Genomic DNA, 71,229 nt, shown 5'->3' on the forward strand with positions numbered 1-71,229 from the left:
AGTTGGGCTTGTTCAGCCTGGAGAAGAGAAGGCTGCGGGGTGACCTCATTGCAGCCTATCAATACCTGAAGGGAACCTACACCCACGAGGGGAGTAAACTCTTCAAAAGGGCTGACAACAGCAGGACTAGGGGAAATGGATCCAAGTTGAAGGAGGGAAGATTTAGGTTGGATGTTAGGGGGAAGTTCTTTACAAGGAGAGTGGTTAGGCCCTGGAACGGGTTGCCCAGGGAAGTTGTGGATGCCCCGTCCTTGGATGTGTTTAAGGCCAGGTTGGACGGGGTCCTGGGCAACCTGATCTGAATGTGTGTGTTTGGTGGCCCTGCTAGGCAGGGGGGTTGGAACTACATGATCCTTGAGGTCCCTTCCAACCCAGGTGATTCTGTGATTCTGTGATACAGATTGCCGTGGCTGGCCGAGAACAGCAAGCAAGATACGATTCTCCAAAATCCGAACTTAAAACACAGCTGGCAGTCACTCATCCTCAGAGTGCAGATGTGTTACTTCCATGTCTTCTCACAGGTCTCCTCAGCCTCCTAACACTGCCATGGTATGAAGCACTGAACCAGCTTTTCCCAGCTACGTTCTGCTTAGAAGCAGTAAAGTGATGAACAGCAACATAACGATATAACATCAAACAATATTTTATGAAGAAAACATCAACTGTGCAGCTTTAGTACCGGCTATCTTCCTACCTCAATGAAAAACAGGAAAGTAACTCTTTCAGCCATGCATACAGCTTTGGCTACTGGAGTCTGGAAATAATTCAGCACAGACGTCCAATGACATGAAGAGAAAATGTAGAAAACTGTTGATGAGACTATTGATAGAACCTGTGAATCTAGACAGCTGGGAAAGCAAACAAGGAAATATTACATTTGAAGCAAAAAGTCTTGAAGGAGCATCAAGATAGCAATAGTTTGCAATTGTAGTAATGCTGCAGTTCTTTCCTTTCAAGACAGCTTCTAACATTTGTACTGGAGATTTTCTCCTTCTTGAAGAATGCAATATACACAAGCCATGCAACAAATTTCAAATCTATGGAATTCAATAATGTTAAACTGTAAAAAGTTCTCACCATTTCAAAGCATTAGATTTAGATCAGACAAAATTATTTCCACATTAGATTCCAAAGCATTAAATAGCCAAAGTTCAGATCAAGTGTAGCAATCTATCTGGCTATATTTTATGACTTTGGGTATGTGTGGTTTCAGACAGCAACCACCTCAATGTGCTAGAGAAAATTTTTCCCAAATGCTCCTGCTGTGCCATTAAATTTTGCATTAGGGAGGTTGCCACTTTTAATCACAAAACTCTCCTTCAGAAAGTTGAGTACAAATATCACAAAACAAACATGTGAGTTAGCCAAGTTGTATTCACGATTCAGTGTTGGCAAGCATAAATAAGCAAAACCACTTCAATTCCAACATACTGCATAAAATGCCTTTGCTTGTTTATAGCATATATAAATTTTGAAAAAGATCTATGTATGTAAAAAGATCAGTGCACAAGTCTTATTTTACAGAGATAATGCTGAGAAAAGGGTCAGAAGTTAATCATATACCTCTACAGAAGATCGGTCTGTCTACTGGGAACTGTAATCTCCATGCAGTTTTAATCCCTGAGGGTATAAATCACAAGAGAAGATGCAGTCTTTGAAGACAGTTGTTGTTTTATGATCTGGCACACAAAAAGAAAAAGAAGCATTCAGACATCAGCAGTAGCAGCAATAAATATTCAGCATTCCAATACCTAATTCCTAAGTATTTGTAATCTAAAATACTGCTTTTACCAACAGCCTGTTTTAACACGGTCCCATTTTTTCCAGTTTAAGATCAATCACCAGAAAAACAAAGAATATACTGCTTCTGGTTTTACATCTTTGTCATTAACAAAAATAGTCATTGCCCTTTACCACGTATAAGTGAATTTACTAAATGATCACATGTTCAACAGGAGTGAGCCCAAAAATGTCTATGCTTTTTTTGTTTTACTTCTTATTATTCTCTGAAAACCTCAATTTAAACTCTTGCAATCTTCCAATTAACAGCAGCTCTCAAATAGCCACCAGTATATTTAAAGCAAATTGAGGGCTTGAGAGGACTGCTGCAGAAATGCTCCCTGTGCAATGCTTGCATGTTTCTTCCAAGAGGCCATTCTAATGAATGTTTTGTCAGTAAGGTGAATTGAACCATAATGGAATTATTCAGCACATAATTACACATGAATTCCCACCTCTCTAAGAAGCGCATGGCGGTCACAGTACTTGTCGTTCTCACACAAGTTTGCTTTTTCTTCATGTAATTCCATTAAACTGAAGTCACACACACCTGTAAGAGTGAAGACTGTTCCTTGGGACTTCTATATTTCACTGCATGCCAACTGTAAAGGAATCAGAGTACCATGGTTAGGGCAAAGTATTCTATTTATACAAGTGTGCATCCTGCAGGGCTGGTACGTATACTCTGTCTCTCAGACACATAGTGGAAGAATTCCAGGATTGGACAACAGTAAGAGACAATCCACAGTTTTGTAAGAGATGCTAAATCAGGAAGGATTGTATCTACAGAAAAAAAGATAACTTTAGAAAACCACAAAGTACTAAAAAGATTCTAATCTATAGCAGTCTAAACAACCAGGAAAAGAGATGACATCAGTATCTCGGGAGATATTGGACAGAAAAGCCAATGACAATGGGAGACCTAAAGTTCATGAAGGATTGCAGAAAGGATTGGCACCAACTGTCTGTACTTTCCATGTGGATTTAAATTTAGAGTGGAAAAGAGAATGAGAGAATGAACAAATTTATGTACAAATATATATGAAACAAAAGGAGAATTCACCAAAAACACAAAGAGACAACCAAGCAGAAAAAATGACATAAACATAGCTTCTTATATTTGGAACTGTATCTTGACACACAAATAGGTAAAGAGAGATCTCAGAACTGAACGCAGGAAAAGAAAAATGCAACAGACACATCAAACCAGCAAGTTAGACGTACTCTGTACTCTGATTTAATCTTAAAATTAGTCCAGTAACTAAACAGGCAGTGGATTTCCTCAGCACAGCACCTGCTCCAGTAGGATAAAACTCAAATAAATGAAATTAGACGCTCATGTTTCATACTGGAACAAAGACTCTACTGGTTTCTGGTGAGATGTAACAACACTTTCCTCATGCCTGAGTGAGCTAAATGCTCTACATATGGAAGTCAGGTGGTACCCTTTTTCTGTTGTTAGGTCATGAAATAAGCAAAAACAAATTAAGTCACTTTTTTCCAGCAAATTCCCCACCATAATTTTATTAGAGACCGGTGTTGTGATTAATCCAACTCTTTCTTACAAGATAACAACATCAGTGTTTGAAACAGTAGTTGTTCAAAGTTTGTGGATGGCTTTTTATGTTAGACAGAACTTCAACAAGCTGTTTCATAGAAAGGAAAATCCCAGAGGAGACAAAGCTGGGATGTTTTTCTTTTTTTTCTAATTCTTTTCTAATCTCAAGAAGCTGACTCTCTCCCCTTCAGTTTCAGTGACTAAGAAGCTGGAAAGGAAGGGAAGGTGCTGAGCAAAGTAATCTCTTCTTGTTTCCATATTGACTGTCATTACTGATGAAACACAACTGGAACTCAATGTTACATCTCAGAGTCTATCCTGAGTGGTTGCCTGTTCTGGAGCATAGCAAAGGATGACCAGGTTCTGGAGATGCTTGTGCCTTGAGGATGTTTGTTATCCTTGTAATAATCTCCAGACAGGCTTGAGAAGAGAGACAAGAGGACCAAGCAATTCCACAGCCCCCATAGTAGTAAGGCTCGACGATGCTCAGTCTGTGCACTAGCCTTGGGCCAGAGCTGGATCCCAGTTCTCTCAGACTGAAAACATGTGGTAGCAAGAACTCAGGAACCTTATAGAGAAATGTAGGTGCTTCTGGGCTCTGATCAGACAGGCTTTGTTGTTTTGGTATCTTTTGGCTCTGACTCCCAGTTTCTGCTGACATGTACAGACTGGAGCAGCATTGCACTGCATGAGTTGTTCTGGCCACAAATACTGCTTGCTGGCAAATTTCAAGCCTTAGTCTAAACTTCAGGATGCAAGATCTGATCAGAAGAAAAAGCTGATGGAATTCTTTTTAACTTGTCATAACATCTTTTACTTTAGTCTCATTCTCAGAAACAGATGAAACTTTAAAGAGAAGGGAGATGAAGAGGGGAAAGAGAAAATCCACTGTGAGTCAGGCACTCACCAGGAATCTGAAACTTGGCAAAACTATGTTAAAGTTTGGATATTAACCTCAGAAGTACAGTACAGTTGAACTCACTGGCACAGCTACCTACCCTGCTTAAGTTAACACGTCCTTAGTGCAAATTGTAGTATTCCAAAATCATGATTTGTTCAAAGAGATGCCTCTTAACAAAACAAAAAGTCACATAGCAGTTTTTTCCTTTCTCCCATGCAATCTCTCTCCTCCCGTATTACAGCAATATGTGGTATGAGATGGATAACACTTGGGCCAAGCTAAGATCTAAGCTAAGCAATTTTACACCCTTTTAGCCACTGTTGGAATAGTGAATGTCATTTTGAGAAATACTTTCTGTGAGAAAAATGCACTTTATCTTTGCAATGGGCCCACAGTTTCTGCTGCATTTCACTGATCAGTATCACCAGTGTTTTCAGCAGTGGGGCTGTGTTTATAGATCTGCTTTCACCGAATAATATTTTTCTCGTAAATCATCTAATCTCTTGCCAGGCTACAATGTCATTCTTGGGTTGCACTACATAAAAGCTGGATGTTTTGCAGCCAGCAAGCAAGACTTCTAGAGCCCTATATGCTCTTTCATGAGCAGTTTACAAATACAATCATTTCATCATTTTAAAACGTCGCTTTTCTCTTTTTTGTCTCTCTAGTTTTAAATGCACAAAGCTTAATTCATTAAGTCCCCCAGAATTAATTAAAACAATCAGATTTACAGGTAACATTGTGTGTAAAGAAAGGTAAACAAGAAAATCATTTTAAGGAGCAGACAGAAATAGCATCTTTCGAAATGTGGGTATTTATGCAGCCCAACAAGAAACATATTGGGAAAACTACTGGTTCCCATGCAGATTTCCCATGCGTGTATTTCTGAAGGGCATCCGGGCAGGACTTAGAGCTAGCCGTCACTGAACAAGTTTAATTATCCCAGAACAGAAAGCATTAACACTTCTATGAATTGTGTGGTGTAAAAACACCATACAAAGACACAGCACTAAAGGCTAATTAGAAATTGTGCTCTCGCGCCAGGGTAGCTTTGTCAAAACCCGTGGCCTCTTACAGAACAAGAGAAAACATTTAGATAACAAGAATTTCAGAACAAATGCAATTAGCAAGGGTAGATGTACTGAACAAGTCTCAAAGCACACTGTGGGCTATAAAAATGGTTGCTTTATTCTTTTCACTATTTTTGTCATTATGCACAATATTATGATAAAAACTCTAAAATATGGCACTGCTGCCCTTACCAGAAGACTGATACACCACATAAAAACACCTTCTTCTTCAACAGAGGCACATTTAGAGGCAATACTATCAGCATTAGAAGGTCTTTAATAAAACAAGAATAACAATACTTAGCTTTAAATAAAACGAAATCCCATTAAGTATCTTAAAATGACCATATGCAGTGAAAGCTATTTCAACCATTTTTACCATTCAGATAATGAAAAGTTTCTGTAACTGAAATGCAAATGCTACTAATGTAAGGCTATATTCTTCAGAATCTAATATTTTCTTTAACAGACTGTAATTACTTTGACTTAGCATAAAACATAAAAAGCAATAACTTTAAATCCTGTTTGCTAATCACATTTCAGTGTGCGGCCAGAAGAGCAGCGAGGGCAGCACTAAGCTCAGGTTCAGAGTAGATTCAGAACACAGTTTCCACAGTGCAGTCTAAGTAGTTAGAAAGGAAACAAAGGAAAATTCCCTCTTGTAGTTATGCAGCATGGACAGTAAAAAGGAGAAAAATGCATCATGGTTAAAAGGTAAACAGAATCCACATCAGCATATTTTAGTGTTTTCTAGGATCTCCCTAGAGAGTCCACTAGAATCATAGAATCATAGAATCATAGAATCATAGAATCATAGAATCATAGAATCATAGAATCATAGAATCATAGAATCATAGAATCATAGAATCATAGAATGGCCTTGGTTGATCATCTAGTTTCAACCCCCCTGCTATGTACACCAGACCAGGCTGCCCAGAGCCACATCCAGCCTGGCCTTGAATGCCTCCAGGGATGGGGCATCCACAGCCTCCTTGGGCAACCTGGAGGTGTCACCACCCTCTGTGTGAAAAACTTCCTCCTGATATCCAACCTAAACCTCCCCTGTCTCAGTTTAAAACCATTCCCCCTGTCCTATCATTATCCACCCTTGTGAACACTTGTACCCCCCCTGTTTAAATGTTCCCTTCAAATATCAGAAGGCCACAGTGAGGTCATCCTGGAGCCTTCTCTTCTCCATGCAAAACAAGCCCGGTTCCCTCAACCTTTCCTCACAGGAGAGGTGCTCGAGCCCCCTGGCCATTATAGAACATGGATTATTTTGCTTTTGACCTGATGCTCAAGTCATCATCCTGTACTTCCTGTAGCCATCTTCCACAATGATCTCCCTTTGTACAAGTTTTAGTTGTTAAACTGAATGGTTTTGCCTTTCTGCATCCACCAGTTAAGGTTGCAGCAATAGTGTTTGTTCTATAGATGTACCGATCACTATACTCAATCAGCTTATTTTCATAAAATAGGAATTCAGTTACTTCTTACTTACAAAAACATTAGAACACCACACTGACTCATCATAAATAGCCCTATTTTTTGCCACTGTTTCAGTACTTTGAGCATTTAGGAATGAATTCATTTGCTTTCTGACTAAAAATTAATTAAATCTCGCTCTCTTAAAACTGCTTTTGTCCTGCATTAAGAACAGTATAACAACAACCCTGAGAGAAAACATTTAGAATTCACAAATCTTGTGAATAGACTTCATTTAAGAAAACAGATCAAAATAAGTTAAATTATTAAATGTTTTTGCTAGCATTTGTGCATTCCAAAAGCAATATAAATTGTTTGATTCTATCAGTACTTGTCATAAAACTGAGTTAACTACACATGTGTTTGTTTTTCCTTTTAAGAGTAGGTTTAGAAGTGCATACACGTGCATTGTTATGCACAAATAAAAGTGAAGACATAATATATTTAAAAGTGCAGGGTAAGTAAACACACAAGATATTCTCAATGACCAAATAAATGAGATTCCAGGAACCCAGGAATGCTTTTCTTCTATTCTCTTCTATTCAGACACAAGCAACTGTGTTAACATACTTTTAAAATGGCAAAGAAAACAACATGGTGCCTCATTACTGACTCTGATGCAGAGTCAGGACCCTGATTCTGTTCTCATTTGGAAATAAAAGCCATTCTTGGGTAAATCATGCATAACTTTCCTGAAGTCAATAGATATAAAACAGTCTAAAACTGGGATGAGGGAGAAGTCTTACATCTCCCAGCCACATACAAAAATAATTTCCATGATATATTCTATAAATCTGTAGGAAGCCTATATAAAATTTTCCATTTAGGCAATTTCCTGTAGCATAGCTAATTACTGCCATCTAACTAAGGGGAAAAATGTAATTGCAATATGACTCACTAAATCATTAAAGTACTCAACAGAAGATATAGTTTGCATAAACAATCTCAGTGGCAAATTAATCTTTGAACAATACTGTTTGCTATTTATTTATTTCAGTATTTTGCAAAGAGATATTTAAAAACAGAAATACTGCTTAATGGTTGCAGTTCAAGAGTATTTCTTAATGTTGCTGCAAAGTGGCTATATTAGGCATAAGATTATAAGCTCCAGTTTTTTTACAATGATATCTCTTGGTTGCTTTAGTACTTGTTTCTGGGCAGGCAGGAGATGTGCCTGAATTCTGGTAGGGCTGAGAAGCTCTCACCTTTTTGGGACTCACAAACCAAGCATTTCTTTGAGGGTTTCCACAGAGCGAGTTAGTAAACATTCCTGACTACACCTGCCAAGTCAACATGTGGTTGAAGATACAAGACTCTGGGAGACTGAACACATTCTTGGGATGTAGGACGCTGACATCTACTCAAGCTTTCTCTTCATATAAAGAATTTAAGTACATTTCTCCAGAATAAAGTTCTTCTCTGTGTAGGTGCAAAGTATTGGAGGGCAGGATTTTAAAACCTGCTGACAGATGTTCAGTTTTCCTTAAAGGCTGATTAAGCAAAGGAGGCAGGAAACCAGCATGGCTGAGCAAGGACCTGCTGGTCAAACTGAGGGATAAGAAGGAAATGCACAGACAGTGGAAGCAAGGATGTGCAGAGATGAGATCAGGAAAGCCAAGATATAGATGGAACTGAACTTGACAAGTACTGTGAAAAATAACAAACAGAAATTCTATAGGTACATCTGTCAGAATGGAAAGACCAAGGAGAGTGTAACCCTTCTGATAAATGAGAGAGGAGAACTGGCTACAACAGATGTGGAGGAGGCTGAGGTGCTCAACGAGTTCTTTGCTTCCCATACATCTCACATCCCTGAACTTCTAGGTGAGGGTCAAAAGAGCAAAATCCCTCCTTCCTCTGTAAGAGCAGTCCAAGACTGCCACATAAGGTTGAATGTGTACAAGCCTATGGAGCCTGATGACATCCCAGGTTTCTGAAGGAACTGGCTAATGTAGTTGCTAAGCCACTCTCCATCATATGTGAAAGGCGAAGTCTCTGATGACTGGAAAAAGGGAACTGTCACTCCCCCTTTCAAGAAAGGGAGAAAAGAAGACCTGGGGAACTGCAGGCCAGTGAGCCTCACATTTGTGCCTGAGAAGATCATGGAGCAGATCATCCCAGAAGATATGGTAAAAGACATGCAAGTCAAGGAGGTGATTTAAGACAGTCAACATGGCTTTATGAAAAGCAGATTTTTCCTGACCAATCTGGTGGCCTTCTATGATGGAGTGACAACTTTGGGGGACATAGGAAGGGCAACTGATATAATCTACCCGGATTTGTGTAAGGCCTTTCACACTGTGATGCACAACGCCCTCTAAATTGGAAAGATATGGATTTGAAGAGTGGGACTATTCAGTGGATAATCGGTTGGATGGTCACAGCCAGAAGGTTGTGGTCAACTGCTCTCTGTCCATGTGGAGACCAGTGCTTTTCAACATCTTATTAATGACATAGTAATACTGAGCATACCATCAGCAAGCTTGCTAATGACATCAAGATGAGTGCCACAGTTCATATGGCAAAAGTAGGGGTCCAGAGGGACCCGGATAGACTTAAAAAGTAAGCATACATGAACCAAACGAGGTTTAACAAGGCCAAGTGCAAGGTGTTGCACCTGGGTTGGAGCAATCCCAGATATGTGTACAGACTGGGAGAAGAACTCACTGAGAGGAATCTTGTGGAGGAGGAGTTGGTGGTCCTGATGGCTAAAAAGCCGACATGAGCCAGCAGTGTGCTCTTGTAGCCTGGAAGGCCAACTGTGTCCTGGGCTTCATCAAAAGAGAGGTGGTCAGCAGGGGATGGGATGTGTCCCCCTCTACCTTTGTGAGCTCCTATATGGTGTGCTGCATCAAGACCTGGGGCTCCCAGTATAAGAGGCAAAGCTGTTGGAGTGAGTTCAAAGGAGGGCCACAAAAATGATCAGAGAGATAGAGCACCTCTCCTACACACTGAGGGAACTGGGCTTGTTCAGCTTCGAAAACAGAAGGTTTCAGGGAGACTTCACTATAGCCTTCCACTACTTGAAGAAAGCTTACAAGCAGGAGGGGGTCTGACTTTTTACGTGGTCTCACGGTGATAGGACAAGGGGGAATGGCTTTAAAATAAAAGATGAGAGATTTAGGTTAAATATTAGGAAGAGATTCTTTACTCAGAGGGCAGTGAGGCACTGGAACAGGCTGCCCAGTGACATTGTGGATACCCCAACTCTGGAGATGTCCAAGGCCAAATTGGATGGGGCCCTGGGCAGCCTGATAGCAGTTCCAACCCAATCCTACAGCAGGAGTTTAGAACTGGATAATATTTAAGGTCCCTTTCAACCTAAGGAATTCTATGATTCTGTGACACGGCGCTTCTCTCAATTTAAGATCAGATCAGCACACTGAGTTTTCTAACTTCAGTTGTGGCACTCTCCGTTATTCCAGCTATAGCAGATGTTATGCCTACAAATCCTGCCAATCTTACAAGCCAAGGTGGTTCCTCAGCCTTAGTGGTGATATTGCAGTGGTGGCATGTGTGGAAAGCACAGGAGCACAAGTCAAATTTATAGAGTCTATCAGGTGGCAAAACACTAAAAAATCAAATTAGGTGATAGTCAGATAGATGTGGTAAGAATATTGCTGAAATCTACAGACCAAAATCCCCTTTCCAGTGTTGGATGTGCTTGTCTGTTAGAGCTGTTGCATTCATTTTGATGCAGTACACAAACATGGAGAACTAAAAGCGTGAACACAGCTCTGAGATAATATGAAATTCAACAGTTGCATATAATCTGTCACTTTGGATACCGAAGCCTGCTTATTGTCAATTACCATTAAAAATCCTTTGTTCTCTTTATCAAAGACACAGACAGCGAAAGGGGAAAATGAAAGCACTAGAAACTGAAAGTATTAAACATTAATTCTATGCTTTCTTTTTAGTTACGTTTTAAAGGGCAGTGGTTGTCTTGTTTGATGGGCAAAAAGGAAAAGCTACAGGGACTCCAACTGCAGCTGCTGCTGTTGCTCTTCCTATTGAAATCAGATTTTGTTTTGTGAAGGTAAACAAAAACAAGCTTGCACTAAAATAGTGGTATTTGCTGCAGTATTGACTGGTTTTCAGTGCCAGAGAACTTGGCTTTATTAATTTTATTAATTTTCCTACAATATTAGATATTGGATGGCTCTTTATTAGTAGTTTCTATCTTCAGCCTCTTGCTAATGTTTGAAAATAAATCCTGTTTTCCCTCTCTGGTTTTTGAACTACCAATGTGGATACGGGTCCTTATTTTCTGGATAAGGACCAGAAGCACCCAGCTTTGTCTCAAGCTTTGTACTAATGCTCATGTTCACAGTTACCGTGGTCCTCCCCCACTGTTATTGCATAACTGGCAGAGTGAGAAAGAAAACATTCTTGAGGTGCTGCTTAAACACACGTCGCATGAGTCTTCCTGTGTTTAATGACATGACAGAGACATATCACTGGACAATTAAACATATCTACAGCTCAGAAGAGCACAGGGCTCTGCTGTCCAACTTTACTCTGCATCCACACAAGTACAGATCAGGCTGAGTTTGGGCTGTTCCAGCACTGCACTCACACGTCATAGAGATGAGAGGTCTGATTTACTTTGTTCTTGAGACATGTCCTGTACACTACCTGGGGCTGATTCCCATAGCTAGGACTTGCTTATACATGGAATCCTTGTTTTGTTGCCTAAGTAACATTCAGATCTGTAGCTTCCAAGGTGTCACTTGGTTTCTGTTGGCTGACACTCAGAAGAAAAAGTTATTTGAATATTAATTTAATATTATAGTTGGATTTCAAAGTATCTGTAGCACATAATTCCAGTAGCCCAGCATACTGAGACTTTCTTCCCTTCCCTTCCCTTCCCTTCCCTTCCCTTCCCTTCCCTTCCCTTCCCTTCCCTTCCCTATTCTTTTTGGTACTGATATTTTTGGTACTTTTTATTTTTGGTACTGATAACTGCTTCCCCTCCTACACAGTGTTCATTATGTGCAAATTAGTGCAAATTATGCTTTGTTCTCAAGGAATCCACAAATATAGGAATCTTTAACTGGTTCTACAGATACACTTTGAAGTCACAACTATTTTTCATGAATGAAAAGAAGTAACAGGAAAAAAAATAAAAGCATTTTTCAAGCATTCCTACAATTTTATGCTGAAAATTAATGTATTATATGATATGTAAGCATAGAAAATGAATGTTTACCTACAAATGGAAAAAAGAGTTTCTAATTCCACAGCAAGGGGAAGATATTTGTGGAAAACACGTAACTCCAAACAGAAAAAAATGTCAGTGTAATAACCATTACTTACTACTAAGTAGATTTATCCTCTTCTCATACAGATCTGAGATGAGTGGGGGATAGCAGCTGGCTGTTATCTATGCATCTGCTAAGATGGCCATGAATTTTAATAGGTTTCCTAATGTGATTAAACACTAGATCTCTGGCAGAAAATACCAGATTTCTATTTTCTGGTTCTAAATATTCTTGTCCTTTGAATAGAGGAATATAAAGGGCACTGGGAAATGAGCAGAAATCAGCTCCTAAGATTACTGACTGTGTCCAGTGGAATTCAGACAGCAATGTGAAAGGTCCTGCTCCATTCTCCTTGCTTCCAAAAATGGGATAGTGTTGGACATTTTCCTGGGAAAGAATAGCAAAACTGAACCTCAAATGCAAATATATAAATACATATATATATTGCAATATCAATATCTTTATTACAGGACCTTTCCTTCTCTTTACTTGATATGTATTTTATTTTACTTCTGCATTTTCCTTCTCTGCCTTGGAACTTCCTAAGATGATCTGCATACTGTGTAAAGTAAAGTGAGCTCTGAATGGTAGCAGTCAGCATCCCCTTCGTACTGGCAGAATTACTATCTATGCAAGGGAGACAGTGATGAATATACCTCATTTTATATTATATACAATTAAGTCTTACCCAAATTTTCTAAAATGGAAACAAACCCAGCAAACCCAAAAACAGTGATATCTTTTGGCTCTTCAATTCTATTCTAGTCATTCCGTAGACACAGCACCCAATTTGCTCCTATTACTTTTGCTTTGTTTCAACACATATCCAACAATTCAGCATATAAAAGTGGAATTGTACTGGATATGGTGGTACACACTGAATAGAGCCCATTATTTTGTTTGATAAGGTAGGTCATGTCTTTTCAGTTGCTTTGTGTCACTGTGATAACGTATATCATCAGGGAATCCTACTTAATTGGGATTTGTGCTGGATTTATCCACAGATTTCTATGAAAGTGCAAGACATACATCTCCACAGATGCAGCATCTCTCATCTAGTAATACCCTCAGAATCTCCACAGAATTCTTCATGGCTGTTATGTGCAAACTGCACTCAAGGGAAGCATTTGAGGAAGAACAGCTTTGGCCTGAGCCGTTACGATCTAATTGCCACTGGAGTCAGAGAATATATCAGAAAGGAAGTAAATCTGGTACTAAAGGATAGATTTTTTTCTTAGAGCATTCATTAGGAAGTAGGAAGTGGTAGGAAAAAACATAATTTCCATTCAACTGGGCCTTTGCATCCCAGCTGAGGTTGCTCAGGATGCTGGATATGCGTGACATTCACAGACCCTTCAAACTGTCAGTTTCAAAGTACCTCATGTGGAAAAATAATAAAAATAGAAAACTGAATCAGCTCTTTTCATTTGTTTGTTGTTTAAAATTCGAAAGACATTCCTAGGTTTACAGTGATTGAACTCCTTGGTTATTTCTACATAAAAATGCATAGATGGAAAAACACTGTAAAGCAATAACCTGCAGCTAAGTTGTCCTTAATGTACTCAATTTCTCTCTTTTGTAACAGTTCACATACTGTGACTGACTGAGTGTCCTATTCTCATACAGCTACACTTTATTATTTGCAGCCAATAAAGTTTACTGCAGTTTTGGATAAGAATCCTGTGACACCAAAATAGCAGTTTTTAAAATGTAGATTCAAGAAAGTAGAATCAGTCTCAGCCTGCCTTAATTTTTTTTTTAATTTGATAACAGCACTTCATATCATTTCCAGAACTTTCAATATACATCTCATTCACACTAATGTACAAAGTTTGATATTCCAAATCTTTAAAAATCTTTATGAAATAATTTCTGGAAGAATATCAATAAAATGAAAGCCCAAAACTGCACTCCAAAGTGAGACTTTAGAATGCTAAAATATTCACCACAGAACTGAATATATTTTTAACAGTCTCTAGATTTGAAAACAGAAGAAAAAGGGCAAATGTTCAGACTTCAGATGTGAAGAGAGATTTTATTTATATGATCAAAATATTTTTATTATTAAAACTTTCCCAACAATCACATCAAAACTGACTTGGAGTCCTTCCAAGACTTGGAGCCTTCACAAAACATTTTTTTGAAAGATGAGTGGCTACACTGAGAAAGAACTGCAAAGTTTGTTTTAAGTCAGTTCACACGGTGAAATCTCTGCTTACCACAGTTTTCTTCTGAAGAACCAACAATGTTGATATCCTAGGTGAGAGCTGACATAAACCTGACAATGCATAAAAAAATGTGAACTGCAGCCAATTGCTCTTTCCCCTTGCTTTCATGTGTCCACGCCAGGAATGCAGCCATATTCTTCTTTTCACATTTTTGTTGTGTCCACCTCCCTCTAAATCAGTCCTCTTCACTTTCATAGCCCTCATCCCACAAGGCATCTTAACAGAATGTGTCTGCAGAGGGCAGTGATTCAGGAGATTATTTGTACTTTCTCTTAGCAGCCATGAGGCTGGAGGTTTATGGGGTAACCTCAGAAACTTTTCTCCTTGCTGCTGCTGCAGGGAGCACAGGGCACTCAGTCCCCATTGCCTCTCGTGTACTCACCCACAGAACAAGGAGTGGAGTAGCTATGTCCAATAGAGCTCCTTGGTTTCATGGGGTCTGAAGCCCTCACACAACCAAGTGCTGCTTTCCCAGGGCTGCATGAGATCTATTTTGTTGAATCCTGCAAACTAGGAGTGAACCAAATGGCCAAATACAAATTCAAGATATAAGACTGAGAAGAATCTATAAAATAAAAAACCTAGAGCACAGCTAGCTAGTTATTCAAGATCCAGGTGGAAGTCCAAGCTCCCATTGAAGGCTTTCTATGTATGCTGCATCATCTGTTATTTTTTGTCTGCAATCTATTCCTGTTAGGGAATGAGGTATTTCAGGGAGCCCAAAAATTCCTGTGAACCAAAGGGAGACCAGATCCAGATTCAGTCACTGGGTGAACTGCCTGGGTAGATCTGCAGTTAGTTTTAGACATAAATGGATGAAATTTCTGAAGTCACTGTCAAACCTCCCATTATATCCATTAGGGCCAAATGTTAATTGAGGAAAGCAATGTCCTCAGGTGAATATAAATTTTTACTTCCTCAGATGTAATGAAGCAAAAATATATACACTTCTCTCATCATATGCATCTACAGAAAACTTGAGGCAATCCTGCACTCAGTATTTAAGCAAATGGTATCTTCAATACTCAGACCTGTTTCAGCCTTGCATGATTGTTGGTGGCCATCATCTCACACATCCGGGCAATCAGTGCAGGAAAGTTTTGTATTGGTTGAGATTTGAGAAAACAAGTCAGCAAATCCAATGACTTAGATTAATTTCACCCACACTGTCTGAGGGTACAGATGGTTTTCATCATTTTCATGGTGACATTAAGACCAGGAGGACCATTAAATTGAAAATAAATTAAAAAAAAAAAAAAAAGGATAGAAACTGTTAGGGAGCTATTTTCAGTACAAGAGCAGGTGAATCCGTCTCATGTAATCATTAATTTAGGAAGCTGTAAGAAGCTGGTGAGGGATTTATAGAATCTTGAACCTTGAAATATAAGAAAATTGTTCCTATAACATGTTCAGCCTGCACTTTCCCATCGTGTATTAAATTCAGTCAGACTTCGTTGCTAACACTTAGAATTTGACTCATGCTTACCAAGTAATCTTTCTGGTTAGTGTAAAACTGCCCCTCTTGGACAGAAGGATTTTTTAATAAAAATGAAATGTGATCATTTTTCATTAAAAAAAGTACATGTCAAGATTAAATGTTACCTCTGTACTGAACTCCATTTCTGGATTTTTTGCTACTGATCTGTAAGATGACAGGTATCTTGGAAGAACAATAAATCATTGGGTTTTATTTATCACTTTGCAATTTTAGATGTGGGTGAATTTAACATCGTTTGCATGTTTAGATATGCACATATGCATATGTCTACGTGTAACGTAAAAAAGCCACTAGCAAAATAATACTGAGGTTGCAAATTCAGGCACTCAGAAATTAGAAAAATGCTAGAATGAAAGCTGACACCGTTATTGGCGCCCTTTCCCAGAAGGAAGAGTGTGGTAGATACTTTTTAAATAGTATTTCTGTAGCTTCTAAATCATCAAGATGCACTACACAGGTATGCACACATATTCCACTCATGCGTACAGTAAATTTGAATTATCAAGCTCTCAAAAAGCACACGCACATACAAACAGAAATTATATAGCTGTACCATAATTGTTATTGACCTACCTCTTAACTTCATCTTTCCATTCCATGCTCACACTCTGAAGAATAGGGATTACCATTTTCTGCTTCAAAGACATTCATTTAGAATAAAGGAATTAGGAGGTTAAAATTGCTCCTCCATCATGTTTTTTTCTCATTTTCAACCTATCCTTCGATGCTTTCTCCATTTCTTAGGTCAGAGGCAAAATTATTCTCTTGCAATAAGGGCAGAGGTTACAAAATATCACAGGTCTGAAGCAACAAGTCTTGGTGGTTGGGTTTATAGAATTCTAACATAAGAAGTGCCCTGTCCTCACACTATCTTGATTACTTTCATCTCTTTTTCTTTCTTCAGCTTAGAGAACTGCAACAGGATCCAGTTAGTAATAACACACCTATGCGTTGTAAGCTCTCATGCCTTGAATATTATTTTTTGGGTTTATGATACCTAAGACCAACTGAATTTGAATTTTCTTTATTTTAGAAAAAAATACAAACGCAAAATAGCAAATAGCCCCTACTGAAAAACTTGATGCTAACTGAATTTGAACTTGATTTGTTCTAAACAAAATATAAATACAAAATAGCACACAACAGCTAATGCAAAAAGTTGACACTAAAAATAGGCACAGGAAAAGTAAGGACTATACCATTTGGGAGTCAATCACTTGAGTAATTGCTTTACATGGGGAGGTATGTTATCATACCAGATAAGTTAGAACGGAGAAAGCATAATTTATTCGGATTGCTGTTGCTATGCTTCTCTTACAGAAAAGCACAGTGTGTGTGCTAAAGGGGTTCCTAAGAAGACATCCCAACAAACCATCTAATGCCAGGATGCATTCAGCAAGACCGTGACAGACCTATCAGTTGTCTCTGAAGCTATTAACCTGAGAGTCTTCCAATCCTGGCAAACCACCATTGGGCCACAGGATTTTGGGATAGAGGCAACACCTCTAAGTGTTGTATCAAACTAAAACCTGTCTGGGAATGAATAATTTCAACAGATATGAACAGTTGAGATCATAGAATAACTTGGACTGGAAGAGACCTCAGGAAGTCTCTAGTCCACGCGTCTGCTGAAAGCAAAGTCCTCTGTTAAATCAGGCCAGGTTGCCCAGCTATATGTCCAATTGTTTCTTAACAACCTCAATGGACAAGATGGAGACCAAGCCATTCTAAGCAACCTGTTCCCATACAGGACTGCCCTCAAGGAATGAAAAATTTCCTTATAACCAGTCAGAACCTTTGTAGTCTCAATTTGTGTCCTTTGGGTTTTTTTGCCCTCCTGCCATAGAACTGCTCTAAAGAGTCTGGCTCCATCTTCTTTAAAACATCCCTGATTCCCAAAGGTACTTGCAGGCTGCTGTTAGTTGTCCCCAAAGCCATCTGTCCATCAGACTGAAGGCAGACCTCTCCTTCAGCTTCTCATCACAGGGAAAGTGCTCCCTGGTGGCCTCCTGCTGAGCTTGCTTTCATTTTATCAGGGTCCTTGTCCTGGAAGTCCCTGGATGCAGTATCAAAAAGTAGTCTGATAAGTGCTGATTATGTCTTCATTAGACTTTACAGAGAAATTATAAAATCAATGTTACAATAGATGGGTTCTCAATCAAATCATATGCACTCATTACAAAATAAACTATAAACTGTGTAGGTATAATGCCAAGACTTAGAACTGAGTTTGTCCAGAACCATTAGATTTACAGTCGCACTGCAGCAAGTAGTATCATAGACTGTGAAGTTTCTCTCTTCTGTAACAAAACGCCTGTTTCTAAACTAAGATGAGCTAGCACAGATCCTGATAGAAATGTAGCCATTGCAATACAGCATTCAGCACAGGCTTGCCCTGTACCACACTGCCTTGGGTGAGCAGTACTATCTGAGATGGATTCTGCTACAATTGTCCTCAAGCTAGATCAGTGAAGACAACTCAGTGTTTATATTCCATTTCCATGATAGGAACATTTGCAAATGAAATAGGTTTTTACCAGAACCACTGAAAGGCAAATAAAGTTGAAGAGAAGTCCTGTAACTTCTATATTTTAATAATATTGTCCTAGCTGGAAATCTGCACAGAGAAGAAATGGTTTGGGTTGCTAATGTGGGCCTGAGTAATAGAAGCCTTTAAAATAATCTCTGTGTAAGTGATACTCAGTTTCTGAGGGTGAAGAATAACACTGCAAAATGAAAGACCTAAAATTAGGTGCAATACTTAATGAATAATGAATTTTTGGAAAGTATTAGAGAACATCTGCGGAATGCAGAGCTTCCAATCCTTGTACTTAGGCAGGACAAAAAACAAACAAACAAAAAAAAGGCTGACCAGTTCTTTGGACAACTTTTCAAACAGCACTGTAGAAATCAAATGAAAAGAGAACAACCACCTTCTTTTTTTTAGCATTTTTATTGCAATACTATTTTTTCTGTTAAACATATAAAAATTTAAAAAAAAAAAAAAAAAAAAAACACCAAAGAAAAGGAGAAAGACTCTTTATGAGAAGGAGAAAAGTAAATTAGATATGGCCACATCTGTCTGGGTGTTCCTAGCTAACTTGAGATTTTATGTCACCCTTTGCAATTAGCACTGCATGTAAATTCTGATCTGGACTTCCCACTGTAATGTATACATAACAAGCATACTTGTCTGGTTAGCAATAACTAGCTGTTCGTTTAAAAAATGCTCATTTAAAAATTAAATAACATCAGAGAAAGTATATCTACATTTGTGATCACCTATGAGAATGGCCTATTTGTGGAAGAGTATTTTATACTACTTTCAGAACAACTACTGTATGCTAATAGTTTTGGTAATTAGAGACAACAGCAACCAGGTCTTCTGGCAGAATCACTTTATCTAGGGAAAGGAAAGATGAACAGATGAGCTCTTAAACTAAACAGAACTGAACAAGCTCTCCTGTGGTTAGCACTACCACTATTTCAGTTCGTGGTGATTCCCTACAAAGGTGCTATTTTCTGGTTTGATTCATCTGGCAATGAATTCCAGTTTCAACTTGTCCTGGTAGTATCAGGCCATGTTAACTACACAGCATAGCTTAATCCACTAAGCATCAAAAAGGGGGAAAAAAAAGGTCTTTATATACATAGATATAAAATTGTATATGATTTACATATATATGAAATGAAGAAACCCTGTTGTTTCTAGCATTTATTTATGTAAATTTTTAATTATTTAGCCAGCTGGGAACTTCACAGATCTCAGTCTGCTGCAGATAATGAGTGTGATTTCTGTGGAGAGAACAAGGATACAACTTTCTTGTGACTGTTTCCTATTCAGACAACTCTGGTGACAGAAGAACAGCACAGACAATGTGACCCATTAGCACAGTAGGACACATTAGAGAATTTCCATTCCATCCTACTGATGACAGGGATGTACAAGCAAGTTTCTCATTAGACTATTTGCAGTCACCATTCATCCTATCAACCACAAAGTTGATGGTAAATTTCAATAGAATGTGGTCTATGTATAGAAGACAGAGAGCAGAAAATAAATACTATGATATTCTGGAAATGACAAATAAAAAGGGCAATTCAGACAAAAGGTCTAATTGCTAGGCCCCGGTCAAGATATTTATCCAAAGTTGATCCAAAGTCAGTCCCTGGGTGGAGAAAGGAGGATTAGGCAAGCAGCAGAAAGGAGATTGATACTGCCACAACTGAGTGCAAGAACTCAGGCAATAAAAGATCTCTTGTAAAAATACCAGACTGAACAACAAGGTTGACCACAAGGTTTTTGGATACAAAGCTAGCCACATTCTCCACAGCCTCCCTGCTTTCAACACTGCTCTATAACCATAGTGTCTAACTCAGGGAGGAAGAGAGCCAGTTAAGAAGGGAAATAGTGCAGAGGCTTGTACATCTGAAGAAATCTTACAGCATCCAGGAACCCAAGATCAGTTTGGCAGAAAGAGCAAGTATCACAACTACTTTTGTATCTGTGGGTACCTGTGCATTACACAGGCTGCTCAGAGACCAGGCAGATAGATGAAGCAGGGTGATCAGATGACAAGACCATATTCCTTAAGGTCTGCCCAAGCATAGGTGAAGACAGATTTCAGTGCCATTATTAGAATTCAGATTCCTAACAACAGCACTGGGCAAAAATGGATTAAGGTTGTGTTCAGCTCTGATACTTTACCAGGAAACAAGATGTAAACCACTGGTTATAATTTGTAAGTTTTGATGTCTGCAGTATAGCATTTGCATAAAAATGGATCAGGAAATGGACCCAGCATGTTCAGAATGACACTAACAAGAACATGATTTGTTGTATACCAATAATAAATGAAGGAGGGACAAGCTTACTATTTAATAGCAGTTTCTTTAAACCAGGTACCTTGCAATCCCATTTCTTTCAAGATGATGGTCAGTTGACAACTCGATTCTATGGGATTGAGAATTGTTAGTGAGGAAACAGTCATGAGTTTTGACAAAAAGAAAGGCCCTGAATATCTTTGAAAACTGTGTTCATGACCGTTACCTTCATAAAATATGAACCTGATGTCAGATGTGCTGTGCAAGTAGCTTTGAAGGAAGAGGTGTGGAATAAAGTCAGCAGTGATTGTCTGATGGTACTGCATTAGAAGGAGCAAACAACTTTGCAAATTCTTGTTCCTCCTCTGTTGTTAGCATCAAAGCACGTGCTTTGGACATCTCTGGAGTCCCATCCATTGATTATGCCAACGACAGCAGAAAGTTCTGTAATTCTCCAATCTGTTGTTAAATAATCGATAGTTTTGCTGCCACCGTGAGGATACCTTTAGAAATAAAGCCTCCGTGGCAGTGAGACTTGGGCTATAGGAGATCTGTGATGCATGAAAATTAAAAGTACTAATTTAAAAAATATATATTTTGTCACTTAAAGATAAATAAAAGCATGATAGATTTGTTTCCTGAGTTCCTATGGTCTGAAATTACAGATGACAGTCCTTCTGTAGAGGGTAAGAGAATTCATTTAGATTAAATTATCATTTCATTTTCTTTTCTAAAACATCAGAAAACCTTCCTAACTGACATTTTTGCCTTTGTGTCAGGGATAGCATTAAGAATAATTTTCTGTGATTGTCTCTTCGTCAGGCAGAGAACTCATTTTAATCGATACATCGTAAGCTGTTATTACAGCTATTTTCTATCTTAATTCAGCCTGCCTTTCATAATTATGTGGGGTTTTTTCCTGTTTTTTAAAAGCTCTGGACGGCGGCAGATTTCCACCACCTAGTGGAAAATGTTTGTATTGTCTCTTGAAAAGCTTTGCTCAGATCTCTCTCTAGGGCCTGTTTTCAACCTCACTACTCCCTAACAGGAGCACCTGTTACCAAAGAAGTCTTCTTTTTCAAGTGCCCTGTTGAACGTGCCCAGGAGTGCACAGCTGTGCTTGAAGATATGAGAATGTTACACTTTCCACAAACCAGATGTATTAATGTACAGGAATTGCATGTTCGTGTGTTTTTCTTAATTCAGTGATTCGTAATGTGAAAGGGAAATTGGGAAGATTAAAAATTGATCAAGGTCTGCCAAGGAACATCATTACTTCCCTGCAGCCACCTGCTTTTCTGTGAGCCCTGGCTCCTCTTCGGTGTGCACATCAATACAGACTATATATATTAAAAAAAAAAGCCACCATACTTGTTCAGAGTATCCTCTGCACTTTGGGTGCTGGGATTAAAACGCTAAATGGAGCCAGAGGGAAAATGCCAGAAATAAAGTTAAACAAAGGCAGATGCAAGCAGTGCTAGGGAAGCCACTACCCCTAGCATAGTGAAGGAGCATCTTCTCCCTTCCCACTTGTTTCAGAGACAACAAGATGCTTTCTTTGGCCTTCCAGAAAAGAAGAAACTTTTACAGATCCACCTCTGAATCTGAATTGCCAGAGATAAGAGCAATAGGCTCTTAAGAAGCTCTCTTCACATTGTCTAGATGGAATAATGATTGTGAGGAAAATTCTGTGGTTGCTGAACCCAACAGGATTTGTCTTTACGTTTTCCCTGAGGGGAAAAAAAAAAAGAAAAAAGAAAAAAAAAAGCCATGATTGTAGAAAGTTGCTGGGATTTGAGTGCCATAGAGATCCTCCGAGATCCCCATCTATTTGGCTGTCTTCCCAACCTACTGGACCAGGTTCCAGCTTTAAACATGCTGTTTCCAGTGATTTTCCAGCTAACTGCCCCTTTATCTGTGCTCAAAATTGAAAACTTCAGAACTCCATCTAATTTGCCATGTAACACTGGAAGCATCCAAACATATCTTCACAGCAGAAAATTTCCCTGAGCATCTAAGTACCCCCTCCTGGCGATGCTGATCCATTATCATCTAGTTCACAGCTAACATCTGCCAGGATTCAGAAATGAGCTGTTTGTAAGTCTCTTTCTCCTACAGTGCCCAATCTGCTCAGCTTTTCAGAGCACGTCTGATGAATCATGGTCTACACAAGATAAAAAATAGGCAATAGTAGTACTACTGTCCCCACTCCTGCTTTGTTCAGTAGCTATGACGCAGCAGGCTTAAGAAGATTTCAGCTACTTCTTCCAGTTTCCTAGATGAGGACTACAACTCTCAAATTACAGGTTTAAATGCAGCCCTCAGTGACACCTGCTTCACTTGTATCAATTACATGAAGAAAACACATTAAAGAGAGGAAAGGTTTCAAGTAAATGTATCAGTAGCTCTTTCAAATGAAGTTTACATTTTTGCAGGAGAAACAAGAAAATACATAAATAGCTAGCAGGAAATTAACAGGGGATGAGAAGTGAGTGGAGGGGATGAGTCTATGATAATCATAAAAAAATCTCCTAAGAGACAAATGAATTAGAAATGAGAAACCCTATCACTCCTTTCGATACTTAACAAAAAACTAGAACTAAGCTGTAAAACACAAATTGCTGGAAACCACCATAAAGACCTTGTACTTAAATATGCTCATCAAGGACACCTGGAGTTGGAAAGGAGAACTTGGATGGAAAGTTTATGGAATGCCAGGTAATAGTATTAGTGGTTGATATCCCTAAGCAAAGGGTATAGGACTAAATCAACCGGAAAAACGTGCTTTAGCCTGTGTAACACTTTTGTGGGACTAAAAATATGAAAGCTGCAGTTCCGTAAACGGAATTCTGCGCTAAATGCACAGAATTATGTCTTCAGATGCGCAAAGTTATGGTGGTATTTGTTAGAAACAATATGCTCCTCTTTCTGCCATGACAGTTAAACTAGTTATAAATACCAGACAAAATCCCTTGTATGTCGGGATGACAGCTTTAATAAAACAGACAAGAGTTTGTCTTGAAATGCCTTAAACTGCAACAGGTTATGATCACACATAGTAAACAGACGGCAGCTATCCTGAGACTACTGAACCTGAAACACGAAGGAGCTGGAATCTCTGTGACGAGAGGTCCAACCTGTCAGCTATAGACCCAGCTCACTCCAGGGTATTTGAAGATATATAAGAGTAGAAAGAAGCAGATTTATTCTTTGAGGTGGCAGGTATTGAATAATAACCCAATACTGGGAAAACTTATGCATCTATTTTAGCGAGAAATTCAAACTACAAATCCTAGGTTCTTATAGAATGGCAAATGTTTGCTTATAAAGCCTAATAGTTTCAACAACACAGTTTCCTGGAGGATCTTCATTGAAAGAAATGCCATAATCTTCACTAGCTCTCCAGTCTACTGGGAGGGGTTAAGCGACATTAGAAATTCTCTATCTCAAAATGAGTGGATAGATCACTGATATAAAATTGCATTATAATCATTTTCAAGAGGATCTCCCACAAATCAATGGATATGCCTACCCCTTGTCAAAGTAATGACTTAAGTATGTGTGTCCATTTCAAAGGCTGTCTAGTGGGTTTAGGAGTGCATTTCCTATTAGTGTGCAAATTGCCATTGTAATCAGTGGCGAAAAGTCATTTTATCACATATCTGAAAGAAAAAAAAAGATGCTGAATGGACCAAGGGGCTCCCAGCTAATTATCTTTCAGCAAGCACTCCTCCTTCAAGGCCCTACCACATAGCCTACACACAGCAGGGCTCTGCTGGAAAGCAGCAACCCAAGGACACATCAGATTTTTAATTCCTTTTTAGACTTGGCCATGAGCCGCCGGGTGTACTGTTGTTGGATACAGCAGAGTTGCTTCATAGACCAAGGATAATGAAGCCAGAAGTGACTTGGTTGAAAACAAAGAAGAAAATACATTTCATATATTCACGTCTCTCTTTTTATTTTTTAAGACAATGCTTTCGATCAGCTGAACTTTTGCCAACTCTCCTTTTTTTTTTCTCCAAGCCAGGGAAGTAGATTTCAATGGAAGTAGCAATAAGCATCCAAAACCCCATTAAAAAGGCATTACTGCTGCCCTTGAGGGGAAAAAACAGAAATCACTGAAGAAAGCCAGGCTCAGCCTGACAGCAGACTGGCCAGCAATGCCCTTTTGGATGAGGTGCATGGCAGCATTTCATTTTCAGCACTCAACGACTCAGGCTGCCGTGATCGGGCCTCAGCCTACTTTTGGATCATTCGGCTGCAGTCCGCTCGTCCCTCGATGCCGCCTCTCCGGCCTGCACACAGCACCGCACCCTCGGCGAGCCTCAGCCGCACGGCTTTGCTGTTCCACGCGTCGCGGGACGCCGCACCGCCACCATTTCCCCCTGTAGCCTCAGTCCCTCCGGGCAGCGCCCGCCTCCAGCCGCTGCAGCGCCCCCGCCGGCTCCGGGTGTGGCGGAGCTGCCGTGCTGCCGCCAGGGGTCGCCCCGGGCTGCGGCGGAACCGTTGGGTACCCGCCAGCCTCGTTGAGAGGGTGGGTGGTTGGGTGGGCGGGAAAACTCCCCCCCCTCTCCCCCTGCAGAGGCATGTGAGTGGAGGCGCTAAAGCAAGTGCACAGAGAAAGCGTTTCTTAGGGCAGACTTAGGAGCGCGTCAGGAGGAGCTTTGAAAGTCAGGTGGCTGATTGTTATCAGCTTATCTCGAGGTCTTGCTGTGACCTCTCCTCCTCCCTGAAAAGACCCAAATGAGTCAGCCAGTGTCTGTTTATAGCTGCTGAATCAGTTCGCTGGGTGCCGCCGGCTCCCGCTCACCAGAGAGCTGAGTCACCGCCGTGGGATATCCTCACCCCGCGGCCCCTCCCGCCTCGGCTGTGCGGAGGACAGCTCCAAAACGGCGGGGCTCGGAGCTCGCTCGTGTTCATTTCATCGCGTTCCCTGATAATGTTCCTGTCCCACATCTATTCCACCCACATCTAAAATTCTGTTAAAAATAATATCGTGAGGTACTGTTTGTTGCTATCGGTTAACAGGTAGCAAAGCTAGTTACTTCAGCTTGCTCCAGGACACAAAGTCACTGCTGATGCTCAATAAAAGGCCAGAATCCATCTTGTGCTTTCTGCTGAAGGATAAGTTAGAAGTAACTTATGTGGCTGTATGATTTTGAGAACCAAAGGAGAGGTCTTCTGACAGAAATACTTTAGTGTTCCCTTTAGAAAAACAAACAAACAAACAATTAAAAAAAAAAAAAGAAGAAAAAAAAAAAAAACATAAAACTAGAACATTCATTAGTTGTTGGAAGTTAATTAGCCACAAGCTTTCCATGAGAAGTAAAGGGTGTTCGTCAATTTCAGAACATCGTGTTACTCTGTATGTAGACAAGCTGTGTTTTCCACAGTCAGTTACGTGGTGCAGAGGATATTAGGAGTAAATGAGCAGAGCAGAACTTGAAAAACACACCCACTATTATTAATACATTCTCAAATTGGCAGGCAATGGATTTTTAAATTGTTCTTTCACCTTCTGTGCAAGGCAATTTGCCTCACAGTGATGAATTAGCAGCAACACTGTGCTGAGACTGTTTCCACTGGAAGGTTCTCATTATCATTCAGGGGTTTTCTGGCTCATCAGCGCACCGTGGGCAGCATTTCAATTGCTGAAATGTGGCCCAGAACTAGAGGAAGGCTAGAAAACACTCTATAAAAACCTTTTCTTGGATTATAAGATTGATCTAATTCTCAGCTAAGAGTAACAACTTTGGCTGTAGTGCTGCTAGTCCTTACATACCCCAGAGGAAGTGACATCCCCTGTCTTTCTCTTTGAATCTCAGTATTCTTGTTAATCAGCCGAGGAAAGAACAGTAACATGTAATGGTCTGAATGAGCTGAATGGACTGAATCTTCTCTCAATTGAAGAGAATAGATCCCTTAATCCCAGTAGCAGGAGGTTGCAATCTAAGGATTGGATTCAACTTTTATTATTCAACAGCATCTTCTAGGATAAATTAAACCAACAACCCATAAGCAGATCAAGTTAAACATCTCAGACAGATGATTTTCAGTTTTGAATCAAAACATTCCATTTGTAGATATTTGGCATTTGTTCTATGCAGATGTTGCTTAATCAGAATTCTAATCAGAACCAGTTGATAATAAACCAGCATAAATATTTTCAAAATACTAAAGTTTTTGTTGCTCTGATGATATTTCCAGTAGGGAAAAATTCTGAACCTGAGTGCAGGAACTCATATCAGATATGTTGTATCAGATATAGTGAAATGAATAAGAAAACCTGAAATTTTTGCTCTGCAAATGGATATTTATGGGCAATATCACGTATAACTTTACAATATTATGCTTTTGTGGAATGAAAAGAATTACCAGTTTTTCACACAGAGGGTGGTGACGCACTGCAATGTGTTGCCCAAGGAGGCTGTGGATGCCCCATCCCTGGAAGCATTCAAGGCCAGGCTGGATGTGGCTCTGGGCAGCCTGGTCTGGTGGTTGGCAACTCTGCACATAGCAGGGGGACTGAAACTAGATGATCATTGTGGTTCTTTTCAACCCAGACCATTCTATTATTCTATGATTCCATGATTCTCTCATTGTATTTTCAGAATCTTAAAATAAAATAAAATAAAATAAAATAAAATAAAATAAAATAAAAAGAACATGAAATTGGATTTTTGTTCTTCAGATGATTTTCTGTCAATTGTCCCTCTGCTTCACATTATTCCATTCTGTTCGTTTGGCAAATACCTTGATACGTCATTTAGTGTTCCTGAATAGTCTGAGCTCTGTGCAGTGCAAAGCACATCACCTTTAAAAGCACGTGATCTAATAAAACTTGTGACAGTCCTTTCACCACTTCTGGAATTTTCTCTTATCCCTCCAGAGTTAGAGTACGGGCATCATTATTATTTTTTGCTCATGTTTGGCTTTGTATTGTTACCAGAGAGCAAAGCGTGTGAAGCTTTCTGTGTAAATCAGTAGTAATAGTGAATCAATTCGTCCTTTTCACTGAAGCTTTGATAACTCACTTTTTCCAGAACAAAACTGAACACACACTAGAGTTTAAGAACAGATGTATTAAAATTCCAAGTATCTCGGACGGTAAAAAAGATTTGTCAAGACTGAACTTGTCTCACAGAGTTAGTATAATATAAAATAAGAAAGAAAAAAAAAAAAAGGGAAGCAAAAAACAAACTATTTTTCATGTTCTCAGGCAATGGGCTGGGTAATAATAATTAGTTTAAATTTCAGAAGGGAAGATTTGTGTCAGACTTCAAGAAGTTTTCCAACCATGTCATTTGTTAAGCACCAGAACAGATTTGTGGAAGCTCCATCTCTTATATATTTTATGGTGTGAATGGACAAGTAACTGTCAGGAATGAGTTAAGTTTATCCAGTGCTGCTGTCAGACAAAGGGATGAGTTTGGTTGCCTCTCAAAATCCTCCTTCCCTGCCCATATTCATCTGTTCATCTTCATCTCCTGAAGACGTTAACTGTCTGAATTTACCCAATCTCTGGCAGTTTCATAGACAGATCTCTACAAATAATTATTTCCTCAGCTCTTGCCATGATGCTTGTACCCATTGAGCTCTATTTGCTTGAGCACAGGACCAAATCTGACATTGCATTGGAAGCTGACCATGTATAACCCGGTGTTCTCATGACAGCTTTACCCCAGGAGAGGCAAGCAAATGCCTGTGTTAGCTAGCCCTCCACTATCTGTTACTGTATACTATCTTCACACATAGCTCCATCGGGTCAGATGCAACAGTCCACACTTTTGTTAGCAAAAAACGCAGACTGTTCCGGACATCAGGAACAAAGGAGGGAATTTCTCACAGCTAAGCGGGGGAAAAGGAGACAACACGACATTTAGGTAGGACACAATCGAGTCAGTGTTGCTGAGGTTTTGATATTCCCTCTGGCTAAATTAGGGTGAAATTACACCAAATAATTAAATATTTATTTGTATCACACTACAGTGATTAGCACAAGACGTAGTGTATATCCATATATACTTATGCCATATTGCCAACAAGCTATAATGATAAGCCTTGTATTAAACTGTAATATAACTTGAAAAGAGAGAGAGGAGAGAGAGAAATCATAAGAGAAAATGGAGATTAAATAGCAGGGAAAGAAAACTCGGATCACCACCCTTGGTTCCAGTGTAATCTCTGGTCCAGTAATATTCAGGTGGCAGGTGCACACTTGACCGCTGAGTTGTAGTCCTTTATATTTATTGCCAAATAGAGATGTTTTTCATTTGTATCTGTAGTTTGCATGCAGTGGAGGAGTAGGTGGGATTCAGCATGCGCAGATGTGTGGAAGGAGGAAGAGCAGCATTGACCCTTCCCTCCAGGTGAGATGGGGGCTGAAGAGACCCTGTCCCTTGTCACGTTGGTCACGTAGGCTTCTCTTGCAGCAGGGGAACTTGCCTAAGCAAGGAAATAGAGCTGTCCATCTTCCAACATATTCTGCACCGTCTTTGGCAAGCACTTTTGGTTCCCTAATTCCAAATGCAAACTAAACACACAATTTCCTTCTTCAGCACTAAGCAATGCTCCAATGGTTAAGACATGGAAGACAGTTTTACAGATTTTCCACAGGACTTTACAGTGGTATTATTTGATGGCTGAAGATTCAGCCAGCACTTCAAGGACAGATACTGTGATACCTTTGATGAAAGCTGAAGATAATTTCTTGGTTAGATCTTCCAAGTGTTTCTCTTTACTTATCAGAATGTTTCTAGCCTTGCCCAGATTTATTCCACAGAAAATTTGCTGATGTCAAGTTGCCTTTTTAGTAATTATAGTAGTTGCACCTGTTGGTGCAGATGAGCATTGATGGCATGTTATTAAACCTATCTGAACCCTTTGCGTGTCGGATTGATTTACAATGGACTCAGATAAACACTGAAAAGCCATTGACTTTGGATAAATGCCTCTATAGTCTGCGAATTAAAGAAAATGGAAAGAAGCAGTACTGATGGAAATGGCTGTAAGTACTGTAAGATTAATTTATTTATTGCCATCAGCTCTTCTTGGTGCATGGATATTTCTTTGTCACACCACTAGACATTACAGGCTCCTGAGATGTGCACCACGACAGAGATTTTATCCACATATACAGGAGATAAATTGTAAGATATACTACACATTAGTTCTGTCACGTGCTGCTGGAGCTCAGAGCTCACTGGTCACTTATTCAAGATTATGGAGCCCTGGGATGAGCTGGTTTACTTCAGGTTCAGGTCTGGAGAAGATTTTAAGTATTGGTTTGTCTGGGAGTCTCACCATCGTAGATAAGCCATATTCATGAAGTAGCCATTATTTTCTTCTCCTTCTGAGCATATTCCAGAAAACATTGGTAGAGTGGCAGTGGCACTTCACTGTCAAGATGCCCATCTTAGTCCTCACTCTTTTCTCAGATGGGAGCTGCCCTCACTATAAATGGATATTTGCAACTTGAGCAGCTGTATGCAGTGCTACACAATGTCCCACTGTACACAAGAGGGTCCAAAAGCAGGCATATTTCAACAGTGTTACTAAGATGGGCTTAAAGATTTCCTTGGACCTTTGCACTTTTTAAATCTCTACTCTAAATCACTAATCACTGCAAGAGAAGTAGCAATTAAATATAAAAAGTATGAACTGAGGGTTCAGTCCCTTTGGTACCAAGTATGCCTGCATATTGCTGGTCCTATATACATCTGTGGCAGCTGAGGGTACTCAGCACCTCACAAGTTCAAATTATGAAGGGGAAAAAAAAACTTTTCTAGTCAAGAAAAGCAACAGAAAAAGTGGATTTCTTGTGATTATTGATTGAATAACAGATTAACAGATTAACAACAGCAGAGACATCAGGAAGTTTCAATTTCTGTTGACTGTTGATATAGCACATATTTTATTTACACCATCTCCTGCCAGAAAAAATCTACAGGCTATTGGTGTCAATTTCTAGAGAAGCACAGACATCTCTGATAGCTGCAGTTGCAATGAGAGATGTGCCAAATCCACGTGTTTGAGATGCACTGGATGCCAAATGTTAGAATTGTTTCTCCCTGGCTGGCAAGTACAGATGCTTGTAAGGGTGAGACAGTAGCTTGAAAGCAGTTATGGTAGCTACAAGATGAGTGGGAGAGGTGAGAATACTGCCATTAAAAGCAACTGACAGCTTGGTGAACAGAGAAGCAGCACTGTGAGTTTCATGTTCTTCGTCGTATGATACTTTTTCTGTCATCATTTAACAGCATTTACAGGAAGATATTTACTCTGGTCTGTTAGGGTTTCTTTTCTTGCAACATATTCTACACTTTTGTCATTCTCTTATCAGTATTAAAGTTATCTTTGTAACAAACATTCGTGATTCCCAGAGTAGATAATTAAGACTCCAGCTGAGAACTAGCAGCAGGAATAATAAGCTCTTACAGCCAAATCTCATGGTTTTCATGTGAATGACTTGTCAGTAATACAGCAGGAAAAGAAAAACAGTGCTCAAGAAATAGGAAGAAGGTGATGCAAAACGTAGATGTAAGCCAAAATATTCCTCTTAGAAGGAATCAGTGGGCAAATCCAGGTAGAGTCATAGCAAGAAAGATTCCCGGATCTTGTTCTTCACTATATTGCAGACAACAGAGTCACCACAGCAAAGATTATTGTTGATTTTGGGAAGAGACTGCACTGCACATTGTGGACCTAGGTGACTATTTTTATGAACTTTTCCAGGAGAGATTAAAAAAGCTCTGACTGAAAAGAGAACTTGAAGTAAAAGAGAAGATGTTGAGTGTCAGCTGCCATTTCACTGCTGGGAGGGGAGTAACCAAATTGTTTACTGGTAATTGAGGTAGCTTCTTAATGTGCACACCATATCAGAATCCAAACTAAAATGACAAGGCTACCCACCAATTCTTTATATGACTGCACTTTTGGGTCTCAGTCTCCACAGCTGTGTGAAGTCAAATTGAGAAAGCAGCAGCTGCTGCTTTTACTCTCTGGACCATTTTTAAAACAAGAACACTCAGTGCAGATCTTTATCTGGCCCTGTGGCCTTTCTCTGGCAGCGGCCAACAGCAACCATAGGGAAGAGTACATGTACATACATCATTTTCCCCCTATCACTTTATAAAAATACTTGGTCTTCCCCCAACAGCTGCCAACAAATACTGAGTAGAATGTGCTAGCAGTATCGTGAGATAGATGCTACCAGACCAAGTTATCTAAACCAATTTCCCATGTAAGACAATATGGCACCCACTTTCACTCCTTAGTAATTAGGGCTGAATATGACGTGTTATGAAAGGAGTAGTTTTTAGTCAGGTTTAGTTATTGGTTTTTGGATTATTATTGTTTTTTTTTAAGAAGTGATGTCAATCTGTTCAGATACGCAGAAATACAGACCATCAAAGTCAGTGGCAAAACTGTATTTATTTGTAAGTGATGAAATCTGCAGTTATCCATGAATACAAATAATATAGAAGCAAAGACAGAAGTTGTTCCAATGTCAACAAGGCCATGCAGGAATCACTTGAATAAAAATCACTATTCTATGTGATCTCTTACATCTGAAGTAAAACTAAGCTCCTAGCTCTGTAATTTAGAATGCACAGAGAATCTGAAACTACTGAAAATTGTTGACCATTCACTGTTCATCATGAATTATATGGGCTTAGTTTTCAAAATCTGTGTTCACATCAAACAGAATCCAATATTCTTTTCTAATATTTTTCATTCAGAATCATTCATTCATTCATTCAGCCTTTGTAATTTTCCTGTGACCATATCAGAATGTCTGTATATCATATGTGAAAACATCTGAATACATGAATAAAGTGATGCTGAGTTTCATTCCAGAGTAGATCTATTTTCCAGAGACTTTCATTTCTGGATGGGTGAAGAAGTAATCACGAAGCTCAGGAGACTGTGTGAAGAGGTATCTTTCCTTTTCCTTCATTCCTGATTGATTTAGATACTTAAGTATCATACTGTTCATTTTCTTAAGCTCTTCTATGTTCTTCCTTTCAGATACGAGTCTGCTTGATATTTGGTCCATCTTGTTTCTAGTTTGAACTTGGAAAGGAAAATACATCACATTAAATTGTCAGCATTTAAGTTAAAAGCATCACTACCCTCTCTTGCATTCCCATGTGAGATTGTTGGGAATTATGACAATATTAAACAGGAAAACAAAAGCAGAATCCAATGGGAAAAAGTTAGGCATCTGTGGAGTAACCTGCTCACTGAATTCTTTAAGTGTTTATATATACATTTTTTTGTAACTACAGAGCAGTGTAATACAACCAAATACTCTGTCTCAGAACAAATTTTGCAGTCTCCAGGAGTGTATCCATTCCATTTGTGTTCATGAGAAAACATGCTATTAAATGGCTCCAAGTTGCTATTTCTGGGCACTACTCACCTATGTTTTTCTAGAAGCACACTTAGTAAAGCACAACAAAGGCTACAGCCACAGCATTTGCTTTCCTAAAGCATTTAGGTTAAAGGAGAATTCTTGTAAATATTGTCATTGAAAGGCGGTGTTCCTCTGGAATACCAGTGTGCAGTACCCATTATATTCACTTCTGGAGCTACTGTACCATTTCCAAGCCCAAGCAAACTTCTTTAATCCCTCAAGTAACCTCCTCACTGTTAGTTATTTTACAGTTTTTCTGCTTGAGGGGCACATTACTCATTTATCTGCACACTCAGCAGCAGCCCGTTAAATATATCTGAAATTCAAACAGATGTTTTAATTAGTGTTTTACAATCATGCCACTTAATGTTTTGCTTGCGTATTTGTCTTACGCTTTGTCTCTTGAGAGCTTGTGAGCAAGTTCAGTCAAGGTTTAGGATATTCTCTCAAGAAGGAAAAAAGGATTTTTGTTAAATTCCTACTATAGAGTACAAATAATTTTAATTTCTCATGGATTACAATTCTTTCAGAATGGACTTGTGCATGAAAACAACATACCTCATGCTGCCCAATGCAATCAGTACAGAAAGCCCCAAGACGACAAAGACTCCATAAAGTAAGGCCATCTGTAGCTCTGAGCTCAGCAATGTTAGCTGATCTATCTCAATCAGTCCAGCCCAAGTGGGGTAGTAAATATGCCTACAGATTTGATGCTATTATCTGATTTTTTGTTTATTTGAGGTTTTCTTAGCTCCAAACACTTTCCCATCAGTTCTTAGCTGCAGTTTTCAAGTCTTTCAGAAAAAAGGATAATATCTAAAAGGAGCTTGATTTAGGTGCTAGCTTTAGTGTAATTCCAATTTCAGTGAAAAGTCACTAATACTGAATTTCCTCTGGAAATATACAAAAAGCTTAATCACTGCCATATAGTTGTCTTAAAAATTTAATTTAATATTGGAGTTTTCAGGGACACACCTTCACACTGCTGAGCTCAATTCTTGACAGCTGTTTAAGCTCACAAAACCTTTGCACAAAGAACAAAGTTGTGCCTTGTAGCACAGAGAACAGAGGCCTGTGCTTCTATACCAAGGACCCACTGCCCACATCTAGCTAAAGACTTTGGTCATGCATATACAGCAGTAGGATGTTATAAGGTAGCATGATTCATTTCAGCAAAGTTCTTCTCCATAGTCTCAAATTTTTAAGAATCACTGTTTGCTTTACTTACTTATTAAGAATATTACAAATGAAACAATTGCCAAACTGACAATCAAAGTAAGAATGAAGGCAATGAAGAAGTAGCACTGGTTTCTTGTTTTGCTCCCTGTTAGGTTCTCTCTAGTACCACCAGTGCTCTCAACGTCCTCATCTGTAAAGAGATGACAAGTCATTTGGTGATAAAGTTTGATCAGTTTCATTAGAATAAGCACGACATTAATTCTATGATCCTACGAAATGTGGCAACACGCCTTAATGATAATAGGTGAAGTCAAGTGAAGACCATGAGAAAATTATGCTTATTTCATGAGATTTCAGAGATTTCATGGTAGAAATCTCTGACAGTTTTGCAACTGAGCCTGTAGTGAAAAAGCTGAGGGAAGGATGCACGTGTCATAGTAGTGCTTCAACAATGAACAAACCTGGGGCTGAACAATTGGCTGAACTAGCAGGAGATCTTTGGGAATACCTCAGTTTTTCTTTATTGCATTTAACGTGCTCCTGCCTCAGGTAAGATTACATTTTTTAATATTTGGGAGGCATTGTGTTTTTTCCCTTAGCATTCATAACAAATCATCATATACTATGCACCTGCACCAATATTGCTTTCTAATTAGAATAAAAAGGAAGGCGACGTCCTGCTACTACTCTCAAGAACAGTAAGCTATCAACAGAGTTCTCAGAAATATTCCATGCTTGCTCTGAATGATGAATGCTGCATACTGGCTGAGCTTGCCAGGCTAAGTGCTGCAAAGAATCACTGAACACAGACTCTTGTCATGCTGCAAAGAATGGGAAAATTTTTATCGTTTAAAACATAAAGAAATTTTTGCATGGCTGCTACCAAGGCAATCCAAATGTGTTTACATTTTGAATAGCTTTTAACATGCTAATGTGTTTGATTATGCCAGGTCATACTAAGCTATAGGATGAAAGGATTGCCGTGAGTACTGCAACACTCCTGAAACATCATTTTTTAACCTAACTGGGCATCTGCTATACTGCTAAACAGATTGCTCATGAGAATGTAGTATTTACTAAACTGAAAAGTACGACACAACTCTCATTGATTTTCTGGCAAGAGAACTAGAATTTCATGCTGCTGAATAAGGCAAATTCAATATCTTACCTAAATCTTTCCAAGCTTTAAAAAATGTTAAAAAAACAATAACTCTCTGTGTTAAAAAAGAATAGTTCTAGAAGAATACAAAGCACTTTACAAGTGGATGCATAAAATATGCATTAGGCTACCTTTATTTACTGTTGAGTAGCAAAAAGTTATTTAAATATGGAAAGGTATATTATATATATTAAGCTACTTAACTAGAAGGATTATTGACGTATGGCCCTTTGAATCCCAAACATTCTGTAGTTCCATACCTTTTGCCATTACAGTAAATAAAAACTGATCTCTGCTCTCTGGTGACAGTGAAGGAACCCAAGAAAATGGCATGAAGATGTGTCAGGGGTGGTACAGACTGGATGCCAGGAAAAGATTCTTCACCAGAGGGTGGTGGGCACTGGAACTGAACTTCCTGGCGTACAAGGAGCGTTTGAACAACACTGTCAGACATACAGTCTGAGTTTGGGGTGATGCAATGCGGACTCCGCAATTAGGCTTGATGATCCTTGTACATTCCTTCCAACTGGGGACATTCTATGACTTTATGATTTGAAAAGCAATAGAAGTGGAAGAGCTCATATCACAAACTAAAGAGATTCTGTGAATCAAAATGCTTAAAAGCCTCTTAAGATGCTTCACACTTGAGTCCTTAGGAGATATGTCATAGAAGAATGAACAGAAATTCACCGGCATTTCTATTGCCACCAGTGAATTTTAGTGCTTGGGAAGAGTTACAGTGCTATCCATGGAAGGAGTATAGACTGCGCAGTACTAGAGAAATTACCCTGTCTGATGGACTCAGGTGGAAAAGAGGGACAAATTCAGGCTTCACGGTGAATCTTTAGTCAAATGTAGGGATTTCCTAGAACCTGACACCTGAAGCAGTAGCTAAACCATTCATATGGTTTAAACTATGCCTTTTTTTTTTTTCCTTAAAATTTTCAATGCAGAGTTTGACATATTCATCTATTGGGCTGTTAACACCTGTGCAGTACGATGTCATTAGTGTTTTCAATTTGTTTTATAGCCTATTTGTGTGCAAAGAATAAACACAAAACATTGCCATACGTACCCAGTGGACGCTGAAATTCATCTGGGCAAACATTTAGTTTGTTCAGGTTGTTTAAGGAATCAACTACGTAAAGCTTTCTTTCTTCATCAGTATTGGGGAGGTTAATTTCCAAAGAAGTTTTCTCCATTGTATCTAGAAGAAATTATAATTTAAAAGTTAAGCTATAAAGATGTAAATTGACTGGTAATAGTAGGTGTCCTGATGTGAGAAGCAGCTGTAACAACCCCTAACATTTAGAGATTTGAAGGACCAGCACACTTGAAGGCATGGCTAACCCAGTGTGTTATTGTACTTATTCTGACAAAGCTTCATTTCTACATCGTATCTGTGTACCTGTGAATGCACATTTATGTATACATGTACACATATATGCATATAATTGCATGTATGTATGCATATATGTATGTGTGGTGAGAGAATATCTGTTTCACTTTTATTTGGGCATTAGATATTCAATCATATAACTTCTTCTAGTTTGGTGGATACTTATTAAGATGAAGAGTGACACCTGACCACAGTGAATGTCAAATCTTCACCAGCATCAACAGCAAGGATGTCACATAGATCCTGCACTTTCAGCACAGAACTATTCAGTGATGAGACATGGCCACAAGGCAGGTATGGGTGTAGGGGGTAAGAATAAGCAAGAATACAGGTGTGCCTATGCATGTACCTTGTAGTGTCACTGTGAAGTTATTATTTGTGAATAATGGGGGGAAAAAAGTTATGAATTAGTTGTACTTCATATAAATGTTAATTATGGATGAGTTAAAGTCTGATGCCAAACCTTTTCTTCAGACCATTACGCTTTGCCTTAAGAAAAACACTGATTGAGGCCTAACAAGAAAGTGTGTCAGTGCAGTCTGGGTGTGTGAAATGTTTCAGTGATTATACAAACAAATTCAGCTATGAAGAATAAGTACTACCTAAACAGGCTCCTGTATGTGTTGAAGCACACAGTTCTAGCCATCGAGAGATGCAGTCGCTCTAACAAGGCAACTTAGACCACACTGGTCACTGAAAACTCCCACTGCAATTACTGAAGAAAAGTATGTTTCTCCAGGAAATATTCCTCTTCTATTTAGATGTCATTCTAGACCTTAGAGTTGCAGTCTAAAGATACCTTTCCTTGCCAATGAAAGTAAAGCCGGAGCTTGCAGTGGTTAGTTTAGCCCTAATGTTGAACAAATCTTACACACTGAATATTTTATCAAATCCCCAAGTTCAGTCTTGCCTGCCAAACACAACTTAGCACTTCATGAGATGTAAGCCTCACCCTGATGAAAGATGTTAAGCACCTACAGGTGATTTCTGAATCTTAGACAAGTTGAATCGTCCCCTCGACATGCCACCCCCTCCGTCCCTCTCCAATAAACAAAAAAACACTGCGACTGGATTCCTAACTCAGCACTTCACTGGAAAATCTAACTAAAATGTTTGAGGAATACAGGCATAAATGGCTATAGAAAACACCTTTCCCTTGCAAGAGAAGATTGCCACAATTCCCTCAGATTTGAGCACATAGCTAAGCATTCCCTGAGTTTTAAGCCCTGAAGAGTAAGTGCTTAAATCACTCCTGACAGTGGGAGTTCTAATAATGGAAACTGACAGGCCTACATGTATACTTTTACATTTATATTTAGTAGAGCAGAAGACAAGCTTGCAGCTTGTTTTTTTCTCCCTTCAGAACTGCTGAAAAACACAAAAATAAGGTAGCAGTGGTGAACTGTACCTAGCACCTGACTTCCCTTTGTGCAGCAGCAGCTTCAGGCAGAAGGTTGTATGCACTTCCATTGCCCTGGAACGTCACATGGTGTGAGATCACGCCTCGGCCAGCCCCACTGCCACCTGCACTCTCACTGCTGTCTCCCCACAAGCACACTCATGGCCAGCTGCAGCCATACAGAGCCGTGCATTCCTACAACAGCATGCTCAAAGCTACCATCTCATCTCATCTCATCTCATCTCATCTCATGCACAAACGCTTTTGGTTATTTTTAGCTTCCAAAGAGCAGTTATTTCTCTGGGATATTCTGATTAGTACTTCCCTGCAGCTTCAGGAAAGACTCCTTAACAGCTTGAGCTGTAATAAATGTGAGTACCTTTCATACATTGCTATCAGTGGAATTACACATTTCTAATTTCATTGTTATTTGAAACCGACTTCCTGACTGTGCATGTTACTGCGGTGAAGGAAAACCCTATGTTTTATTTTCTGGTGATATTTCGAATAAATGTGAGAGGAACATCAGTGCTACTGGCCAAAGGTATTGACGAGTCTTCCAACAAACTAAAACATTGGATTCGTTACACTTTGCCAGTCTTTCTCGCACTTTAACCTTCTTTAAAGAACTTTTCCTCATTTGATTTCTGAATTTCTCCCTAGATTGTTGTAGTAAAATTAGAACTTAACGTGAAGACACTGAAAGTTCTCAACAGGAGAAAAAGAAAAAAAGAAAAAAAAAGAAAGAAAAAAGAAACAACAAAAACTAGCTTAGAAGGAATTTAAATAACAAGAAAATGAAATGTTACTTACAACATAGCCACGTTCAGGTAAAAGACCAGTGTGGAGGAACTCAGCCCGTGCCAAAGCCCCAGAGCAGAACTTGTACTGCTGTTCCTCTCCACTTTTAGCCCCATAGGAGCCTGTCAGCCCCTGCAGGACCCATGAAGGCAGTCATGAAACAGACTGTCTCTATGGATCTATATTTAGCGTTAATCTCAGCCAAGCACACTGACTTCACCGTATTGAACTGTTTAAAAGGAAACCAGCATATGCACAGCTCTTTAATATATTGGAATCATTAAATATCCTATAATGGAAACATAATGCGTTATTGAAGATCAATATTTCACTAAACCTTTGCTTTATGATTCCTTTTTAAAACTAGTTTGCTACGAAAAAACGTCATAGTGATATTACTGCAGTTATGAGTAACGAGTTTGCTATGCAGAAGTCATTTCTACATGACTGCAGTTATATGTACTTTAAAGGCATCAACTGGAAAAGTTACTTTCCTCCTCCAACACCTTACAAATTCAAATATATCACCACCTGGACCGATCTGTACAGCATCCAGAAAAAACACTCTAAGCTGATTGTGAGTACTGATAGTTCATGGAAAGACTTTTCAATTGCTGTTTTTTTCTGTTGCTAACATTGCAGAACATAATGTTACAGCACACCATTGACAGGCAGCTGATGCTAACAGGGAGCATGGGTCAAAACAACAAATCTTTTCCCAAGCAATTCTCTACTTCCACATTAATGTACGTTAAACTGACCATGAATACACTTTTCTTTCAGGAAAGAGCACAAGGTGATGCACCTACTGACTCAGTTTGCCTCTATATTGTGACAATCTCTGAAGCTGCACTATCAGTAGCTGTGCCAGTAATGCAGCTTGCTCCCTTCTTGTTTGGTCCCCTGAAAACCCTCCATTCAAACAAGGACATGTGATCAAATCAATCAATCAATCAAGATTATCCCACTTCCATCCCTGAAAGATTCCTAACACCATCCTAACTGCAAGACAAAGACTTAACGCTCTCCTGTTCTAAGCTTGGAAAAGTCTAGAATATCACCAGATCTCGAGCAGGCAGCAAAACAGCCCATCTCCTCCCCTCTTAACAGCCTTGGACGCCATCCCAGTCTCTGCAGCTGGCACCTACAGCATTCTGGGGGAAAGGGGAACCACGTGCCCGACCATCTGCACAGAGGCGCTGGATGCTTCGCAAACCTCCGGAAGCACAGGAAGGTCTCACAAGCGCTACTCTGTGCTGGTGCAGCTCAGCAAAGGCCACCACCCACAGCCAGAGACTAGCAGGCTTGTGGGAACAAACGATTCAAGGGGAGAACCACAAGCCTTAGGCCAAGCAAGTGCAGTCAGTTTGAAGTAGTTCAGAGATCAGGCTGAAACAAGCACATGCATTTGCAGATTGCCTGATGGCAGCAGCTCTGGTTGATCATGGTCTTCACATAAACTCCCTCACTGTCCCCACACAAGTCTATTAACGGCACATTTCAGTCCTCTAGAGAGGGAAACTGGATTTAAGGTGTAGTTTTCGATATGGAACAGGGTATTTAGAATGACTCTGGTCAGGCAAGAGATATTTTGTAGCACCAAAACTAGAAAAACCTTTAGTCTGCAGATTGTTGCCCATTACTAAACTGATAAGAAACCAATGACCTGCTGCTATGCAGATCACATACAAGATACAGCTCCCAAACAAAGCAGTCATTTCAGGTAACACAGTTAAGACCACCTCGGCCACACTTTGCAACAGGCAAGCAACAGTAGTTGTGTGTAAAATAAACCCCTCTCTTTCACCATTTAGGTTGTACTAGCACTGTAACTTTTCATCAGAGTAGTAACCAAATTAAGACAAAGAATACAGTGAGAAACATCTTTATTCCAAAAATTAAACACCTGATTTCAAAACATATGAATCTTTATTTTACATGGAGGCAAGTATCTTATTTACCACTTCCTTGTGAGTGAAGGTAATTCAGCTCCACAGCTCCCTTCACAACATAAGTTCATACTACAGAGGAATTTATTTGTTCATCTGCCACTTTCAGTTTTAAAAGGTACTAAAACTCATTTCACATGAACAAGTTCATCCTTCCATATTAACATAATCTTACCCAAACACCTGGTCAATGAATCACTTAATTTACCTTCCTATAAAGTAAGTAATCAAATCCGACACATGGCAGTTGATTACATGTATGCACCCCATTTAACTGTTGAGTTACAATATGTTCAGGTTTGGATTAAGTTGCCCCTAATCCAAGTGTTACAATGTACCCCACACCCAGTCTTACATCTATGTACAGTGTATATGCAACTGAGCAACATGCATTCTATTTACAGATTTTGTACAATACCCCTGTGCACAAGTGCAAGCTGTGACTATTGAAATTAAAAAAGTCATTTGAAGGTTACAAATTTATTTTAATTATCAAAGACTTAAAATTAAGCTCCACAGAGATCTAAAAAAATTCCCCCACATCTGCTCTTTTGTCACGGCATTTACTTCTTGCTTTTGTCCGAGCCTTGAATGCTGCTGAGTTATATAAGTGCTACAAAATAAAAAGAGGAATTAAGTTAATCACACAGTTGTTCAAAAGGTCAACGTCTCTCACAGATTCATTTTAATATGCAAACATTTAAAGGGAACTGTGTAAGACACGTACATGTTCATGTTTGCACAGCCAACGTAACAAAGGCACCCATCCCCCAGTATCTCTTTGTCGCTAGGGAGTTCAAGAAACTGTTTCTATAAAGACTCAGTTTATACTATTTCCTGAACATCCCCACCCAAAAACCTAAAAATCAGACACCAAATCAGCAAACTAATCAGTCCTCAGATCCACACTTGGGAGTACAGCAGAAGGTGCCAGTGTAAAAGCTAAAGAGCTCAGAGACACCTACAAGCAAGACTTAGTTTCATTTGGGACAATATGGGGCTTGGTTTCAAGGTACAAGCTTAAAGTTTACATCTCCTAAAGTCTATGACTTGAACACTGCTTAATTCAGGAGAACTAGCATGATACATAAATACATGAAGGTGCAATAACCTACCCTTTCAAATCGGGATATCTTCATTGTCTTAAGAGTTGCAGCATCTAGCATGACTGGTGGACCAAGCTCAAACACATTCCGGAGAAAGTCATTTGACTAAAGAAAAAAAAAAATCACATAGCAAGTTTCCCTTCCAGTGAAGGTGAAAAAGGGCTGTTAAGAAATACCCGTATCCCAGTAAGAAACCTCTTGCAATTAAGCCAGGGAACACTTCTTCCTTCTATCAGAACGAGGTCAAGAACTAAAACTGCCCTCCTGGGAAAAAGCACCACCACCCCCACTGATTTTCATATGTCCCAGCAAGTAAGACACTGCTCTGCTACATCCTTCGCACAAGTTTAAGTACCTGCACACAGATCTGTATGTTTCACAACACATTAATTTGTTGTATCTGCTTGTAGAAGCTACATTTGAAAAATTTAGGATATTTGTTACGCGCCCACACTTCACTTAGTTATAAATGGACACTGCTCTGTAGCAGCCATCTGACTACACTGTTCTACTGAAAATTCGGGAGAATATTAAAATACATCTTGATACAAGATACAGGCAGGCAAGCTGGGCTTTTACTTTTGCCAAATTGAAATGAACAGCAAAGTGTTTCAAAACAGTGGTTTTTTATTACTTTTTATAACTCCTGCCTTATAAAACTGGTAACATGAAAAACAAATTTAACTAGTTCCACCCACAATTTTGATTCTCTGTTCCAATTACCAGACAGGGAAGAGACAATCCCCAGACAGCAGCAGTTTGAGCATGTGACAGCAGCTCACCTGCAGATGATATTGCATCCCTGACCCCAGAATCTCCTTGAAGGTATCATAAGTCTGTTTTTTAACCCAGCAGTCAATATACATGCGCTCAGGTCCAAATTTCACTGTCTCTGTAGGAAAGTCTCGCTCCTGTCCAAAATGAAAGGAAAAATCACTTACAATTTCAATTTAAATATTCTCCAGTACTTTATTTTCATTAGGCTCATTCTGCACATCAAAATTTCACAAATAATCTAACATGCATACTATGTAAGTCTTATCAATTCATAAGCCAACATGTACCTGAAGTTAAATCTCATCTAGAGACTTGAAGGTAATGTTTCTCAAGTCAGAAAGCTTTTGAAGAATACGTAACTTTCATCTTGAAACTGACTTAAAGAACTGGGCTCATCTCCAGAAAAAAATAGTTCTGAGCATGAGTCACCTTTCACTCTGTGTCAAATTTATATCCCACCTTGAAGAAAGCTACACTGGTGACAGTGGGATGTAAGAGGTGCCAGTAAATGGCTCAGATTGCTCTGCAGGTAGTCTCAAAGGTCAATTCAAACAACTTCAAAGCCTTCTCCTTGGCTTCTGCAATGCACAAGAACTAGGACAACAACCCCCACCTACCAATACACCACCTTTTCTTTGGCTCTCGAGAGAGAAACATGCCTCACTCCTACACTCCTTTTTGTTCATTATGCAAGTATCAATTCATTACAAGATTCTACATTATTTTACAATAACCTGAATGTACTGCAAAGCTTCATATTAAAATAAAAACTGTTTGTGATGTAAAATAAAAGGAATTTAGTGTTTATAATACAATGCTTAGCCTCTTAACCAGAAAAAGCCCGCTTCAAAATGAAAGCCAAGTTAAGAAAGTAAAATTTGACTTTGATACATTCTTAAAAGCAGTTCTGTTTAACAAACCAGCAGAATAATCTGAAATAATGTTTAAAATCTCTGCCCCTTTCACAGAAATCCCAGTTCATCACAGGAGCATTTTGATTCAATTGTACACTACAGTTACAGTCAATGCACTCAAGTAAGACGGAAGAATTACCTCAACAGCTCGCAGGACATCTCTGAACACAGATCGCTGCTTTCTTTTATCTACTTTGGCTCTGTGCTTATTTCCATCAGTAGCTAAAGCTCGCAGTTTCTCTGTTAGAAGTTCCATATCTTCATAAAAGAAATCCTGTTACACACACACACACACACACACACACACACACACACACACACAAAAATAAAGCAAAAACAAACAAAAAATTAAGAAAACATGTTCAAGTTTGGCCTCAGTATCTATTCCTCCAAGAGACTGATCTTTCCACATTCTGGACACGGAGACCTCTACAGACTGATACTTCATTATTTAAAGAGGCACAGATGTCACTGAAGATCTTCAAGCCATTAAGAATGGAGTCACCAGTTTATCCAATTGGAAGCTATCAACTCTGTGCTGGTTTTAGAGCCCCGTGAAACAGTTCAACTCCTTCACTGTGCATATAAACATATACCTGTCAAGCTGTTCTGCTGAATAATTCCAAGGGCCTCAAACTGCCTAACTGATCTGCTGCTGAACCTGGCTGGGAGTCCTGCTGATAAGCTGAGGGCACTTTCAGGTCATTAGCACAGAATTCATGCCTCTGGAGATGGATCATGAGACACTACAGGACTGACATTAAGGAAAATGTAGTCATAAGTCTTGTATGCACTAGAAAATGTGAAAATTGTTAGAAATTTTTTAAAATGCATCACTCCTCAGTATGAGGTGTTTTCTCCCCTCTATTAACTAGCTCAGTGCAGTTGAGCTGGATGAATAAGCCACTTATGTAAAAAACAAGCATCTCATCCAAACATGTCAGCTGAACTGAACTGGACTGAATCTACTGCTCAGTTTTTGAAGTAAACTGATCAATGGTAAAATATTTTATTTGCAGACAGCTTAACCAAGTAAAGGATCAAGTTCTGGTTTCACATTCTTTCCACAGCTGAGACTCAATTCCCTACTGTTTGAAATTATACAGAAGCATCAGCATATCCTTTCAAGTTTTGTAGAGCTAAGTGTATTGTATATCCTTGCTTAATGTTCCTCCTTAATTTGCAAACTGACCACAACAGACAGAGGTGCTGTGTGTAATAAAATACTAGCTATTCCTCTCAAGGATACCAAAAAACAATACTAGAAATAAACACTGGTTGTACAAAAGGATAAATTTTCAGCTGAGAACAGAATGGTGCAGGTTAGGAGTCATTAGAACTCATTTCCAAACAGTAAGCATCTAATGATTATTCCCACTAGAGCAAATTGTGTTTTACATTGGGGGAAAAAAAGAAAAAGAAAAAAAAAAAAAGATATTCCAGGGATATTTTCTCCTCTTTAAAAAAGAGCTGGTATTCAATTTAGGTGCTAAAGCTTACATATTGCATTTCTAGTTACACTTATTCGGCATTACTTTATTTTTAATCTAGTCCTGTTGTACACCACTGAAGTCAGTGCAAAAATTACAGCTGAACTGTGGTCAAGTCTTGCCATACATCCAATTATATTGGGGTCATCCTGCTACCAAGAACACACCCAGGGAATTATATGACGCTTACTGATATCAGAGATGCTGCAGAACACAAGTTAAAGCATTTGTTGTCATCACTTCAACGCAATGAAACAGCAAACCAATACTTACAGCATCTGTTTCGCGTGCCAGCTCAAACAGAAGAGCGAGTGTTTCTCCAGCAGCTATTCTCATGTTGACATCATCACAAGACAGCATACTTGGGAGTTTATGCAAGTGCCTAAGGAATTAGTCATATGTCATTAACATGCTGTTGACATTGCTTCACTGCATATAGAAAAGATAATTACAAATGTAGTTTTCCAGCAAGATGCTCACATTTCAATTTTCTTCTTCACTTCATTCATTGGACAAATGGTCAACAACAGCGTCCATGCTAAGAGCGCACTGATGTGAAGCACAGTACTGGGTGTACTTGATACCCCGTTCGTGTCTCTATCTCGTGGATAAGCTTTTGTGAAGATGTTCTCTAGGCATTCCATAGTAGAGTACAGCTCCTGAAGAGAAGAAAAAGAACATGGAAGTTGCTGAAGACTTGCACATTTTTCTTAAATTGACAATAATAAAAAGTATTTCTTATCCTTACCGTAATGTCATCGGTGACAATGAAACAGCAAATCCCTAAGCAGGTTGCACACTAGACAAAAAAAACCAATTGTCAGTATTTGATGGTGATGTCACTTGACAAAATGCTTAAATCTGACATTTGGAACTTCGCGGAATAGAAGTCTTTATAACCCCAGCTGCTAGGGCATTAATCTCAATAGCTTAACCCAGCTACTCCGTAACATTTAGAGCTAAGTTTCTCTCTTCCCTCAGGATACAACATATGCCACTCAAGCTTTCATTTTCTTTCTGTACAACATACAAAGTCCTTCCAAAGCAGTGTACATAGCACTCCTTCCACCCAATTATATTAAATCCCACTGGAATCCACTGGCAAAAATTATGCCATTACTACTGATCTGTATAAAATATTTACAGCTGTGGGAAATCTTTCTGCATCTGTGCCCCCACTTCCAGTTAAATAGTGTGAAAACACCAGCTTCAACAGCCTGTCCTGGAACAGTTCAGCTTTTAACTGCAAGGACCAACAAGACCCTTCCCTACTGCCTGTACTGTTCTTACAAAAAAGAGATTTTATTTTCAAATGCAACATTTGCACTAACCACACAGCATCCTGAACTAAACTCGAAGTTACATGCTAGAACAAGCTTTAACAACTTTGGTTTGTAGAAGTGACTTCTATTGAAATAATATTACTGTACTTTTTGTGCTAGCAGTACCTATTTTATTTAATGCAGCTAAAGTACACTAGGGAAAGTAATAATAAAGACAATGATAAGTTAAGAGAAATCAGTTAAAACTGTGACGTTCTGCAAGAGGTTAATGTCAAGAGCCTTGGACTACCTTCAGTTATACCTCAGTTAATACTTTGGGTATACTACTGATTTACAGATGTCTGGGCAAACAAATACCAGAAGTATTCTGTGTATGAAGTATATTATTTTAGATCTACTGCTAATAACTTCTTCATGTACATTTGCATAACTAATATTCTTCTATTGTTAAAATAAATACAGAAAGGTACATCAGAACTGTAGTAGCAAGACTGAAATATTTTGAATTGAGACGGATGAGAAAATAGGAGATGGAACAGCTCTTGTTTGAAGTCCCCACGTTGAAGGAGAATGGCATTCAACCTTCAGGTAGAGCTTTTTAAGATAGTGAAAACTGCTATGCTTCACTCAGAACTTAACATTAGCTGTTTACACTAGTGCAGTAACCTTTAGTTCTGGATTACACAACAGTGAGATTGTTTTAATCTGCCCTATGCCCCTGACTAGCAAGCAAAATATATGAACCTTATAAACACTTACAGCCTGCCTGGCTTGGACACTAGCTGTTCCATCAGAGACGATCTTCTTCAGAACTGGACCAAGGGTCTTAAAAATCTCTTCACTTTCAATTCCCGACCCCATCTGCACGCAGAGAAGACATGCAAGTCCAGCAGCTGCACACAGTTCCTCACTCTTACCTAGACATTAAAATACTAAGATGAGTGATCTCCTTGTACACTCCTGCCTTCCTTTAAAGATACTTGTTTAAAAATCTTTAAGTAGGAATTCGGAAATGCATGGACAGTATTGTTTCCGTTAATTTTCTAGGTCAGTTAAAATAAGACATCTAAAAAAAATTAGTTAACAGAACTAAAATTAAATGCTCTATAAAGTACTAGATAAGCCTTAGAGATAACTTCTTTAAAACAAGCATTTCACCACCAGTGCTGCTTTCTAACAGTAACCACACTAATTACCTTTCTTTATGCAGCGTTCAATGCTATCAGTTAGTGTCATTCTCCTTTCCATTATAAATTCATATAATATTTTAGAAGAAAAAGCACTTTTCAGACTTTCAAGAGCTGCTTGTCTTGTTTTGGCACTGTTGGAAGAAAAAAGAAGATCTCCTTTGAAATCAACAGCAGTTAAAGCTCAGCCTTTGACTTTATGGTAGCCTCCACCTGCATAGTCCCCACTCGAGAGCAATCTACAGTCATACTGTTAAGTACAAAGCATTACAAATTACCCTCTTCCCTTAAGAAAAATTTGGGTTGGAAATGCATTTCGCAACAGTAAACCAGGCTACTTCGAACTATTAGCAAAGAATTTGATTCTCACTTATTTAAGCACTCAGAAGGAGAAAGTTCTCTTCAGATCCTAAAGAAACATAAATCCTCTCTAGCATGAAATAATCATAATTTCAATAAGCATCCAAAGAAGTCCCCTTATTCTATCAGTAAGCCAGCAAGATATGAGTTCATTTCTTCAAGGCACATCATACCTTTTGTCCAATGTAAGATCAATGAATCCCTTCAATTTGTATTCTAAGTCTTCTTGGGTGGCTTCTTCATCAACTTCAGGCCCTAAACCATAACAAATAGTTTAGTCCTACTAATATACATTAGCAGTCACATCTACCACTAAATACTAGAACTACCAGAAAGTATTAATAAGAAAGTAGTTCACCACAGACAACAGCAACAGAATTTTTCAGCATTACAACTATATCCAACATCTCTCCTAGAAATACCTTCATGAAAAACAACCTGTTGATACATGTATGCTGTTTCTATACCTGTTTGGTCCACACGCTAAGAATGAACGTACAAGCTAACTAGGTCTCACTTAGGTTTTGCACAACTGAAAAACCAGCGCCCAAGTCAGTAGTGAATTTTCATTCTGTCCACCCCTGCAGTACAGTGGAACATCACTGTTGATGCACTGAGCTCATCAACAGCCTCTCTTCCCGTTCAAGGCTCCCAGCCTTATCCCGCTGTAGCAGCAGCAGGCCTTGAGCTCCACCCTCCCAACAGTGTTATTAGCAAGAGCCCAGGAAGAGATGGCAGATGAGACAAGTTACTGCTTCCATAGAAGAGTCTTCTACAGTACAAATCTTGTTCAAAACACAATGCAATTCACTTCACGTCAAACTCTTCCACAATCCCTATCACCTCAACTAAGTTATAAAAATTCAATGTCTTGTAATACACCCTAGAATTGTGGGGTTTTTCCCCTCTAAAAGTTGTAATTTGTAATTCCAACCGAAAGAAGCTTACCAGTTTTACAGGAGGCTCATGAAATGTGGAGTGTACCAGTAACTTTCTCCACTAGATGAACAATCATGCAGTATTTAACAGAATGGCATTATATTGCTACTGCTACTTACAGTCTAGTATTCATACAGGAGGAACAGACAAAAATTAAATAACATACCATCCTCTGTGAAGCTAGCGGGATCACTGAAGCCACTGCAGTGGCTCATAGTTTCAATTGAAGCATCTTCATCACTAAAAGGCTGCACATTTCTGGGCTGACCACCTGAAAGAAAGATGAATACAAGTTTAGTCATTTTCACATGGAAAAAGATCTGAATACTAAAAGTAGAATCCCTGAGCACATGTGCAAACAAAAAGCACTGTCCCTCTCCCAGCTAACTCCTTCACTCCCACCCTTCCTAAAGATCTGTTTAGCTTTGTTCTAGAAAAACCAAGTGTAATAGGTAAAGAACTCATCTCATTTTCAAAGTATTGGTAGAATTCCTAACTCACTATTTAATATCTTCCTAAAATCAAGATCAAGTTTATGCAATTTCCTGTGACTGCGCTTTAAAAACAGCATTTTATTATGTGTTAAAACCAGCTACCTAAAATAGCTTGTTCTAAAATCTTTTCCAATTTTGAGGGACTTCAAGCAGATCTAAGATACACATGCAGGCAAACATACATTACCCAGTTCACTACTGGATTTACTGGATTAAGTGCAGCATGTGCATCAGCAGCAACACTTGACCCTGGGCTCCCATTGACCCTTCCAGCTGTTAAGATTCTAAGCATAGAGCTGTAGATTTTGTTCACTTTTAATACTGGTAAAAGATTGGAAGGTTCAACAGGAGGAAATCCTTGCAATAAGGCCTCCTTTTACTACCTTCAGCATCTTCAAAGAAAGCAGCATTGTTTTGCCAGAAGCTGATCTCTGTAGCTTTCCATAAACTTACCCTATTTTTAGAGCAGTAGGAGTTGAAGTTTGAGCTGATAATGCACTCCTATTGCTGCCTTATCCTAGTTCTTAGTACCTGCCGTAGTCGATTAACAAAATCAATAGTTTTACCGGTGTTTCTTCAACAGCTCTCAGATGCCTTTCACAGAACTCAGGATTCTAATCTTCTATTTATTTTTTGGATCATTTACAACGCAAAAAAACTATGCCAGAACCCAATGCACAATGCTCATCTGTGCCAAGCAGGCTTCTTCAGCGGGAGAAGCGGCAAAAAAAGCACCGCCAGCCGACCTCAAACTGGGAGGAGAACAGCTGCACAAGGACCCGGCGAACCGTCTGCTTCATTTGAGTCAGACAGACGCTATGACAGCCCCAAGCGAGATTTCTCACCACCCAACAAAGCCCCCACGCTCTCCAGTCACCAACACCTCATCGACCTCTTTTCTGCACGAACCGTGCTCCACACCAAGAGCGTTCTGGAACCCTCCTTTAGGATAAGCGGCCTCCCGCGCACTGACAGCGCCGCGCAGCCGCTGCAGACCCCGGGACTGACGACAGCAGCCCTGCCTGCCCCGGTTAAGGCCCGCACTGCCGGCGGCACAGAACCCACACAGAGCCGTGCGTGCCCGGGACGCGCCGCAGCGCTGTTACCGCGGCCCCTCAGCGGCGCCGGGCGGTACCAGCCGCGGGGCGCTGCCGGCGGCGCCAGGCACGTCCGTTGCCCCCCCCCCCCCTTCCCCCACTCCAGCGCGGCGCAACCGGGCGCATGCGCGCTAATGGCGTGAGGTGGCGATCGCGCGGCCGGTTCCCGTCAGCCCGCGCCCGGCACCGGCCCGGCGCTCCGCGGCCACGCCCCGGTGAGGCCCGGCCGGTTGAAGCACCGCGGCCCGAGGCCCCACGAGGCCGCATGCGCGGAGCCCCCGTCCGCCCGCCCCACTCACCGGCCCCCCGCTGGTGGTTGCTCCCTCGCTTCTTTGACTTGGGCATGGTCGCAGCGGCGCTCGGCTGGGCTCGGCTCGGCTCCTCGGTCCCTCTCTGGGTCTCGGTCTCTCTCTGCTCCCCCCCGCCCGGGAATCAGCGATAATCAGCCGATGGAAGAGCAGGATCGCTTTTTATTCCAACGCCTTTGCGAGGCCGACTTCTCGGGCCGGGGCAGCGGAGGTGATTGGCGGAGGCAAGCGAAGGACGAACTGGCGGCGATGGCAGAAATCCCCGTGAAGGCCCGCGAGCGGAGTCGATGCATCTTTCTCCTCTCAGACACCCGGGGCTAAAAGCGCGGAGCGGGCGCCGGCGCCGCTTTTATAGCGCCGAGCTGCGGGGGCGTGGCCTTGCCGCGCGCCGCCGCCGCAACCAATGACGGAGCGTTGCGACAGCGCGCAGGTGACTCAGCCGCGCGAGTCCGTGACGCGCGGCGCTGCCACGCGCTCGGGGGGCGTGGCGTCATGGCGCCTCGCGGTGCAGGCTGGGGCGGCGCGGCGCGGCCGGAGCCGAGTGGCGCCGAGGGGCTGAGTGGGGGGAGGGAGGCTGGCGGGTGGCGGCCTCGCGGAGTGCGGGAGCTCTCAGTAGGCGAGGCCTCTTGAGGGCACCTAAAAATAGGTCTCCGCCCCCCTGCAGGCGCGGCGGAGAGCCGGAGTGGAGAGAGGCGGGGAGCGAAGGAGGGGTGGCGGACGGGGTCGTGTGAGGCCGCGCGGGCGGGGCCCGACCCGGCAGACAAAGGAGCCGCGTGCTGCTGCGTGAGGCGCGGCTCTCCTCACAGCTCTGCTCGCTGCGTGCGGCGCAGGGCTTCTGCCGCGCGAAATGGCAAATAGCTATCGCCAGAAGCCGGACTTCTGAAGTTCAGCGAACAAATCTTCTTTTTGGCGATTGCAGGAAAGAATTTTCCGTTTTCTGCGTGCTTCCCGCTCGGGAGTCTGTGCCATGTGTCGCAGACGGGATTGTGTGCTGTAGTTTAGGTTCGCGCTGTAAGCCCGTGTTTTACGTCCTACTCGCGTTCTGTTTGCTGGACAGTGCCTGCAGCAGCACTGCAGCATGAGGAGGAAAGGCAGTTTTGCAAAACGTGCTGAAGAGCTGCATGAGATGCAGTCCTGATGGCGTTATTTGAATTCCTCTGCATACAAAGTGCTTACGCCGGGGATAACTTTCATCGTGATTCTCCACAGGTGCTACATGAGAACATAAAGGAAATGGGGCTTAATGAGCTGTTGATTTTTGAGTGAGCACCTGCTAACAAACGGCCCGTTTCTGGAAAATGGTTGCTGCAAGTTGTGATGTTTGTGGGTGCTGCACAGCACGAGTCTGTGGTCAACCGTTCCTTGTGGGGCATGGGAAGGCACACTGCTGCAGGGCCTGCTGAGCTCTATGCTCTTCAGATCCTATTGAAAAAGAGGGAAAAAAAAAGTACATTCTGCCTGTGTGGAGGACAGCAGTAAAGTGTCTCAGAGGCACCGATTTTTCTCCTTCAAGAGGGTTCCTGTGAAACATGAGGGGAAAAAGACAGCCTTCCAGGTAAATAGGTGGAGGAGGTTTAATTAAATCCAGAAGGCGTGGCAGCACCCATGGGTACACAATGCCCTGTATTAGAATAAGCTGAATAAGCAACAGTTCCTAATAGCAGCCAAGGAAACTTGAATGGTGGGTGTATTTTCAATGCAAGATACCAATACCATTTCAGTAAGGTCAGCTGTGCCCTGACAGCTTCCTGTGTACTTGCCCTCTGATGTGTAGGTTATTCTCACAGGTGCAGGATGACCTTTCAGCATGGACTGAAGTGAAATAGTCACCTCTGTGCTGGTGCCTTGATTTCTCACAGTGCTGTCTTCAGCTGCCAGCAAGGATGAGGCTGAGCTTCTTGCAGGCGTAATGAATCTGAGCATAAATGCAAAGCAGTGCCATGTGCAGGTGGGAGTTCGGGTGTCCTGTAAGTGGCAGCTACAACAGTAACAGCAATAATGGGTGGAGTTGGAAGAGTTTCCTGGGGCAGGAATGAAGGTCCTAGCTCAGGTGTGAAAAGCCACTGCTGAGGCACTAGATGTTAGTACTCTCAGACAACCAAAATGAGTTACTAAGTAAAGGTGAAAAAAAAATCCACATATATGGATTTGTAACCACTTTGCACTTGACTTCTGCTTGTGACTGTGTATTCTGATACCCACGGTCTCCAGGTTACCGAGATCCCCTGGATATCTGACAACGGTTTAGTGAGATCTCACAACAGGGATTGCATATCACTGCTTAGTTTTGCAGTTTCACTATGACTGAACAGACTCTTTGTCTTGATTGTTGACTTCTTGCCCACTACCCTGATTTATCATATTGGCGGGAGCTCTAGGCGCCAGTGGGCCTAGAGCACACAGGCATCTTTGGATAATAAGAGAGTCGCACGTTGCTAGAGATCTGTATACCTTTTGTCTGGCTTTTACTGGAGCAGTTGGTGCGTAAGGAACATCATAACAGTGACACCAACAGCATCAGCATTAAGTGAGAGCATCCTGTGGAGAGAAGCATGCCATGAGGCAGCAGGGGCAGGCAGGCCTGGAAGACAAGGTAAGCTGGGAGCCAAAGATGGCATCAGAGAGTGGTCGTGATCTTGCTGCTGGGCAGGTGAAGTCCCACAGAACCCATCCAGGAAGAACAAAGCAGGTCCACAGTTGTCAGGGGTGTCAGCCAGTTGTATAGGCTGACAGGTGGTCCCAGTGATGATGAGTCTGAGGTCAGGCTGGAAAGGGAAACCAGCAAGTCAGGATCAGAATTGGGTTCAGTGGCAATAACCAGAACCAGCTACCGATGTGGTTATCATCAGACAAACCCACAGTAATGAGAACGGTTGAGATCAGTCTTGCTGGACCAGGTTCTGGACCAGCAGGTGTATGGCCAGGCAGAGGGATGTCTCTAACATAGCTCAGGCAAGCACTTCACTGTAAGTGCAGCTCTCGAGTGAAAGGAAGCAGAGCCTGCTTTGTAAAGTTCTTTCCCACACACCTGTCTGATCCAAGGCCTCTCAGCAGCATGGCAGAAATGGCTTGAGTACAGGCAGCTTAACTGGCAGTGGACCTCAGAAAAGGCGTAATGAAGAACTTATGCCCCAGGCTGAGGGGCGTGCATGTATGACTGAGAAAGTATTTGGAGCTTAGAATTTGATTGCCAGAGTTTATTATGGATACATACAGGTCATCGTCATGTAACAAACAATTAAAGACATAGCTGGACATACTCTGTTTACACCACTAAATGCTGTAAAGAAGTCAGAAATGAAGGAAAAGAGGAATTCAAGGGATTGCATGGAACCCTGATTCACGTAGGCGTTTTCCTCCTCTTCTGACATCATGGCTGTGCTATCTTTGTGAACAAAATCCCTTGGATTTTTTCTCTTCCTATTTGCTGTTCCTTTGAGGATGTCTCTCTTAAGTCACAAAAAAGAGTCCCAGACTTGTACAGGTTTTCGTGCACTGCATAATCAACTTAATTGCAATCATAAAAATCTCAGATTTTTGTGCTCAAGAAAAGAGCACAAAGCTGGTACACAGATCATGCTGAGGGCATCGATGGCCAAATACTCAAACCATTGGATTTGTTTAACTGTATTCCTGGTGACTACGTACTGAAAGAGTGTGAACCTGTTAGCAGTGCCACAGCCCTCACCCTGGAACACTTAATGCTCCAAATTAATGCTCTCGAGATTGATATGCCTCACTGCCCAAAATAAATCTACCTATAACAAATCATAACCACAAACTCCCTCTGTTCTGACCACAGTTGTTGCAGCGGTGTACTTGTTTGTGACGCTTGACTCTGTAGGCAAAAGCCTAAGTCATTCTTTACCTCCTCAGGTTCTCCTCAGGTGCCAGGGCACCTGAGCTTGTATCTGGGGAAAAAAAGGCTAAGATTTGGAAGGGAAAACTCTTATCATTGCACCAACACTCAGATACACGCATCTGCTTCCAGACATGCGCACAATATGTGGCCAATCAGTTGTTACAAGGTGACTGATGAAATTTCTGAGCTAGTGACTGTAAGTAGCATGCATTTTTTATGTGCAATAGTAGGATACACAAACTTCAAACAAAAATATAGAGAGGAAAAGGCAAGAGCTTCCTTTCGAATGCTGGAATGCATGTTCAAGGGCTAAACAGTTCCTGCTATAGTGTTTCAGGGGTATTACATTACAGCAAAAGCTGTACAGTATCCAGGTCGGAGGTCCTTTCAGTCCTTTCATTTACCTCCCACCTTCTTATTTATATTTTAGAAGCCTGACCAGTTGTGGTCAAACATCTAAGAACTTTAAGTCCAGAATAAAATTAAATGTGATGGCAGGATAACTATTGGAGCAGCTATTATTAGAACCTGAAGGAGCTTTGGCCTTAGCTGAAGAACTGCAGGCACTGAAGGTTCCTGGTGCCTGCAGCTGTCTGAAGTCCAGTACTATAAAGTAATGTGAAAGCACTCCACGGTCTTTCCCTAATTCCAGCAGCACTGTGTATGTGGACATGCAGAAAGCATTTGGAAGGCAAAAGAAAGCAATCAGGAAGGAAATTATATATGGTGAGTGATGGATTTAGCAAGTCTGCCTGCTTAGTGGCATGACCGTGCAAATCAGGTAGGTGGCTAATGGAAACAAATAGCATGCTCTCAGAGCCCTGGCAGTGTTTTTGTTGTATGTAACAGTGCTGGAGGCATATGTTGGACTTTGTACATAAGAGAGAGATGGATCATGCACTTTCAAATTTATAGTTATTAAGTTATACAGTACAATATATATGCACTTTGCCGAACACCGTATGTTTAGCAAGTTGAACACATCTTCAGTTGCACAGTACCCTGACTTTACAAGGTAAGGGGATTCAGGTGAATTTCTGGTCCAAAGCTTTTGTCTGATTTTACCCATTTTTACTGATCCTTACCTCCTTTTTTATGAGGCAGATCCTTACTGTGACTTACTCATGCAAAACTTTATTGAACCTCATTAAGAATTTTTCCTGGTAAGTAATGAGGGAACAATGGATCCTTAACCTCTTTGGTACATATGCCATTATTAATTTCACATCTAAATTTAGCCTTCTAAATTTGGACCATCACTGTCAGTCGCAACTGACCACAAACATTAGTCCTAACCATACCAGCATTACAGAGCAATTGCCCCTGTGATAAGATTCCTTGTCAAATTTACAGCTCTTGTAAGCATTTTGCTAGAATAAAAGTGAACAAATGAAAAACAAAAGTACAAACAAACCAAAACAATGTAATAGAATGCTAGATTTGTCCCTAGCTTATTGCTCCTTGTGATGCTTAAGTGAAACAGCAACTTGGGATAATGAAGGTTGTGCTGTTGTAACACTGTTTTGTAGAAGCAAGTATTTCATGCTTCTTAAGGCCTTACGTGATGTCAGTTTGCATCTTACTTCACTTGGTTTCTCAGCCTGTTTTGCAAAATGTTGTGTTTCCTAATATCAGCTGCTGCTCAGTATTGCTGAGAAAAAGCAGCAATTTTAAAATGAAGTTTTTTTTAAAAAATTATTTTTTAGATCCACATTCAAGTTCAAACCTAAAATTCCTAATGACTTCCAACTCCCAAAACTGTTTTCAAACTATCAGAAATAGAAAGAACTAGAGGACTGTGACACAGCTTTTCCCTTATCATGCAGCACACCAATCAGGAGTAAACATCTTGTTCCCCTTAGCAAACATGTTTTCATTGCATTGCAACCCTGCTGACCCAAGCAGTTAGCCAATATTGTGTGGTATTTGTAGAGAAATCAAATATTTTTCCATTTCTGCCCCATTATTTTTGTGCAGTGTGCACATAGGCTCATTCCATTGAAAATTACTGAGAGTTAAATAACAGGAGACAATACTCCAAGTTTAGTTTCTGCCAATTCTTGAGCCAAACCCCTCCATGCTCACAGTCCCATGTCCCTTTCTAGCTGTTTGCCAGGTACTTGTTTGTGCTCTGCTGCTTCATTTGGAGACATACAGCTGCAATCAATAATCCTTGTTTGTTTTCTGCAAGCAAACTTCTAACTGCTTGTCCAGGCACTTCAGGCTTGTGTGTGGGATTGGTCAGCAAGCAATGATTTTACACTACTGCAACAGGCATGAAGTGAAGTGATGCTGGCCTGGCTCAGGCTGGACATCAGCTGCCTGCACCACTGCATCTGCTGCATATGCAAGTGACTACTGGAAGCATGTATATGGCATTTCAGTTCCTTCTGAAAAATATCCTGCAATGTGTTTGCCTCTTGCTTAGAAGAGTGGGCCCTCCCTCACCTGAGACAGCAAAAGCATTTCACACAGTTTGCAGGAATATGCTGCCCAACTACGGAAGAGTAACTCAGAAAGTCCTTCCAATAGCTGTTCTTGGTTGTTGTACTCATGAGCAATTCTGATCCCAGGAAACAGATTTTGCTGTCCTTCCCCTTGTCTCTGTGTGATGCAGGTGAGCAATGACAAAGCAGCACACCATTAGTTGTTTGTCAAAATACGTATGGTTTTGTAAGACGTCTTTTTAATGCAAATATAAAGGATTGGTCCTGTTTGTCTGCAGTGATAAAATTTCAAGTAAAACAACATCTTGCAAAGATTGGAAGGGTTTTTTTTTTTTTTTCTATCTACCTGTCCAAATGTTTGTTCTTCCAGGTAATCCTGAAATTAACTCATTTGGATGGAACTTAATTCTGAACAAGTTTCTAATTCCCCTCAATTCAACCTCTGGGAGGCCGTTTCCAAACATTGGCCTTCTCTTTACCAGAACAATTCATGCAGAGTATTTATCAATGTTCTGATGATAAACCTGACCTTCACCTGCTCTGTGGTGTGTACTCTTCTGAGAGCAGCTGGTTGCTTTCACAACCTTTGTTTTTGTGGACACTGTGCGAATTCCCTAGGGAATTTTCCACGTATCTTAAAATATTTGAATACAACATCTAATTTAGGAGCCTAGTCAGAACTTAGGTAGACTGAACTATCATGATGCACTGACCGCAGGGCTTCCAGGTGACTGTGCTTTTAACCAGCATATCTCTGTGAAGTTCCTGAAGTTGGGAAGAATGAGGCAAGGCTTTAATGCTGTTGTTCTCAATCTTCTGACTCGTCTTGAATTCTCTGTGCTGGTTCTTATGGGAATTTATTTTTCTTGATAAAGGGAGGAAGTCTGACTTTTTACACAGCTAGATAGTGATAGGACAAGGGGGAATGGTTTCAAACCAAAAGAGGAGATTTAAATTAACTATTAGGAGGAAATTCTTTACTCTTAGGGTGGTGAAACACTGGTACAGACTGCTCAGAGAAGCTGTGGATGCCCCATCCCTGGAGGCCTTTCAGGCCTGGGTGGATGGGGCCCTAGGCAGCTTGAGCTGGTGGGTGGCAACCTTGCCCATGCTGGGGGTGTTGGAACTAGATGGCCTTTTAGGATTTCTTCCAACCCAAGATTCCGTGATTCTATGATAAAGACACTGTTGGCCAGTATTCCAGATGATGTCTCATCGCTGTCATCAATCGCTTTCCCACTTCTCTGTCAATTGGAAATACACTGTCTGAAATAGCATGTTAACTTTTAACAGGTATCAACTGTGTCCTCTTTCCCTCCTCATGATTTACAGTTCATTAACTCTAGTTTAGACCTGAAGTTCAGTATAATCCTGAAGTTTGTGATGTTTCACTTCAAATTATTAAGTAGATGATTAAAGTTTATTTTATTTGTCAGGCTAGATCTCAAGTTCAGTTCTTGCTGGGCAATGTTTTGAATCTTTAAATACACCCTCTGTAAAGACATTCCCCCAAAACTACACGGTGGTTTTCAAATTCACCATCTTTTTTGCTGTGTCCTGGCCATCAGTGACAGCATTGGTCTGCTTGTTCTCAAGAATAAGAGATTAAGAGATTCCTATCAGAAGCCCTTTCTGTGTGTTGAGTAGTCCTCCAGTTGTTGCCTATACTTTTTTCAGGCCATCCAAACAGTGACTGTTGAAAGGTATAATTTCTTAATAAAGGGAAATGTGACAGCAAAACTGCTATCAGCTATTAGGTAATTGCAGCTCTATTTCCGTTCAGTGAGTGGAAAATTATTCTTGTTTGAAAGAGGATTATTTGATTGCTGCTTATTTGGGAGGTGCTTTCTCGCTGCAGATTGCACTGATGCTGTTTAGGACCTGCCAAAGCCCATGCTTCGCAGTGTCAATAATACTCAAACTTCACATGTCTCTTAAAACCAAAAAGTGAAAATATGAAGAGTGTCTACATGTTGGAGTGGAAAGATTGCTTCAGCTGCTGGCTTACAGAGTTGTGGTTGAGCAAGATAAGGAAAGGAATGACGTTTCCACGGAAGGAAGAGTTGGTTGGTTGGTTGTTTTTTTTTTTTTGTTTTGTTTTTTGTGGTACAAGAGGGCTTGTACATGGCTTTTACTCTACTTAATTCAAAACCAGGGAATATCTGGTTGCATACCTTGTGGTACCTCAAAGTCAAAGTCCTGTTAAATCCCAGATACTTTGGCATCCCTGTATTCCTATTCCTATTGCACACAGGATGACTGCATTCTTCCTTCCCTTCGCTATTCAAAGGATCCACCTTTTCTACTTTCCCACTTTTGCCAGTGTTTTTGCATTGCCATATCTCTGGGTACAATTTATCCTCCAAGGGATTCTGTATCCTTCATTTCATTTTCTCTGTACCATGTCCACCAGGATTCCTTTCTCTCATCCTTCTCCCTTTCTCCATCATGGACTGAATTAAACACTTTGGATTTACACTCAGAAGAGCTGAGATCTTCAGGCTGTTGGAAGATTTTATCAACCTGTATTTTGAGAGGTAGGCATGCCAACTATTGTTGGAAGTGCTGGGCATGTTAAATAGCAGCTCCAACTATCACTCTCTGGTTGATTGTCCTCAAAATCAGGCAGTTCCTTATATTCTGGAAATGACTAAATGTAATATAGTGAAGTTATCACGTTACAGTTAAGCATGAACAAACATGGGTATGAAGTTCTATGTGGGCTGTGTCTTTTCAAGGTCCAAAGGTGAAGGCTCACTCCTGGGTACAAAAGCTGCTTTACCATTTCAGGTACTGATTAATACAATATTTTTGAAAATCAAATTGTTAGTACTAAGTTATCAGCATTTAAACAGTAAGGAACTACACAGCGGGAGAAATGTGCATATCGTACAGGAACTAGAGGGCCCTCTCTGGCAGAACAAGTACATCTGTCAGATGAAAACAGAAAACCAGGTGCAAATGGAGCAGAAAAAGGATGCAACCCTCACAGAAATCTTCCATGCAATATACTGGGCGCAGGGCATATACAAAGCAATAAAGTTTAGGATTTCCAGGTGCTGTCATTGACAGCCAAGATTAATGACTCATTCAAATATGTGTAAGTGATGCACTTTGAAAATAAGAATGTGGGCAGACAGGTATGGGCACGGAAATGCACGCAACAGTTTGTTTAAACAGTGTCTTCCCAACCAGCTTGGTAACAGGCTGTAGTACTGCTCCATGCCTGCAACCTACATCTCTTGTTGCAGTGCCACAGAACCCTGCTTGGCTCCCATCCGTGCCTCCTGAACTTGCAGAGTGCCCAGCACAACAGCCTTAAGAAAGAAAGAGGAAGAAGAAATTATAAGAAAAGAGAAGAAGAGGGGAAAATATGTGGCATCCATTGGTTTCATACTGATTAAGAGTCCTTGCTGGAGATCCCCCAGCCCAGCACTTCCCTTCCTCACATCGGGCCCGGCCCACTGAAAGTGCTGCCTGAGTGACTACCCAAATGGCATCTGCCTGCCTGAGTTGGCTCCCACTGTGGTCCTCACACCATCAACTTGGACAGCTGCAGCAGCAGGAGTGGGAATGTTCCCCCATTCCTAGGATGGTTCAGGTGCCCTGAAAGTGCGTGTTTAATGGGAGCCGTCATGAAGGTTGTTGGAGAGACACGTGGAAATAGCAACCAGCATGGTGCCCTATGAGCTGGCTCATTAAAGACACTAATAACGATGTGCAGCATTCCTCTGCCTTGAGATCACCACCCCAGAGTAATCAGGATGATGCCAGAACTGTGCAACACCTTCCAACGCTGTCATTAAAAGCCAAATCTTCGCCTCAGAAAAGTCAGTGCCAAAACCCCATTCAGTCTTCTGCTGCCTTTTGGCCATCTTCTGCCAGCCCAGACATTGGGCACACACCAGGGGATGGGGACATTAGCCTATGGGTGGATGGGAGCCAGGATTAGGCCTGGTAAGTGGCCTCCTGATGCCCAGCAGCTCTGCTCTTCTGGTTTTCTTGCTATTTCTAGCGCAGAGGCAATATACTCAGGACAGAAAACAGCATGAGTGGAAATGGAAAAGATAAGATTCTGTAAGATATCATACAATAAATACAATGCAGTATTGTATAAGATAAGACTGCTACTGTTAGAAAATCTATTGCTTGGTCAAATGATAAGGAAGGACAAAATAAGTCTTTTTGGGGCTTATAATTCGTTGTGTGTTTTTAAGGATTAAAGTTTTCTGTTTAGGGAGAAGTTGAGGGGAGGATGGTTTCCTTTGTTTCAGATCATACTTCTAACTATAAAGTTCTCTTTTGTCTCTCAATGTTGGTGGGAGCTAATCACTACTGTGGTCTGAATAATACATCTGTCTCAACATCCAGACTTTTCAGAGGGCACCTCATTTTTAGAGGAGGCTCCCAAGTAAAGGTGTGTGCTGAAGGCACCCAGCACCCCACAGGCGCAGGGAGAGAGGTAGAGCTCAGAAAGCCTCAAGGACCTTTCCTTCCAACTGTAGGGCAAAGTCTGTGGAGTGAAAACACAGAGCAGTTTTCTTCTGGAAGTTTATGCCTAGGACCTCTGTGCTTCTCTGTAGTAGCACATGACTGCGTGCCAGAGCACGAAGGTTAAGAAAATGTCCTCAGAGGACAACCAGAGTGTTTTCCTCTTCCTGTATCACAGAATTTGTCTGTTCATAATTATACCCAGGGCAGTTAGAATCTCTTTAACTCTTTTCAGTATATTTATGTGTTATATAAACAGGGCTATAGGGACAAGGCATACCCTACAGGCTAACAATGACCTGCTTTGCACAATGACAAGCTTTGCGTGTAGCATCTCTTCCATTTTTTATTTGAAAGCATCTCCTGAACAGTGGAGTAACATCACAGAATCACAGAATTGTAGGGGTTGGAAGGGACCTCCAGAGATCATCGAGTCCAACCCCCTTGGATCATCCTTGGAGAGCCCGTCAGAAGCACCGCTGTGGCGAGTGTGTGACCTGGGCACAGCCTAGACTGACCTGGACAAAGAGGTGAGCTGGGCTTGGTGCTGCCTGGTGGCTGGAAGGAGTCTCAGCAGAAAAGCTGGGCTGGGGAGGAGTTCCCAGCTCAAACGAGGCCCTTCCCAATGGCTGTTTCCAGGGGAAATTGTTTCTCTGAGAGATTGTGGCACACGTTTTGGTGAGGATGACGAATTGCCGTCACTCCCCTGTGTAACGCTACAGTGCAATGGAAAGTGCAGCAGTAACAGCAGGGTGGCAAAGTCCTAGGCTGCAACAAGCGAGGATTTGCCCAGGTGCAGCAGCTGGGGACACAGAAAGCAAGGAAAAAAGCTGCTGAGCCTTGGAAGGCCTCAGGTAGCAGGGATCTCCAGAGAGGCACCCTTGCCTCCACTGCCAACCCTTCAGTGATGTCTGGGAAGGGTTTGTGTGCACCTGAGCTGCCCTGGGTTGGCCCTGCCTTCCCACCAGGTGCTCAATCACTGCCTCAAGCTGTGACTGACCATTGCCGCACAGCCCTGCAAAACTGCAGCTGCGCCCCAGCCTTTATCTCAGACATGACAAAGGAAGAAGAGCACAGACTTGAGGCAGTGCAACTTGTGCTTTAATGACCCACGGAGCGCTGGCTGTGCCGTATCCAGCAGATTTTTAACAAAACCCCACTGAAGTCATGGTGGAGAGCCGGGTGCTCAGCTGGGGACATGGATTGTCTGGTGACATCACAAGCACGGTGACATCACAAGCACGGTGACATCACAAGCACTGTGCTTGGGGCTGTGGCTGCCACCAGTGAGTGCCACAGCCGTGAGCGCTGCGCAGGAGTGTGGACACGCCGCGTAAGCTCTCGTCCCGGCTGGCAGTGAGAGTGGTGTTGGCTGACGGGTGCTGCCCGCTCTTGCTGACGGTGTTGCTCAGCCATTGGGCTGGTGTGTGAACTGGAAGGGAGAAGGACTGCAGCTGTTCCTGGTAAGCCAGAACTGTAGGTTCGTCAAACGTGTGAGTCGTACCAGTGCATCCATTGCAGCTGCAGCAAGAGGAGAAGATGAAGGGAGTCATTTTCATGTCAGGAACGCAAAATGTGTGCTGCTAGGTGTATAACTGGTGACAGTGCTTGCTGGGAGAAGTCGTGGCAGTAGTTAGACACAAGTTGGATCTAGACTTGGCACAGTTCTTGCAACCAGCTGCTTCTGAGACACTGCCCTCCTCCAGAGTTCATACGGCATAAAAGAAGAAAGCTGGAAAACGCTTATTCCTCATGATTCTTCCCTTGTTGATGCCTTCTCTAGGGTTCCTGTCCGAGAGGACATTTTGTGGATCCAAGCAGCTCCGGACTGCAGCCGGCTCTTTCCAAGAGCGGGGAATTCCTTTGGAGACAGCCCAACCTTGCTCTAAGAAGTTCCCCATGGCTCTGCAAGGAGACGACTGCTACTTCTATTTCAACTCCGTCTGTCTTAAGGTATGGTTGGGTGTCTTTTGCCTGGATTTTCTTCCTTTCCTCGCTTTGAAGAGGAAGGGGTGGAGCGGGGGGAGACCTGCTGGCAATGCGTTGCCTTCATCAGCGGAGGGATTGTGCGCTCCCTGCTAACAACCTGGGCCAGCAGCACGGACGTGTTTCAGGCTGTGCTCTTATTTTGCTGTGTGGTTTCCTTTTGCTCGCAGGGAGACAGCTGTCCCTTCCGCCACTGTGAAGCGGCTCTGGGGAGCGAACGAGTCTGCCGACTGTGGATACAGGGCTGCTGTTTCCGGAATGACTGCAAGTTCAGACACATGAAAATTGAAGTGAGTGTTTGCCTAAAGATGAGCTCTCCACCTCCCTCAGGCACAACCTGGAGTGCTGCATCTCTCTGCAAACGTCTCCTGCCTGTTTCCATGACCCTTCCTTTCTTTCTCTCTTCAGAAGAAGCGCAGTGAGGTTCGCTGCTACTGGGAGAATCAGCCGGGAGGCTGTCAGAAACCCCACTGCCGTTTTCTTCATTTGAAGGAACGCGGTGGGAACGGACCGACCGTACCACCAAGCAACGGTGAGTTCTTGATGGCATGAAGCATGAAAGACTAAATTATGAATATTACTTCTGAGCGGGTGCAGGATGTCAGGAAACCATTCATTGGGGAGAGCAGGGAAGAGTGGTGCTAAGTGAAATATTGGTTTGTGTTTTGGCTGTCAGAATAGGGGCGGTTTTTTTCTGCAGGGAGTTAAATGCATTGTAGGTCTGTGCTGACTGCAGAAATGACACAACATTTGAGCAGGGGAAAGGCAAACACAAGAAACTATGCTTGAAAATTGGAAGCTTGTGGCTGACTGTGCTGAAACCTTCTTCCAAAGAGATGCTCTTCAATTATTTCTTGTCTTCTTTCTGCCAGAAGCTGACACAAGTGGCCTTCCTCTGACCAGCGGCCTCGCAGAAAGTCTGGAGAACCAGACAGAGGTTGAGAAGGCACCAGAGAGAGGTACCAGATACTGAACAGGCATCTGGGTTTGATGCGCTGCCTTTCTACTCACGTGTTCTGATTGTTCTCTCCTGGACTGTTCTCTGCAGGTGACATCCCAACTTCCTCTCATGGACCAGCTGCGCAAAAACGCAAGCAATCTGAGGAGGAGGAGGACATAGTAGAGGAGCTGCCGTGCAAGAAAAGAGTCAAGGGTGAGCACCAGGAGCTTGCTACAGTGCCTCAGCACAGTAATGCTGTCAGTCAGCGTTGTTCTGCGTCAGAGTTTTCCTTGCCCTGGACTATTGCTGAGTGCAGCTCTTGGGTTTCTTTGTTCCTTTCGATGCGCTGTCAGTAGACGGAGAGAACTGTGTGCAAAACATTGCTGAAATCCTGGACATGGCAGTGTAATTCCGCTGGCCAAATGTATTTTACTTCCTGGAAGGGTTGTGGGAATGATAGGAGAACGTGGATTTCTCTTGAGGCACAGCAAGACCTTATCAGCAACGTCTTCCTTTTACTTCAGCTGGACGCAAGGTGCGCAGGAGGCCTATTGACTGGAAAACCACCTTCCCCACAATGCGGAGACTGAAACGGAAAGCAGCAGAGATGCAACCGTCTGCTGCTGAGGACACTGATGAGCCCCCAGCCAGAAAACTACCTATGGTAAGAACAGCAGCAACAACGGCAGTGCATGCGGAAGGTTTACACGGCTCTCGTAGTAATGGTAGAAGTTTCAAATGTTGCACAGGTCTTCTGTTTCCTCTGAAGGCAGCAGATGTCTCCCAGGGCACTTGTGGAAATTCTCTGTTGCGATTAGATGTACATAGATTTTGTCCATGAACGCTGCGCTGCTAAAAACTCCCAAGGCCACTTGTAACCTTCAAGGGAACGCTTTCTTCAGGAGCAATGTGCTTCTGTATTTGGGATCAGGCTCAGCAGTGCCCCAGGAAGGGAGGAGCAGTCCTCAAAGATCATCCGGTGTTCCTCCTGTCCTACTGTGGCCAGGGGTGCCACCACAAGACTCAAATGCCTGGAAACCCATCCAGCCATGCCCAGAATGCCTCTGGGAATGGGGCATCCACAGCTTCTCTGAGAAGAAGAGCTACTTAGACAATCTTTGAGCCCTGCTTCACACACACTGTCTTGTTTCTTCCTAGGCGATCCTTGCTTCAGTCCCGCCCGAGTACACCCTGGTCAGCGTTGAAGTCCTAAAACTTCCAAGCAGGTGATGACCACTACTTGTTCTTCACCAGTGCCCTTTATCCGTTGCACATAAGTTCTTTCACATCAGGGGGCAAGTGGAGTGTTTGAGATGTGCCATGGCATAATCCAACAAAGGAAGAAGTCATCTGCACTAATTTCAATTGCTCACTCAAAGTCTCTGCTGAGTATGTCATGGGGAGAAGTAACTCAGTCTGTAACAGGTGGACGTAACAGAGGATGACTTCTTCCCGTATTTACAGTCAAATAATGAGGCTGGTAATGTGTTTCTGCTACAAAACCTGGCCCCTGTTGGCTGGACTCAAACTGCTCTATCTGTACACATCAATTCCCACTGTGAGAAATGTGCCTGCTGGTGTCTTGCACTCTAAAGGCAGCCTCAGGTTAACTGAATTGCCATCCCTATGTGAGCATGAGGTGCGGGAGGGGTTAACCACAGATCTCAGAGCTGGTGTGCTGAAAGCTATCTCCAGTTAGAAATGTCAGGTGCTGATTGTTCTCTTCCTTGTTCTCCCCAGTCTGGAACTGCTTTCGGGAGGCCAGGCAGACTCTGTGGCACAGTCAGAGATCCCACACTCAACATCCCGTGCCACGCAAGAAGCAGACCAGGCGCAACAGCTGAGCTGCACAGAGGTGGGGAAAGAACTCTTCTCTGAGGATGAGGATCTCGAGAAGTTCCTGATGGAAGTCACAGAAGAAGAACTGGAAGCAGAAATTGATGATGACGCTGTGGATATAGATGAGCTCCTAATGGAGCTCTGAGACCAACAACATTTCAACATCATAGTCTGATTGAATATTTTAAGACAACAACAACAACCATCAATTAAAACCAACCCTATTCCTTTTCAACCCTGTTCCTTTTCTTTCTTATTCTGAGGGGATGCTTTTCCTGAAACTCTGCAATGAGTCTTAAAGCAGAGTCAAACTGGTAAAAATCAGCAGTGCCTGCATTCTGTTCTGATTTCCCTGCTGGTCAGAGTTCAGGGGCCGTGCACCCACTCCCCAGCTCTGGGCGGCTGCCTTCAGCATCGAGAGCACAAAGCATTTGTGTGGGCACAGAACGACGTCCATCCACAAGGCCAAACCTGAAACTTCTTCCTTCCTCCCCCCTTAGCAAAACTGCATTGGGTTCAAGTGGAGGCTCTGGGGTTCTGCTTCCTTGGACAGTGCCTGTGTCAACTGCAGCGCCCACCTCCCTCTCGCATCTCCCACTTCCTCACCCCTCAGGTCTCACGCTGCATGCTGACATGCATGAGGTTGCTGATAAGGTCTTGCTGTGCATGTCTAACATGCTGAAGGTGTAATTCTGGCTGCCTTTTGATGCAGTTGAGTAGCTAGAACTGAGGAAGGAAAGCAGATTTGCATGTTAGACTATTACAGACCCAAATGGGATGAGTAGTCGCTGTAGTTTGCAACAACATTTTTGACACGATTTGTAATAGCACGTAATGGCAATTGAGGTGCTGAAGAGAAGGCACGTCTCCTACAGTTTAACCACAGGAACAATTAAAGGTGCAAAAGTCCATTTTCCTCATGTGCTGTCAGGCAGAATACATTAACCTATGAACAAACCCAGAGGTTGCAATCTTTTGTTCTGAGAATTAGCTAACCTCATAATTACAGGTTTTTGTATAACCAAAGGAAACTCCTTTTGATCTGTTCTTTTACACCGAGTTGGTTTACATCAAAATAATCATAGGCATGGTTTGCCCAAGGAATGTCTCCGAGCAGCATGACTGAGATTTTCTTCCAATAAAACTTACTACACCTTGAGAGTTTGCAGTGAGCTTTCAGGAGGGCTTTCAGAAAGAGAAATTACCCGGAGCTATCTACCATGATAGAAATGGAGTCTAAGTACAAAAGCTGCCTATGCTTCCCAGAAATATTAGCCTTTCTAAGTCAGGACAGCGTCATAAAACCTCATGACATCATTTGCCTCCATTTAGTCACAACTCATTTCTCACTAATATAAGGAGTGCAATCCAGGGTAGATTTACTTCCATGAACGTAATTTACTTTGTTATCTCATGAAAAAAAAGCAATTAGCCCAGATGTCAGGTGTTACTGACTTCTCTACCAGGTAAGTTGATGACGGCAGCAGATGTTTCTTCAGGATGGGAACTCCTGTTCTCTCACTAAGAAGACAGGTTGACTTACATCCCCAAATCCAGCAACAATTGTGGCACAGGGCTGTGTAATTTTCCAGCATTCAAATTTCCTTTCAGGAGAGCACGTAAGCAGCAATCTTTGCCTCTTCACCTCTCACAGGGGCACGTGCCAAGGGTTTGCTGTGGAAGTATCAGAGCATCTGTGCCAGCTGGGCTGCCTTGGTGCTCAGCATCACGACTTACCTCGATGGCAGCTTCTCCACTCCTTCCGCTTGGTGTCACACAAGCACAAAGCAGTACCCTTGTTTTGCACATGGCCTTTATTCAGGGTGCTTATTCTGGGAGAAAAAGCTTGTAACTGAAGGCACTTAAAGACACTTCTGCATTTATCAAACATAGCATGATAAATCCTGGGCTGTTATGCAAGCCTTCGTGTCAGTAAGTTTAACAGCTGTGGTGTCCTAAAGACTGCTCCACGTTTAGAAGGGTAAACAATGTTCTGTTTCCTTGGTGGTTGCTGAGAAAGCTCCTAACAGGTCTAATAATGCTTTTGTCCTGTGGGAAATATGTATGTTAATTTAGTCATGTAAACACTCCTTCCTCCTAAGGAAATGCTCTGCTTGGCCCTGCATGTCCCTTCACGTGTTTTATAGAAACATTTATATAAACAGTTGACTCCCATGCCTCTTCTCACCTCGTCATTAACATCGGTCAAAATATAACAGCCTCCAAACACTTTTCTATATTTATGACTTCTGTACAGAATCTTCTCAGTCCTCTTCCCCTCTAGAGTTAAATGCCTCTGTTGCATCAGATGAATTCAGGCTGCTTTAGACTTGTCAGTCATGGTAGCCAGGGAGAATCGTCCCTGTAAAGAGCTTTATGGGCATCTCTTGCCCTGATCTTCGCAACTTAGGCATTAAAAAAACAACCTTCAAAACTTAGGACCGGAGCACATTGTTCCTTCTACATTTTGTATCTACATTTTGGCTACAGTTGTGAAGGCAGCTGCTTTTAAAACAATTTTCCTGTTTTTAAAAACAATTTTTAAACACTGACTGATATCACTGCATCCCTGATTGCTGCTCAGCACGAGCCATAATTATGAATGGAGGGCACAAAAGGAGCTTGCACTGCTGCCATCTCCTGGCCCAGCTAATGAAATCCTGAGAGCAGTAACAAAGGCACATCTACAATGAAGAGAAATTAAACTAAAATATTACATCAATCTTCCTGGAGGCAGCAGTTATATGCAGGGAAAGCATGTTGAAGGCAGGGCACACCAGAAGGACCATTGCCTACTGGAAATTGCAGTGACCTCTGCAACTGTCTTGCTCATTGTTTTCCCACCAATGTAACACTGATGATGACAATAAGACTCATAAGAAAAGATGCATCTCTCTGTGTTTTGGAAGGCATTTGATATAGTGGATCTGCAGCCAATTTTGTGGTTTTGTTGAAATGATTTCCCCACTGTTTGTACAATGCTTTCAAAGCATGGAAAAAGAGAGAGGAAAATGTTATTTGGTTTTGGGCAGTTAAATGGAAAGCAATGGAAATGACCTAGGGAAGTTCAAGGAGAGGTGGAGGGTCAGATATTGTATCTATATAAGACAGATATTGATTATGTAAGTACAAAATATGTTTAGTTTCTGCCCTTATTTTGTGAAGTACAGTATTTTGTTTTTACTCCATTCACACATGCTGAATTTCAGACTCTGTAGTTTTTCCATTGCGCCAGCTCACTCACAACACCTTTGCACGTATCAAAATTATTTCTAACGATTAAGAATCCAAAAAGAGCACAACAGTCCCTGATATCACACCTCTGCACTTCCACTGCAGTCTTCACCACTCCTCAGCAATGCATTCTGCTGCCGTTCCCCAGGACGACGGAGCAGGATTGAGCTCTTTGCTCCCTTCCGCAGCCGCCGCTGCATTCATCACCCAGCCAGCTGGCTGCATCAGTTCCCTTCGGATTCTCTTTCCCTGACTAAGCAGTGCTGCCATAAAACTACATTGTATCTGTGCGCTCTGCCCTTCCTCCACAGATGTTACAACTTCAATGGGCATACACAGTCCCTCAGCAAAGCTAAAATAATGCTGTGCCAAGTTCCTCTTGGCCAAGATACTTCCTGATGCTGATTTTTTTAGAGCAGGTGCCAGCAGCGTACCTTTCCCACCCCAAGGACAGTGCGTCTTTGCTTCATGCCTCCTGGCAGCCCGCCCTCATGGCATCCAAGTTCCTTGGCTTCAGCATGGTTTCCATATGATCAGGTTACATTATTTTGGGATAAGAAATGACTTTGGAGCAGGCAGCACTCTCTGGAGCGCAGTCATTTACACTCAACAAATATTTTGCATACACAAATGTATGCAAAAAACAGAAACATAAAACCTACTCTTAGGAAGAGCTATTTTTCTCATGTGGTGTGGTACGGCAATAGTGCTGAATGAGGCTTTCTGCACAAGCCTCTATCCCATGCAGTGAGGTAAGTAAATGTCGTCTGTCATTGCCTATTGTTTAATCTCACTAGCAGTGACTTTAGGGAGACACTGCCACCCCAATGGGATGACTTGTAAGAACTGCAATCAGAGTTTGACTTCACTTGGTAGTTGTTATCACTGCTGTACAGTGTACACTAACCAAAGTTCCACTTCTCTGCTGCTTTTATGGCTCCCTGAGTTCACGTCACCTTAGTGGAATGCTTTATAAAGGTGTGTAAGAGAGAAGGGATTAGCACTGGTTAGAGACCCTTGCAGTGTGCAGCAGGGCACACCTCTCACTGCTTTCCTACACAGCAGGAGAACAAAGGAGTGCAGAGGACAATATAAAACATTTGCCATGTGTTTATCTTGTCAATGCTGCTCTGTGTGGCTGGCATGCCTGTAAGAAAAGTCCCCTTATCTTTGGCAGGAGCAAATGCCTGCGAGCATTTGTGAGTGAACTGCAGTGTGAGTGAAATCCTTCAGCTGGCTGTGGCCGCCACATAGCAGCAGTGAGCTGGAGGCACATCCCCACAGGTACAGCTCAGAGCAATTGCCAAAATGCTCCTGCTGCTTTTATACCTCTTGGCAGTTTTGTCACGGATCCCAGGAGAGAGATGGGAGCTTGGAGAGTGGCAGGTTGGCCTTTCCTTGAGGGCATTTCTTACCATGGGGACAAATGCTGACTTGCTGCTGACTCTGCCCCATCTCCACATTACTCTGAGACCTCAGTGGCCGCACTTTTCAGCCCTGTGGCTTTTATGTGCGTGCAGATTCATCCTGTGCACACGAGCAGTTGATTTTTGAGCAGAGC

At 41.5% G+C, this 71,229-nt stretch overlaps 3 protein-coding genes and 1 long non-coding RNA gene across 5 annotated transcripts; 2 read left to right on the plus strand and 2 right to left on the minus strand.

The window, feature by feature from the left end:
- Positions 1-32,068: 32,068 nt before the first annotated feature.
- LSMEM1 (leucine rich single-pass membrane protein 1) lies at positions 32,069-40,103 on the minus strand. Of its 2 annotated transcripts, none has more exons than XM_042815963.1 (5): positions 40,027-40,103; positions 38,978-39,097; positions 36,442-36,573; positions 34,257-34,397; positions 32,069-32,685 (listed from the first exon to the last, which is right to left on the minus strand). In XM_042815963.1, the coding sequence occupies exons 3-5, from the start codon at positions 36,566-36,568 to the stop codon at positions 32,477-32,479; spliced, it is 477 nt and encodes a 158-aa protein (XP_042671897.1). In that variant the 5' UTR covers positions 36,569-36,573; positions 38,978-39,097; positions 40,027-40,103; the 3' UTR covers positions 32,069-32,476. The 2 variants fall into 2 exon arrangements, with proteins under 2 accessions (XP_042671897.1, XP_042671896.1); XM_042815962.1 differs by having other exon boundaries at positions 38,978-39,194; positions 40,027-40,083.
- A 731-nt stretch (positions 40,104-40,834) lies between these two features.
- IFRD1 (interferon related developmental regulator 1) lies at positions 40,835-51,200 on the minus strand. The gene is made up of 12 exons (XM_042816112.1): positions 50,861-51,200; positions 49,137-49,241; positions 48,205-48,286; positions 47,681-47,805; positions 47,244-47,401; positions 45,950-46,000; positions 45,682-45,860; positions 45,475-45,583; positions 43,851-43,985; positions 42,803-42,931; positions 42,030-42,125; positions 40,835-41,527 (listed from the first exon to the last, which is right to left on the minus strand). The coding sequence occupies exons 1-12, from the start codon at positions 50,904-50,906 to the stop codon at positions 41,438-41,440; spliced, it is 1,305 nt and encodes a 434-aa protein (XP_042672046.1). The 5' UTR covers positions 50,907-51,200; the 3' UTR covers positions 40,835-41,437.
- Positions 51,201-59,049: 7,849 nt separating this feature from the next.
- Positions 59,050-62,522, plus strand: LOC122159074. Its single transcript, XR_006168378.1, has 3 exons — positions 59,050-59,715; positions 60,430-61,135; positions 62,027-62,522. It is a non-coding gene; the product is annotated as an uncharacterized LOC122159074 (long non-coding RNA).
- A 92-nt stretch (positions 62,523-62,614) lies between these two features.
- On the plus strand, positions 62,615-66,669 carry LOC122159073 (zinc finger CCCH domain-containing protein 11A-like). Its single transcript, XM_042816245.1, has 8 exons — positions 62,615-63,622; positions 63,826-63,945; positions 64,064-64,187; positions 64,528-64,614; positions 64,704-64,808; positions 65,120-65,259; positions 65,754-65,821; positions 66,336-66,669. The coding sequence occupies exons 1-8, from the start codon at positions 63,422-63,424 to the stop codon at positions 66,577-66,579; spliced, it is 1,089 nt and encodes a 362-aa protein (XP_042672179.1). The 5' UTR covers positions 62,615-63,421; the 3' UTR covers positions 66,580-66,669.
- Positions 66,670-71,229: the final 4,560 nt, after the last annotated feature.

Source organism: Centrocercus urophasianus, unplaced genomic scaffold, assembly GCF_019232065.1.
Source record: "Centrocercus urophasianus isolate 14NV4802_14NV808 unplaced genomic scaffold, USGS_Curo_1.0 seq_15, whole genome shotgun sequence".
Lineage (NCBI taxonomy): Eukaryota > Metazoa > Chordata > Aves > Galliformes > Phasianidae > Centrocercus > Centrocercus urophasianus.

Coding starts and splice junctions, on each gene's coding strand:
- LSMEM1 (XM_042815963.1), bottom strand. CDS start 36,568: ATGGAGAAAACTTCTTTGGAAATTAACCTCCCCAATACTGATGAAGAA. Junction 34,398..36,441: donor TGAATTTCAGCGTCCACTGG/GTACGTATGGCA, acceptor ATCTCTTTACAG/ATGAGGACGTTGAGAGCACT. Junction 32,686..34,256: donor ATTTGTAATATTCTTAATAA/GTAAGTAAAGCA, acceptor TTCCTTTCCAAG/TTCAAACTAGAAACAAGATG.
- IFRD1 (XM_042816112.1), bottom strand. CDS start 50,906: ATGCCCAAGTCAAAGAAGCGAGGGAGCAACCACCAGCGGGGGGCCG. Junction 47,806..48,204: donor GATCTTACATTGGACAAAAG/GTATGATGTGCC, acceptor TTCTTCCAACAG/TGCCAAAACAAGACAAGCAG. Junction 42,932..43,850: donor ATGTCCTGCGAGCTGTTGAG/GTAATTCTTCCG, acceptor CATTTTGGACAG/GAGCGAGACTTTCCTACAGA.
- LOC122159073 (XM_042816245.1), top strand. CDS start 63,422: ATGATTCTTCCCTTGTTGATGCCTTCTCTAGGGTTCCTGTCCGAGAGG. Junction 63,623..63,825: donor TCAACTCCGTCTGTCTTAAG/GTATGGTTGGGT, acceptor TTTTGCTCGCAG/GGAGACAGCTGTCCCTTCCG. Junction 63,946..64,063: donor TCAGACACATGAAAATTGAA/GTGAGTGTTTGC, acceptor TTCTCTCTTCAG/AAGAAGCGCAGTGAGGTTCG.